General features: G+C 38.1%; 2 protein-coding genes across 8 annotated transcripts; both read left to right on the top strand.

Annotated features, from left to right (window-relative positions):
• The first annotated feature begins 22262 nt into the window (after positions 1 to 22262).
• Positions 22263 to 56358, top strand: LOC125246086 (NACHT, LRR and PYD domains-containing protein 3-like). Of its 6 annotated transcripts, XR_007179719.1 has the most exons (11): positions 22263 to 22718; positions 23489 to 23686; positions 26994 to 28847; positions 32701 to 32874; positions 39943 to 40116; positions 46959 to 47129; positions 47256 to 47429; positions 49851 to 50067; positions 51242 to 51406; positions 55404 to 55450; positions 55566 to 55657. XR_007179719.1 is itself a non-coding variant. In XM_048156932.1 (10 exons), the coding sequence occupies exons 1-10, from the start codon at positions 22534 to 22536 to the stop codon at positions 56135 to 56137; spliced, it is 3714 nt and encodes a 1237-aa protein (XP_048012889.1). In that variant the 5' UTR covers positions 22266 to 22533; the 3' UTR covers positions 56138 to 56358. The 6 variants fall into 6 exon arrangements, 5 of the variants coding, with proteins under 5 accessions (XP_048012889.1, XP_048012892.1, XP_048012890.1 ...); XM_048156932.1 differs by lacking the exon at positions 49851 to 50067 and having other exon boundaries at positions 22266 to 22718; positions 55566 to 56358; XM_048156934.1 differs by lacking the exon at positions 49851 to 50067 and having other exon boundaries at positions 22613 to 22718; positions 23387 to 23686; positions 55566 to 56358.
• A 2591-nt stretch (positions 56359 to 58949) lies between these two features.
• On the top strand, positions 58950 to 68993 carry LOC125246094 (tripartite motif-containing protein 16-like). 2 transcript variants are annotated; one of them, XM_048156948.1, is made up of 6 exons: positions 58950 to 59609; positions 64083 to 64178; positions 64264 to 64497; positions 66066 to 66225; positions 66379 to 66426; positions 68257 to 68993. In XM_048156948.1, the coding sequence occupies exons 1-6, from the start codon at positions 59037 to 59039 to the stop codon at positions 68781 to 68783; spliced, it is 1638 nt and encodes a 545-aa protein (XP_048012905.1). In that variant the 5' UTR covers positions 58950 to 59036; the 3' UTR covers positions 68784 to 68993. The 2 variants fall into 2 exon arrangements, with proteins under 2 accessions (XP_048012905.1, XP_048012906.1); XM_048156949.1 differs by lacking the exon at positions 66379 to 66426.
• Positions 68994 to 69380: the final 387 nt, after the last annotated feature.

Genomic DNA, 69380 nt, shown 5'->3' with positions numbered 1-69380 from the left:
GCCTTAGATATATATTGTTAGCCTTTCTATATAATTGAGACTGTGATATTATGTCCCAGTAATCAGCCCTATATTAAAACAAGAATTGTTTTTTTCTTTACTTAAAGGGTTAGTTCACCCAAAAATTTAAAAAATTCTGTTATTTATTACTCACCCTCATGTCGTTCCACACCCGTAAGACCTTCGTTGATCTTTGGAACACAAATTAAGATATTTTAGTTGAAATCCGATGGCTCAGTGAGGCCTCCATAGGGAGTAATGACATTTCCTCTCTCAAGATCCATTAATGTACTAAAAACATATTTAAACCAGTTCATGTGAGTACAGTGGTTCAATATTAATATTATAAAGCGACGAGAATATTTTTGACATGAGGGTGAGTAATAAATGACAGAATTTTCATTTTTGGGTGACCTAACACTTTAATAATAATAATAATAATAATAATAAAACCTTACACAGTGCTAACAGTTTTCCACAACAGCTCAACACAGTTGAGTCCTTTGATGTTTAGATTTTCACTAATTGACCCTTCACTAAGCCACGCCCGAAAAGTAGGACATCGGCCAATCGTGGTTTAGCAACCGTAACTAGGCGCGGGAGGTCTGTCAAGCTTTCGAGTGAGGTAAACATGCCGAAGCGTTATCCGTATGGATTGTGTAAATCCGATACCCGGTATCCTAAAAGTTTGGATGGGGTGGTGGAATTTTTTCCCTTCCTGAAACCTAAAACCCAAGGGGAGAAATGCCGGACGTGGATCAGATCGAACTAAATGTCCACAGGATTATCAAAAACACCTTTGTTTACTCCAAGATAAGAGCATGCTAATGTTAGCTAAGGATTTGCTTGGAAATAATGCCGGTTCTTTGTTCGTGGTGCACTGTCCTGCAATGTCCTGTACTTACAAGTTGAGTGAATTTCATATAAAGTACACAATAAAGAATATCTACTTTAATACTGCCTCATCTCATTCATTAACCTGATGACTCAAACCACTTCCTAGTGTTTATCTCTCTCCTCCTACAGTTATGTCAACAGGGGGTCTGTTTACCAGCTGATGGGTGCTCCTGTCTGCCTTTTTAATAAAGCAATTTTCTCCGCAGTATTGTTTTATTTTCATCAGGCTACTGATTTAATTGACATTATTGTTTATTATTTCTATTCTCCTTAAATGTAGTCTTACCAACTTTTTAAAACTCTTTACTGCTAATATTGTCCAATACTGTCCACTTTGGACAAAAGCATCTGCCAAATCCCATTACTATAACCCTAAACATTATTTTCAATGTATCTGCTTCCTGCATACCGACAGTCGATTGATCGCCACATACGGTTTTCATTGGCTTTAGCCACAACTACCGATGATATTGGCACTGCCTTTATTTTGTTACCCCTTGGCTTGTACCACTGCTGTGGTAGAAAATGAGTCAAGAATTGACTGTAAAGATATTTCTAATGTTGTGTCCGTCATAATACCAGTCAATTTTTGACATCTTTATATTTTAAGTGTCTCAAAATAATTGTGTGAACAAAACACACGAAGAAGGAAAATGAACTGGAGTAATCTTTAGTAGTAAACTTGGAGAATAACAACAAACAAAACACGACCAAACATTATTTCAAAAGAGAACAAACTGAGAATGAGAACATATATAAGCACATGGCAAACAAAGAGAACTGATGAGATGATTAATAAGACACAGGTGAGTATGGACAACTCAGGAAAACTAGGTCACAGGGAAAAGTAGGTTAAATGATGGGCAAACATGACAGAATAATAATAAAAAAAAAACCCACACAATGAAACCTGAATGAACACAGAACATACATGTGACAGTAAGCTAGCAGTCACACCATTGTGTTAGCGATTGATTTTTGTCTTTGATTTTGAAAATTGCTTTCTCTGTCATGGTTTAAAAAGGTCCTAGACTTAGTCTAGTCCAGAGTTTAATAAGCTGATTTCCTGGAAGAAGACTAGAGCTACTCCAAGACTAAACTGAGGCTGAAATTAAACCTACCAGGAGGCAGGTTTAACTTCAGATTAACGCTGTGTTTCAAAGAAGACACATGCATTACTTGGATATACTGTATATCGATATTGATATACACTGTATGTATGTATGTATGTATAATATTATATATATATATATATATATATATATATATATATATATATATATAGAGAGAGAGAGAGAGAGAGAGAGAGAGAGATGCTGTTCACTTTATTTAAACAATTTATTTTGATTTAACACCATTGTTTCTGGTTCATGTTAAATTGACTTGAAATGGTTACTAGAACTCACCTGATGTTTTCACTTTGAAATAACATGTTTAAATCAAGTAACGCAGTCAAACAGGACTTTCACTTCCCATCATGCTTTGCACCGGGCTGAAGTGGGAGAGTAAATGTTGAAATAGTGTTATTTTATGAATTTTTTAGAAAGATGAGAATATGGAGAGACTTCTTACTGTTTAATGATCTATTTTGTAAAAGTTTTTGATATGTTAGTGTTTTTTTTGGAGATTACCACTGTGGTGAAGTGTAGAGCTTGTGATTGGGTTGAGGACCCGCTGACAACAATTGTCTATTTTATATAATGAATCAACCACTCTGATAATGCTTTGGATCAAACCAGCCCATTTCTACCAAACCAAATCATACCAAACCATTTCCAGACTGCCAACACTTTCTATCATGTGTAAATAGTTATGTTTAGTTTGTTGCTATGTAAAAGACAAAACAAAAATATTAATAATTATAGGATTATAATATATAAAATTAATCTATTGATGTAGAATTCATTACAAACAGATTTCCAGGCATTTCTTCTTTTATTTCACAGATGATGTGTTTTGCTTGCTTTAAAAGAACCGTTTCTTGTTTAGTAAAGTTTTTATTATTATTATTGCAGTCTTAAGGCCTGTACACACCGGGACGAATATCGCACGCGTTTATCGCCAGCGTTTTTCGAGACGTTTTTTGTGTTCATACCCAAGCGATTTTCACTTGCGATGCGCAGAGTGAACGTGCAAATTCACTCCCTGACAGTATGTGGCGCTTGTGCTTAACGGTAGTGCAAATAAACATATTTATGATATTAATAAAAAGTCAAAGAAAATAAAAATGCTATATATATATATATATATATATATATATATATATATATATATATATATATATGACATACGCAAGATGGTAGTCAGAAACGGTAGTGCAAATAAGTAAAAATGACAGTAGTGCAAGTGAACGGTAGTGCAAATAAACATATTTATGAAATAGACATTCTCAACTATATTTCTTGAATATATATATAAAAAAAAAACAAATAACAGAAATAATACACATCTATGTATTGGTGTGGCCAAGAAGTGGCAGAGCAGCACCCATTTGCGTGCGTCTCAATCAGCTCCCTAGTTCACTAGTCAGGGCACTGATCAGGGAGTCGGCCATATTCATTTACACGGTATACTGATACACGATCTTCCTCGTCTACTTACTTTCTCTTCGTCGTCTTGGTATCAATGTGTGCCGTTTTACACTTGAGCGCCACCAAGTCGTGTTTTACTGTAACTTCAGCAGCTCCAGGCACGTGAACAAAAGCGGCAATCTCATTGGTCGGCCAGTTTTTAACGCGGCGCGTCAAACTAAAAAAACGAATCTGAGGCGTTTTTAAAAAAAATGATGCTTTTACGCCTCGCGTTTTTCGCGTCGGTGTGCACACTCACATTGGTGCCCATTGTTTAGTCACGAGGCGTTAAACGGTGGCAAAAATCATGCGCGATATTTGTCCCGGTGTGAACAGGCCTTTTTTCTGCTGCTATTGTTTTCCTTGGATTTGCTTGTCAGTTTCATGCAATTTTAAAGGGGTGGTTCAGTGTTTTTTTTTTTCTAGGCTTGATTGTGTTTTGGGGGCACAGTTTAACATGTCTTAGGCCGTGTGTCCACCAGAGCGTTTTTTCCAGCTGCTAGCGTACTTTTTCAATGATTTTCAATGGGAACGCCACGTTTTTCAAACGCCGAGAGCGTAACGAGGCGCTGAGCGTCTTTTTCACGCTCAAGTGCTGAGAGCTGGGCATTTTTTACTGGTCGCCTCGAGTTGAAGAATGTTCAACTTTGAGTAAAACGCTGCGCTCATCACTGTCACTTTTTAGCCAGCCGTCCAATCAGAGTGAAGGAGGGGCGGGACAAATACAACACCGGCCAACTGATATTCCGTATCATAGCAACAAAGCATCTCAACGGAAAAAAACGCTACGCTGCAGAAGCGCTCTCAAGCGCTCACAGACGGGCGTTTTGAGCAGAGCGCCTAGCGTTTTCAGCTGGCAAAAAAACGCTTTGGTGGACACACGGCCTTAATGCTTTGTTTTTTTGAAAACGCTGTATTTTTCATATATTTTATATTTATTCAACACCTCTGTTTCCACTGTCATATGAACGCACGTCCTGATATTGCTGAGTTAGATCATGCGTTCCTGGGTCAACATATTTTGTTGATCCTGGAACAACATTCTAGTCTGAAAATTTAGTCTTATCCCTATTCCTACCCCTAAACCTAACCCTAACCATAAGTTATCCTAAAAATCAGAGGGAAATGATAGATGAATAACACTGATGTAGAAGCACCAATTCATGATTTTAAGCCTAAACTTGACATAATCTGTAAACTTGTCCCTCAAATCTGATTGGTTGATTTGAATGTTGTTCCAGGATCAACAAAAATGTTGACTCAGGAACATGTTGAACCAATATCAGGTTATGCCTGAACAGCTCGTTTGACTTCCTGCTTCTATGAAGCCACTCCCTCCGAAATACGCAGTGTGCTCCGATTGGTTAGCAGGTTGGTAGCCGGCCCAGTGTATTATGATTCGCTGAAGCGTCTGGAAATGCCACACCCCTTACCATTCCTAGTTGGTGCTTCAGAGGAAATGTAATAATAATAGCGCCTATATTGCTGTATCAAATTGAGCCAAATCAGACCCAGATGAAGAGAGTAAAGCAGAACCTCTGCAATCGTGGCTTTTAAAGCACGTTTATGAATGGTATTTAATTTAGTATTTGTGTCAGAGTGTTTAGATGCTGTCACTGCTGTTTGTTAGCTTTCAATGTACGGTTTTATCCTGATTAAAGCTTTACTGTAGCCGAATACATGACTGAGTAGTCACATTTTTGTAAAGGTATTGTTTAATGTATAGCATGAAAAACTGTTTGTCTATGAACATAGACATTTGTTGGTGTTTGTTGCACTAGAACTTAGCTAACTGGCTAGCAAAAACTAGTTGCTCTTTGTATATGTCCTTGATTTATTAAAAATAGCAACAGAACTAACGTTATACGTTTAAAAGACATGTACAAACAATAAAACGTACTTACAGTTAGAAGCCAATAAACAGCAGCTTCTGTTTTTAATGTGGGAACTGCTTCATCTTTCAGTAAAAGCTTTTGTGCAAATCCAGCATTGAACTCGTGTAGATTCTGGAAGCTTCTTCAGCGCCGCATCCAGTGTAGAAAATATCACAGATTATAATGGGTTCTGTTATCTTTTGACGCGTCGCATCGCTCGCGTCCGGTGTAAACAACTCTTCCACTTCCATTATGCTGCGCCACATGGCCTCGCCCACTTTGTTGCGTGATCCCGGGGGCGTGTTTATGTTAATAGCAAGGGTTTATGATGTCACCAACCCGGGAAGAAGCTCGTTGTAGTCCAATACGCCCGTTTTTGTAGGCATTAAACTGCCATAACTTTAAAAGACAATATCTGCGTTTGCGTTTGAACTTTCAGCGCTGTAACTTTGTAGATACTGTTTATGCTCAAGCAGCAACATTACACACTAACTAAAGTTAAAAAAGTTTTACAGGCAACCTCTCTCATGCTAATTCAGATTAGCACAGTTGGTTTTAAATTAATCTATTTTAATTCAAGACTCCATAGTCCAGGTTTTAGTAATCTGTACTTAATCTGAGTTTCAGAAAGCCATTTTTAAGCCATGATTAACTATTCTAGATTAAGGCCTATCCTGTCTTAATTTAAACCCTGTCCAGGAAACCGATAAATTGACTTGAAATGGTTATTAGAACTCACTTGATGTTTTCATTTTGAAATAACATGTTTCAGTCAAGTAACCCAATCAAACAGGACTTTCACTTCCCATCTTGCTTTGCACCGGGCTGAATTTGGAGAGTAAATGTTGAAAAAGTGTTATTTTATGCATTTTTTAGAAAGATGAGAATATGGAGAGACTTCTTGCTGTTTAATGTTCTATTATGTAAAAGTTTTTGTTATGTTTGTGTTTTTTGGAGATTACCACTGTGGTGAAGTGTAGAGCTTGTGGTTGGGTTGAGGACCTGCTAACAAGATCTTTCTATTTTATATACGGAAATAGACAAATCTTGTTTTAAATTTAAACCCTGTCCAGGAAACCACCCCTATAATTTGTGCTTCTCTTGATAGATTGCATTGGTCATTATGGAAATGATCCAGCTGCATCTGTATTCTTTAATGTGTGCCTCATCAGTAGATCACACACAGAACTTTCCACTCCCATTGGCACTTTTTTTGTTGTTGTTGGACTTGCGCTCTCATGCTAATTTGCTGTGTTTAGTAAATCTGATAACTGCTCCAGTCTTCCTTGAGATATTTCACCTCATCTAACACATAAAAACACTGGTCATAAAGATACTAAATCCTGACTATATGCTGTTCTTAGTTAAGGCACAGTTGTTTCGATTGACTGAAAAGATGGCAGAACATCAAGAGTTATGCCACCTAGACCACATGACTGAAAAACTAACAAAATAAATATTAAAAACTCTTTAATTTCTACAGCTATGATTTGATGGAATCTTTGTAGTGTAATTCAGTGTTCAGCGGACAAGTCATTGTTATAAAGGGTTGGTCGGTTTTGTTTTGTTTTTTTATTCAAAGAAAGATGAATCTGAAAAGGAAGCAGACGAGGATTCAGATCTTATTGTGTGGTAAGCCATCAATGATGTTTCGAACAGCCACAACAGACCACCTATTCTTCTCCAGACTCTCCAGCATAGTCTTCATCAGAGTCTGGATTCCTTTACTGGTGGGTCCCTGTGACTCCAGCAGACACCTGAGCACCACTACACAGAGGAGCTTTGCTCATTTCCTGTGTTATATCTTCCAGCGGTGTCTTGGTCTCCGCCAGGTTGGCTGCCACATCCCACTCGTCCGCAGTTGGACAGGTGAAATGCCCACGGTCACTTGAACAGGCTGTGACTGCTCTCTTTTGCTCCAGCATCCTCAGGAGCATGTGTAGTGTGGAGTTCACCTGGTTGGCACAGCCTGGAGTATGGAATGCTGAGGAACACCAACCTCCTCCTGAATTACATAGAGTCAGTGCAATAACTGAGTGGTTAAAGTGTGTGGCTATTCTTTATAGTTTGGCCAGTATCCGCAAGTCTGTCCTGTCGATGTAATGAGGAGTCAAGCTTATGAGGGCTTCAGTAGATCCAGACCCACAGTCAGTTGTAAAGGCAATACTCTTTCCTGCCGTTTCCACAGAGAGAAGTTGTTTTGTTCATGTTACAACAGGCCTCAACCAATGCATTATTAAAGGTGCCCTCGAATGAAAAATTGAATTTATCTTGGCATAGTTAAATAACAAGAGTTCAGTACATGGAAATGACATACAGTGAGTCTCAAACTCCATTGTTTCCTCCTTTTTATATAAATCTCATTTGTTTAAAAGACCTCAGAAGAACAGGCGAATCTCAACATAACACCGACTGTTACGTAACAGTCGGGATCATTAATATGTACGCCGCCAATATTTGCATATGCCAGCCCACGTTTCCAACATAAAAGGCATTAGACAAGGGCAGCCAGTATTAACGTCTGGATGTGCACAACCAAATCATCAGACTAGGTAAGCAAGCAAGAACAATAGCGAAAAATGGCAGATGGAGCAATAATAACTGACATGATCCATGATAACATGATATTTTTAGTGATATTTGTAAACTGTCTTTCTAAATGTTTCGTTAGCATGTTGCTAATGTACTGTTAAATGTGGTTAAAGTTACCATCGGTTATTACTGTATTCACGGAGACAAGAGCCGTCGCTATTTTCATTTTTAAACACTTGCAGTCTGTATAATTCATAAAAACAACTTCATTCTTTATAAATCTCTCCAACAGAGTAGCATTAGCCGTTAGCCACGGAGCATAGCCTCAAACTCATTCAAAATCAATAAAGTAAACAATATAACAGTATACAATACTCACATAATCCGACGCATGCATGACGAACACTTTGTAAAGATCAATTTTGAGGGTTATATTAGCTGTGTGAACTTTAAGGCACTGTTCAAGGCAAGCACAAGCTCTTTGGGCGTGGACCACGGGATTTAAAGGGGCCGCAGCATAAAATCGGCGTGTTTATAATGATGCCCCAAAATAGGCAGTTAAAAAAATTAATAAAAAAAAAATCTATGGGGTATTTTGATCTGAAACTTCACAGACACATTCAGGGGACACCTTAGACTTATATTACATCTTTTAAATACATAATCTAGGGCACCTTTAAGTGATTTTTTTTTAATAACTTGCTTGCAACAGAGCAAGCAAGTTATTAGCACTCTGTTTAAAAAAAACAACAATCCATGAACTTAGTGCCAAAGCTAAATCTAAGTATTAATCTACTTCCCTCATAAAACCCGATGAGATTTTCAATAGTCGTTATTCATAAATAAGGAAAGGACCCAACTTAACAGTCGTATAGGCCCATTTCTTTAATAAATGGAGATCTTCATATGCTGACAACACTCTTATCTCAACGATTAACTCAAATAACGAACATTAAAAATTCAGATGGCTTTATAAGAGTGGTATTATGGTTATAATACATGTACATTATTAAATATATTTAATTACTCATTACTTAAGCAACTACTTCTGGAAAATTCAGAAGCCCGGTTGCATTGCTCTCTAGCTCACAGCTCACTTGACAGATGTTTTCCCTGGTGCTTTTCTGTTCATGTATGGCAGGGGTCATCAACTATATTTGTCCAAGGGCCAGAATTTTTCTCTGCAGACACTGTAAGGGCCAGATACTCGTAATATAAAATAAAATTCGAATTGTATCCTAATATGTTATTATTTGATATACTAATTCTAATTCCAAATTTATGTTATTTTTTTACATATTACCTGTACTGCAGCAAGCCACCAGGGGGCGATAGCGATATTTTAGGCTTCATATTTGTGAGGCTGTCAAGCTGTCCATCACTATCACGCAATTGTGCGCTAATCGCAGGCAAGGAAAATTTTGACATTTGTGAAAAAATGAGCACGTGAAACAATAAAAGATGTTCAATGAGAGCAACGCGTTTATCGTCATTCTTGACTGAAGGCAGGCTATGGCACAAGCTACTTTTCAGAAAAATAAATAAATATGGAACGGACCCGAATATTCAAATATTCGTTCGGTGGGTTGGTATTCGATTTGAAAATTTGACATTCGAATATTCGTTTTTTTTTTTTTTTTTTTGCACACCTGGGATCCCCCGCGAAACGATTCTCATTCCCCCTTGAATAAGGCTGGCGACACACTGGCTGCGTGAGAGTCTCAGCTGCGTGGCGTGTCCGTTTTTATTTCGGCTCCCATATTTAACAGGTTGGAGTTTGCACACTGAGACACGCGTCTCAGGCGCGCTCGAGCCACGCGGAAAACGCGTGCATGCTAGAAATAGAACCGACGCGTGTTCCAGCAACGGGAATGTTCTCTGGCTAGAGCGCAGAACAGCGGAGTTTGTGCATGTCTGAGCTTGTGTTTTGTTGCTTTGACATTGTGGAAAATAGAATAATAGAAACAAAATGTATTAGCATTTTTACCCATTATTATTATCAATCTAAATTAATCTCGTTTTTAATTTAACTTAATTTTGTTTTTCTTTATTTAAATTTTGTTTTTTCTTTATTTAAATTTCGTTTTTTCTTTATTTAAATTTCGTTTTTCTTTATTTAAATCTACCCTTACTGTGCCAATTTGTTAGTCAGAAAAATATTAGACTTCCTTAAAAGTATTGCTTAATTTAACAGACCTGTGTGTGTGCGTTTTATATCACTAGTGCAGTGTCCGTTCTCGGAGCATAAGCCCTGCCCGCGTGAGGTGCGCCGCTTCCCGCTCGCGCTGTTCTGACTGTAGTTTACTGAAAGTTTATTAATTCTGAATGTGTCGCGTCTCGCGTGTCCATCTATATTGCACCAAATGTGACACTGCACTCCCTTGTGAAGTCGATTGGATGAACGGTTCTCGAAATAATAAAAATGCAAACGGACATACAGACACAGATTCCTGCCTTTATTAGAGAGAAAAATACATTCAGCCCCTCTCTCCGAAGAGTCGATGTTCATTACTACCGAAGCTTCGAAGCTCAAAAAATGGTATTCGGACCAGCCCTAAACTTTTTCCTCTTACAAGGCTATTCCTGAATTTAGTATTATTCTGGGGGCCGGATGGAAATCTCTGGCGGGCCGGATTTGGCCCGCGGGCCGCCAGTTGACGTTGCATGATGTATGGGGTTTCCAAATCCAGAAAAAGTTCTTCCGACAGTGAAAATGCCCTTATTACGGTCTATGCATTGGGATGGAAGATGGTGATTTGCTGTTACATCTGTATTTGCTGATGAGTGACGTCTTTAAATGTCTTGATGTTTATCTGGTTCACAGTCAAATTACAGAATGTTCATGTAGTTCTTTTGGGCTTTGACTTGAGTATTTTTGGGTTACTCATACAGGTGGTTTGGGCTGGAGTTGATGACAGGTGTGTCATCACAGGAAGTTGTTGTCCTGTGGGCTGTCAAGCACTGGATGCTGGAGGGTGCGCAGAAGCTTCGGGTTCTTCGGATTATTGTGGAAATGTAATAAATTAATACGTCCAACAATGCAAACATTTTTCATTTTCATTACTGAAGTGTAATTAAATCAAAACAGATTTTGACAAAATAAAATGGACATCATAGGGACGCATAAAGTGTTGAATTTAAGAAGAAAATTGGGGTTAATAAAACAAAATTCTTCTGTAACATCGCAAGTTCAAGTTGATTGTAAGATTTTTTTTATTCTGACATTGCGTGCTTGCTTTATAACTTTCATTGCACAAAACAATTCATCATCTATAACTATCATCAAACACTGCATGACCTCGCCATTATGCTTGTAACTACAAAGCCACAGACATTGCAGACAACACAAATTGTCATTGGATCGATGATTCTTATTTTTTATGGAATATTGCAGTTCTTATTAATTTGTACACGTTTTTACAAGCTGTCGCTCACATGAGATCACAGCAATAGCAAACCCTGATATAATAGACTTCTTCATAGAGAGCGAACATGCCAGTTTCCCACTGCTCAAGTCATGCAGGTCAACACAATTAAAACGTATGATGCCAGTTAAAGACAGTGTAACGCTTCGCTTAATTTGGTACAGACACAATAGAGTCTGAGTAGAGACCAGTTAAAGATGGATAACTCTAATAATGTCTGGGAGTTGCTTGGTGAAGTCTTTGTGGAGGTTCATCATTGTGTCTGAGAGGACCAATCTTTGATGCTTTTTCTTATTTTGTGTAATTGTTTCTTGTTTGTCAGTGGTCATATGTGCAGAATTACAAAAGAAGTCTTGGACTGTTTGTTTGAAGGTTAGTTGGCCTTCAGACTTTGGATTCCTTTTGCCTCAGTGTTTTATATGTCAGACCGAAGTGCCTCATTTTAGAATATCTGTATCATATTATGCAATGTTCACATATTTAGTATTTTATAAGAAAAGCTAAACACTATATTCAATATAATTAAAAAGGTCTTAAACCACAAAAATGATGACTTCATGTTGAATGTCAACTCCATCATTGGCCCGTCAGAAAATCTTATGGTGGTGACATCTGGTGGTGTTGACACATTAGGCATTTCTTTCACAAAACAAATGGAGTTCATGTAGTAGCCGTTTTGTTTTCTCTGTTGATGCTAGATGCTAACAGAACCTGCTTCAGGTGAATATCTAAAAAAATTCAAATAATTTCCTCAGAAATTGGAAGAGGGAGTTGACATATCATGGTTGTGACACAGACTGCTTCTATTCTGATCCACAAACCCCTTGCACAGGTTTCGAGTGTCATTTGCTTTTTGATAATCTAAATCATAATGCAAAAAATATATACATATATAGTTTTTGGGCGTAGGTTAATAAATTTAATAATCCGGGGGTCACAAGCTCATAACATAACACAATAACCTCTTCATTTATTTTGATTATATATGCCTACATGAGCCTTGCCTATGAACTCAGGTTTAGGACTAAGGCAAATTAAATGGCTGCATGTGTTAATAGAAGCAGATTTCTTAAAAAATTGCTACAGTAACACCACTGTACAACACTACAGTACATAAGTTAATTTGTCCCATTTATTAATGCTTTCAAAAATTCACTTACACTCATTTATTCTTACATTATGTAAGTATGATGACACGTGAAATAGTATGTATATAGATTAATTATTTTTATTGCCTTTATGTTATTCATAACACAATCTTATTTATTAGGCTAAATGAAAATCAAAGAATTGCTGGGTCTTATGGGATGCAAAAGCAGCTTTTCCACCTTTTGACCACAAGATGTCGTTAGTGTGCACAGCTTTCAAACGATTCAGAAAGCCTCGGTTTCCCATCACTAAACATTAGGATTTAAAATATTCTGAATCTATAAAATTTATCAGAGGTGCTTCAGAGGCACAGGAGAAACTACTAAGGAAAGAGCTGATTTTGGCAAGTAAATTGCTAGGGATTTCTTTACTGAGTATATAAAGTATCTACAAAGATAATAGTGTTGAATAAAGCTAACAATATTGTGAAAGATAAGAGACATCCTATATTCTGTGCTTTTGAATTGTTGCCATCCGTGTCCCTCTGTGTATGAAAAACAGATCCAAATTTTCTTTTATTCCACAAGCAATTAAATATTTAAATATGAATTGATTGGCCAGCTCATCTGTGCTCAAAATGTGTTTCTCATTATGTCTGTGTGAGTTCGCTGCAAACTTACTTTCCCTAAGAGGATAAATAAACTGAACTGAAAAAATAGCATATGAACCTCAGGCCTATACACATATTCTGTATTCAAAGCAGATTTATACATATCTCGTATATTAATTCTTGTCTTGTTGTTGACTGCCCATATAATAAACTATTTAAAGCTGACAGAGAGTCTGAACAAATATATGCCCTTATTGTCTTAACCTCATGCACCCACTGAATAGCCAACAAAATTAGGGCAGCTAGCTGGTGAAGGTATATGGGTGCACGTAGAATTTTTATTGTTGTTGTTGGTTAATGAAGACATGAACTGTCATTTAGCCTTTTGGGCTTTTTCCAGACATATTTTGTTTCATTGCCTCTCCCTCTCTTCCGCATCACTGAGAGACATTTCTACTGCAAATATGTGCGAGCATTTCCCAGTGCTGGGACAAGAGCATAATGCAACAGTTCATGTAGTTGGAAATACTGCCAATGTTTAGTTTGAGGGATCTTTCACAACAAACCCCCTCATGGATTTAGACTCATAAGAACCATTTCAATGAATGTCTTGGCCAAAGATGACTGAAGTTTATCTCCAACATTGCATGGCTCATTTTCTGTGTTGGCATTGATCCTTTTGATAATATCTTCAAAAAGAAGTAAAAAAAAGGGCATTTTCACATCCATCACTGCTCCACTAAAGTTTGGCTTCACTGAGTAATAATTTCTCAAGCCACATTTTGCCCTCTGAAATTCAAAGAAGTGTGACTGTATGTAGTACAGTGAGAACACTGTGGGTTCTTGCCATTCATTTTAGGATTTTGTCATTCTGTTGATGTTCTCACTTGTATTTTCTGTTGGTGTTTTGTCTTTAAATGCGCAGAATTGTTTGGTGTAGTATGCAGTCATGTTTTCTCAATTGTCTGCTTTCAGGTGATGGTCAAAGTAGAACAGGAATGCTCCTTTTGTGAAGGCATCAAACTCTTTTGGACAATAGGAATCAATGAGCTGCTCAGCTGGGTGTTTTAGAACCTACACATCATCCCTTTTTCCTCCATGTGTCTCTGACATGACTTTTGAGTTTTTACAGTATATGCCTTTCATTGAGGACACAGATATTTCACCCTTACATCTGTCTATATGATCTCTCCCACTATAGTTTCCCTTTCTTCCATTGCCACCTGTGCACAAGTGCCACAGTCATCACAGTTGTGCTCAGACAAAGTCTCTGAACAACCTCACAGAGACATTCTGAAACTTGTACCACTTCCCAATTTCCACATGTTTCACCCCAAAGGTTTTTTTCACCAACTGTGAAACCGTATTGCTTCAGTCTGCGTCTGCTCCTGGTCACCGTTTCCTTCAGACAAACCAGATCCAGAGTCTTCAACTTCACATAATGAACAGATAAAACAAGTTAATAAAGGTATACTGCAGTTACAATATGTACACTATAAGCTATATATTGTTCAAATTCATAAATAAATCATAAACAGCATACATGTGATATATTCAGAAAGTACAAAGTTATCTTTTTTTTCTTTGAAACATGCAATTTTCACATTAAGTCATTGCTCTTTAGAACTGTATTGATTTATGGACTTAAATATTAATATTAATATTAATATTGGATTTTTGGTCACACGTCATTTAAGGAGAGAGTGTCAGATGATTCCTTCCTATGTTTCGGGGCACCAGCCAAGGAATTTTATCTTGACAATAAAGATAAACATTCATGGAACATATAAACATTCATGGAAGATTGTTGATTGAATTACAATTATATAAATTGGAGGAAGTTCATCATCTGACCAATCTGAAGGATTTTAGAGAGATTGTTAACTTGTACAGCCTCTTACTGTATTATCAACACAAGGAAGAAACAAGTGAATTCATACATACACATAATAATTCCTAAACAAAATTAGATATTTTCACCAAATTTGACACTTATTTATGAGCACACTCTGAGGACACAGAAAAAAATGTGGTGGGATTGCAGCTGTTGGTGGCGCTATAACTGAACAAAATCTGAAATTGCCACTAACTAAACTATATGAAATAAATTGCTATATTTTACCAATGATATTACTTCTTGCTTGCTTCTTTGTGCTTAGCTGGCACCTTAATGGCTTTGAATTTTATATATATATAATATATATATCACACGAGTGTGGAGCATGTAAACATTCTTCTTATAGATGATCTTGGAAAGAAATAATTGATTATGATGATGAAGAGTCTCGAAGACAACCCTGTATTGCCTGAAATGGCACAGGCTTCTTATCCACACAAGATGCCAAGCTACACTGGTTTAAAAAGTATTTACCAAAGTAATTATTTTACACTTTTACTTGTTTTTCATTTATAATGTTCAATCTTTACTATTCTAATCTGACATATCTTTTCATAAAATGAACTGACCATTTTTCCATGCCGTGGATTTCTTGGGACGGAGAGAGGTGGAAGTTAAGCAGCAGATAGATGGCTGAAGAGGATACTTGCTTTTCCCCTCCTTATAAATTCCCCAGTTACATAAAAGAGCTCCGCTGCAACATGAGAAACCAGGAGCTGACTGTGCAATATATAAAGTGCGTTCACTTTACATTTAGAAAATGTTGCCAATTTGCTATACATTTAAGGTGAATTCATTGAAGCATTATATTTTTGAAGCAGCACCAGTGCAAGTCCAATCTGTAACCCCTAAGCTAAGCATGCTCAACCTGGGGTGTGTTTCCCAAAAGCATCACCGAATAATGATTAAACTTGTGATCATAGTTGGTTTTAGGAAACGTGCCCATGTTAGCTCTCACTCAGCTGGCAATACTAGACCATATTGAAAATGTTCATCGTAAACAGGCCACAACCACTTCTGCTAAGTGAACAACAATACCACAATGTTTCACATGAGACGGAACTCCAGAATATGAAATGTGAACATAAGTGCGTATTTGTAGATATTATGTGTAAGTACTGATATTATGTGTTAGTAATTAATATTAAATAGGTAATATATTGTTCAGCAATGTATATAGTGTTTGTCTTTTTTCTAAGTGTACATCGGTACAATGTTGTGTTTCCCAAGCACTCTAAAGAGCAAACATAATCTGCTTTCTTCCAGTCTCCAATCTTTGGTTCGGTCAGAATTTGTGCCTCAGACAACAATTAGATTTCAAACCACACACAGCATTAAGAACCAATGGTTCTCAAACTTTCAAACAGGGTTATTTTATTTATTGTTTTGTCTTGTGGACTATATGTAAACATCTTTTATGTAAAATATCTTGCAGTACTAAACAAGGAATAGCATGCATTTTGAATGATCTCTCACTTTGTTAAAATTATTCACATTTTCACAGATTCTGCAAGTGGTTTCCATACTTTTTCATACAATATACGTATATATACAATTATTATGAAAAAAATCTAAGACTCAGGGTTAAGCCTTACCAAAAAAAAAAAAGAGGCATGAATGTGCCCTTTTTGTCTTACATTTACAAGAAAAACAACAACTTTTTTTTTTCTTTAGTCACATTTTTCATGTGGTTGAAGCAGCACTATAATGTTTTTTTTAATGATAAACATAATTCTGTTATATAGTACATATGTGACCAGTCACGGAAAGTAGGGACACAAGTCGGTTCTGGGGCATTTTGAGTTATTCACAGATTCTGACAGTGCAGTCTCCAAGCTTTCCAACGATGTGTGACACATGGAAATCTGATAATATTTGGAGAAGTTGTGGCCATTTGAAGGTGCCTACTCAAGACAGCTCTATAGGGAGAAAAACGCCTCTAAAGTTGCAGTTCTCACCTGTTCTCACCTGCTGGGAGTGACAATAGGGCTCATTTACATCTCATTTAGATAAGCCATACCCCCTGTAAAGCTGCATGGACCGCATACTATTAATAATAAAGGTTAATGTGCATTGTAAATGTCAGTAATTTATCTTTTTTGACTTTTATAAAAATGATTTAGAGGCTGAAATATGTGACGTTTTTGTCAAAACTCTATTTGAACTTGTGCATTGTAGATAACATGTTGCAAGACACTCCTTTAAAATCTGCCCATAATTTTTAATGTTATTATTTTAATGTTTATGTAAAGAAAAAGTACATATTGATGCTAATTTTATTTTTTATTTGCTGGTTTTCCACATAAAACTTGGTGAATTGACTTTTTGAACAGGATTCTGTGATAACCGTGATCATTTTGGTCACTAATCATGAAATGAAATGTTCTCACCTGAGAAGCCTGTTAAAGAAGAATAGGCAATCCAGGAAATAACTGGACTAACAGAGACCAGAGATCGCTAACTATGGCTATTCAAAACACTTTTCAAGACAATAAAATCATTATTGAGACGATGAATGCATGTATTGACTGAATTTGCGTCTGAATAGCGCTGGCTCCGTGGGCGTGGCCGCATTAGCGGATAATGAGCTGAATCACGGACTTCTGACATGGCTCTCTTTTCATACAGATTACATAAACACAGAAGGTTTGTTTTCGATTTGACTTACACGTTTTAAAACTTGACATTTCAACGTTTTTTCAGACATAAGTATAATTTTTTTATGATTAGTATTCACTAAGTTACAGTTCATTTTCTGAGAACTATCAGATTGGACTTCGTTCAGAGGGAGACGAGAAATCACGCATCATGTTAGTTTTCTTTATTTTTCAAAAAGCACAACATTTTGTTTTTACTCTGAGTGTACACAAATAAAAGAAGACATTCTATAGTTTCAATATATTACTTATGTCTCTATGACAAAAAATGACGGAGTATTTTAAGTCTGTTTTGCTGCAATGTGAAAAAAAATCCTGCACAACGCGCCGGCGCGTTACCTATGGAAGTAAATCAGTAGCAAAACACGAGAGGTTGCTGATCTGAATGTGAGAACTTGTCGTATTAATATTTGTATTTGTAAACTGAAATTTACACTCACAGCCCTGATGTGAAAAGCTGAATGTTTCAATTTGCACACGCAGACAACAATCAAAACACCCGTGTTATGAAGTTGTAGTTGCAGATTAATAGTTACAAATGTGTAAAATGGCATTCACATAGACAAAATGACAGACACAAATGTGTGAGACATATTTACTGTTGCACTTTGCTTCACTTTCGCTGTACAGCTTCAAGTCGGCACTTACAACCTCTCAGATCTGGCAGTACAAGTTCAATTCCTGGCGCTTTGACTTTTGCTACTCTTTTTGCGATATCCCTGTTGCAAAACTGACTTGAGCACTTGAAAGCAAAAGGGAGAGAGCAGAACGGGGGTGGGTGGGGGGTGAAGCCCTTTTATTGGTCGATGCCTGACCAATGAACAACGCCATCCAGTGCGACTTGGCATGCGGAAAGAAATAATTGCATATGTATGAGACAATATTTTCATTAAAATATCATTAGTTTTAGCAGGTTTTTATATGACAGTAAAAGAGTAAAGTTTTGGACCACCAAAACAGCATGATCTGCTCTATGTAGTGCCATCATTGCATACAAAAACGTCCAAATTCATTGGCTGACTCCAACCAATGAACGACTTTACTACTCTTTTACTGTAATATAAAACTCAGCTAAAACTAATGATATTTCAATGATATTTTAATTTTAATGAAAACAGGGATTTTATCTCCCCCCAAAGAAACATGTGATTAATGAAAAACAAGCCTCACATTGTTTCCAGTCATGTAAATGCTTCACTTTGCATGTCAGAATGTTTGAACCCAGACCACTACTATATGAAAATTCAAGTCCATTTACTAAACATTTTAAATATATAAGCCTGTAGCCTATATTACATCATCATATGTTCTGTCATATAGGCTACAATAAACACACAACAGCACAATTTACTTGCATCAAACAACTCATCAAGTAGGCTATGTATTATTAGTAATTATTATAATTATTCTTTTTGTTGATCCATTTCATTTATTGCCAAACTTTAAGATGTGAATTATATTATTGAAATAAACACATTTAGTGTCGTCAGGCTTTCATTTGTGTTTAATGGATAAAACAACGGAGCTGCGATCTCAGGTTTATGGCTGCTGTAAATTTTACCTGCCACAAGATGGCACTGTTTTCGACTTTTGATGCTTTCAAACCTTTCCTGAAACGTTTAGAGAAAAGCTTCAAATATTTAACAATCTTCATTTTCCCATCCCTACTCAATGGTTTTAGGCCTTTTTGCAAACGTTTCAGTCGAATTTAGCTGTTTTATTGAGCGTTTACTCATTTTGAGCCTGTTTATTTAAACATTAACCATCTGTAACGTCATATCCAATCAGATTTCTTTTCACCCATATCCCCCAGGCCCACCATACACACGTTTGACTTTACAACACACAAACGCACACCTTTATAATTATAATGAATTAAATTACAAATAATTTAAATTTAACATTTTTAAAATGTAAACATTTTGTAAAAAAATAAATTAAATAAAAATAGCGCCCTCTCATGGTATGCGAACAGTGAGTACACTGGCGTTGTTCATTGGTCAGGCATCGACCAATAAAAGGGCTTCAGGCATCGACCAATAAAAGGGCTTCACCCCCCACCCACCCCCGTTCTGCTCTCTCCCTTTTGCTTTCAAGTGCTCAAGTCAGTTTTGCAACAGGGATATCGCAAAAAGAGTAGCAAAAGTCAAAGCGCCAGGAATTGAACTTGTACTGCCAGATCTGAGAGGTTGTAAGTGCCGACTTGAAGCTGTACAGCGAAAGTGAAGCAAAGTGCAACAGTAAATATGTCTCACACATTTGTGTCTGTCATTTTGTCTATGTGAATGCCATTTTACACATTTGTAACTATTAATCTGCAACTACAACTTTGTAACACGGGTGTTTTGATTGTTGTCTGCGTGTGCAAATCGAAACATTAAGCTTTTCACATCAGGGCTGTGAAGTTCTCACATTCAAATCAGCAACCTCTCGTGTTTTGCTACTGATTTACTTCCATACATAACCGACTATGTTTGCTAGGACACTCACCAAGACGGGCATGTTGACATAATTTTTGTATGAATTTGTCCGCTGAAGCGCAAGACTTGAAAGAGAACTCAGTATTTGCGCGCTGACTGAAATAAGCGTGTGCGCGCTTCAGATGAACGCACACAAATCTTCCCACAGCGCGCGCGAGTTCTCTTTCGCTGAAGCTTGAAGGTTTAAATCAGCAAGGCTTATATGAGTTTAGTTTAAACACAGATAGCAACGTGTGCTGTTCAGGTTTCACCTGCGCTCGCGCGCTATCAACACCCGGGTGATGACGGCGTAAATGACTGGACATTAGAGCATACAGCACTCGAAGTTAACAGTTTACAAAGAGTGACTGTTTTGTCCACGCTTTTTGATTATCGTTGTTGTAACGTTTTGCGCATCCATCGACTGAAATATACATTATCTGAACTCTGTCTGTCTGTTTTCCACGTTGCTATTTTAAACAAACCATATTAACCAATAGATGCGTCGTCATACGAGATGGACCGCGGTGCAAGTGCGTACCGAACCGTAAGTGGAGAACCGTACGGTTCGATTTTTTACCGAGAACCGTTGCACCCCTAATATATATATATACATAATATATATATATATATATATATATATATATATATATATATATATATATATATATATATATATATATATATATACATACATACATACATACATACATACATATATATACACATACAAACATATATTTATTGCCCACGCCTTGCTCACTTGTCCCGTATTCCACCGTGGACGGTGCAAAGACAGAATCAGATTCGTATCTGTCAGATTTATGCTGCCTTCACGTGCTATCAGAATTATCATAAATACGAGTTTCCTAGATAAAAGTTGCACATGAACGCCATCTGATGTCTACCACTAGGAAGTTCGGAAATAATTTTGATACCCAAATTCCCGAGATGGGTGGGCCATAAACTTTAAACATGGAGGAGGGGAGAAATACTGCTGTGACAGGTATGATTTATTAGTGTTTTTTCCCACAACAGCTAGATCGTCTTGTCTTGTCATTAGGCAGAAAAATTCTAATGGGCGTCTTTCATTTAACCCTTCACATTCCAACAAAGACTGAATAGGCAGGTTTAAAAGTAATATTTCCTCAAAAACATTTTATTTGGATATTGACTGTCAAATTATGAATAAGATCGAGGATGCTACTGCTGATGTGTGGATCTGTTGTGCTCTTTCCTTGCTGGATTGTGCTTTTGGAATTTGCCCATCACTGAATGAGTGTGTGCTCTGTTGGGTTTCAAATTCATACAAGCTCGAACAAGCACGCCAATGTATAGACTAAATCCCAGCTGGGTAATCTGTTACTCTGGGTTTATTAGGGTTTAATGTGATGTTAAATTCTGAAAAAAATTAATCTTGATTTGTATAGCGCTTTTTAAAATGCATGTTTTTTCAAAGCAGCTTCACAGTGACAATAGGAAAATTCTTATCGAGCTAAAGTTGGTTTTTGATTGAATCATTTCTGTTGTATAAAATTAATTATTACTTTAGGTGCCGCTTAAATGACACCTTTCCTACTGAAAACCGAAGAAATTTAATGCATTCTTGCCGTTCATTTACATGTTTAGTCTATATTTTTTGTTTGCGTATTTGAGTGTGTATGAGTGCAGAAGCCTGGTCTTTTTTACAAAGTGATATTCGCCAAATTACTTTACTGGTCCGCATAATACAGAAAAATTAGTTGGGTCTGCAGATCTATGCAAACGGGAATAATTTTGATAATGTTTTACCTATACATAGGGAAAGGAAAGGGAAATGGGCCTTTGCAGGGGATAATTTAGTTGAAACGTCAGGGCTGCATTATCATCATGTCTAGGCGCAGGTCCTTCATCTCATTTGGATACGGCCTGGATCTGGCAGGCTGCGGCAAACCTTGGGATAAACAGAGCGAGACTAATATTAGCCTTGTGATGTAGCGAGTACATCAGGTGTTATGGGAAGTGTTCTTGGTTCTGGTTGACCTGATCTATGCAGCCTAACAATTTACATGATTTCATTTATAGAAGTAGATAATGGTTTATGCGTATGAAAGTTTAAAAAGATGTGTTTTTAATGTAGACCGAGTGTGTCTGCTTCCTGAACAGTGATAGGAAGACTGTTCCAAAGTTTAGGTGCTAAATAGGAAAAGGATCTACCGCCTGCAGTTGATTTTGATATTCTCAGAATTCAGGACAGTTGATAATACCTAGATTGCAATAGACATGAAGGACTATAATGCTTACCTTGCACAGACTGTGTGTGGGGAAAACATGATTGGTACAATCAAGACGTTCTTAATTTGACTAGTCTGTACCAATTCATTATCCTTTAATTGTTTTGCTGAAGTACAAATTTTTTTCTAAGTTCTTTTCAGACACGTTTCAAAACAGCTGGATGGAGTTCAGAAGAATGGAACAAAACATAGGGCTCTCGAGATGTGTTAATGAAAGTTTTATATCTTCAAATGCAGAACTGAAATCTTAATGGACACATTGAAGAACACTGCCTCTAAAATTAGTTCTAATGAGGAGAGAGAGGAGCAGGATGTTGTTCAGTACAAGAATCGAAGAACATCATCTCCAGAGCCAAGCTGTGTGTCTATGAAGAGTGACAGATCCATGCTTGAACCTCGTAAGTTCTGTGATAGAACAGTGACCTCTAACCCCAGGTGAGACACTGGAGACCAATAACAGTTTTATAACAAACATCAGTGATAAAGAGATCATCTTAATTATTGATGTGTCCATATTAAAAGCAGGGGGTGTAATAAAAAACTTGCATAATAACAAGTGTATTGTGATTTTCAAAACATTTGGTAACTAAACAGAATTTCATTAGGTTTAGTGGCAACATGTTACAATGTTCACAGTACAATAACTGGTAACCTACTGTTTTTAGTAGGGCTTGACACAAGTTTCAAGATTTATGATATGATTCCAATCTTTATTTTATATTGATTTATTTGGATAAATATCAGGTACAGTGGCTACATGTTAATTTTACATGTTAATGTTACATTTACATGTAAATGTTAATGTTAGGAAAAAATCTCTCAATTAATGTTGTAAGCATACAAGAAGCCTTTTCATTAAAGGTTCAAATTAACAACTCAAATTAATAATAGTTATCATAGATGTGAGGATAAATACCTTGTTACACAATGCCACTTAAACATCTTTGGTGATTGTCGCACAGGTGGGTGTCAGCAGCATATATATATATAATTACCTTGCACAGTGTGGGGAAAACGTGATTGGTACAGACTGGTCCAACCAAGAACCCTACCAATTCATGGCCCATTAATTGTAGTTTGCTGAAGTACTCATTTTTTCTAAGGTCTTTTCAGACACGTTTCACAACAGCTGGATGGAGTTCAGAAGAATGGAACAAAACATAGGGCTCTCGAGATGTGTGAAAGTTTTATATCTTCAAATGCAGAACTGAAATCTTAATGAAGTCACTGAAGAACACTGCTTCTAAAACGAGTTCTAATGAGGAGAGAGAGGATCAGGATGTTGTTCAGTACCAGAATCGGAGAACAGCATCTCTAGAGCCCAGCTGTGTGTCTATGAAGAGTGACAGATCCATGCTTGAACCTCGTAAGTTCTGTGATAGAACAGTGACCTCTAACCCCAGGTGAGACAATAACCAGAACTGGAGACAAATAACTGTATTATAACATAAACATCAATGATAAAGAGGTACAAGAGCTACATGGTCATTTTTCTCAAGGAAAAAATCTCTCAACTAATGCTGTAAAAATACAAGGAGACCTGTCAGCTGTTATTATTCATAAAGGTTAAAGGTGCCCTAGAATTAAAAATTGAATTTATCTTGGCATAGTTAAATAACAAGAGTTCAGTACATGGAAATGACATACAGTGAGTCTCAAACACCATTGCTTCCTCCTTGTGTAAATCTCATTTGTTTAAAAGACCTCCGAAGAACAGGCGAATCTCAACATAACACCGACTGTTACGTAACAGTTGGGATCATTAATATGTATGTATGACCCCAATATTTGCATATGCCAGCCCATGTTCAAGGCATTAGACAAGGGCAGCCAGTATTAACGTCTGGATCTGTGCACAGCTGAATCATCAGACTAGGTAAGCAAGCAAGTACAATAGCGAAAAATGGCAAATAGAGCAATAATAACTGACATGATCCATGATAACATGATATTTTTAGTGATATTTGTAAACTGTCTTTCTAAATGTTTCGTTAGCATGTTGCTAATGTATAATGTTATATTAGCTTTGTGAACTTTGTTTATGCAATGATAGAGTCGAGAGCTCGGGAGGGGGCGGAGAGCGCAAGCAATTAAAGGGGCCGCAGCCTGAATCGGCGCATTTCTAATTATGCCCCAAAATAGGCAGTTAAAAAAATTAATTAAAAAAAATCTATGGTGTATTTTGAGCTGAAACTTCACAGACACATTCAGGGGACACCTTAGACTTATATTACATCTTGTAAAAAACGTTCGATGGCACCTTTTAAAATTAACAACAAATTAAATGTGCACTATGTAGTTTTTCCATCCGCTAGGGGGCGCCTATTCGAAACAGAGTTGTAGCTTGATGACGCCAAGTTTGAGCCCAGAATCTTGAGACATGTAGTCTTCACCTCACAGCCAGTGGAAATAAATTGGGATAGGACTCAGGCAGAAATCATGTTCATGGATGAGATTATTAACATTACTGTAGTATGAAGCAAAGCAGGACAGAGTGTTGTGGGAGCTGAATGAGGCCGCTGGAGTGATTGTGCAACACAGTTGCCGGTGCCGCTTCCACTTTTCTGGTCATGAGTATGAGGTAACACAGCTCTGTTTATCATATTAAATACATTTGAGAGTGTTGAAAATGTTATAACATTACTCTGTGCGTTCGCTCGGTGACTGCTGTGAGACACTTATTTTTATACACACTGCAGTAAGCTAGATTGATTTTAGAATATATTTAATGCTGGGTGGCTTGTATTGATAAACAGCATTCAATAATTTTAAAACGTATTGTATGATGGAGAAAATGCTGTATTACTGTTACTAAAAATAAAGCTGCATCTGATTATGCTACGTTAGAAAATATTGTGTTTTACTCTGAGGCATGGTAAAACATGGTACTTATAGACTTAATGTAGACTTAATTTATAGACTTATAGACTGTCTATAAATGTAACCAAACAGTTGTTCCCTTGTCTATTAAAAAATATTAAAGCATCTTTGGTGTTTCCATGGTTCCTACAAAATAAAACGGAAACCGAGGGTAATGTGGGTATGGAGCAATTTCTGGCTTTCCGTTTTTTCACAGTTGTACAGTAGGGGGCACTATTATACATCTTCTGAACAAGTAATGAACCTCCTGATCAAAAGACAGAAAAAGACCCAGAAACAAGATATCATATGTGAGCAGTTGCATATGTAAAATAACGTGATCATCAACATTAAACAGCATATAAATCAAAACTGCCTAAAGTTACTGAATGAAATATTGACCCAGAACAAGCTAAAGGACAGTGAAGATTTGGGGGTGTTGATAGACTCAATCTACTCCATCTATGTTTTGATCAACATTCTGAATCCAATCCGGATGTAGTCTTTGACAAAAACATGGTTTTCTCAGCTTTTTTGCTCAAAATGATTTTTTGTTGTTGTTGTTGTTTTTTAATGAAATGTACCCATATTCAAGCATCTCCTGACTCACTCTCACTGCAGACTCTGCTGAACCATGCCCCCCGCCGCACAGTCACAATTTTATGTGAGGAAATGTGAGCGGAACTAGAAATTAGAGCTTGTTATTACATTCAGTAGCTATCACGCAGCAAGGTTTTAGCATGACAAATTACGAGGCATCAGGTTCAAACTTGCTCTCTGGCATTCTTTGAACAGGGCCAACTTGATAGGTTTTCCTTGTGAATAACAAGGATTTGAATACTTGCTGTATTTACAGGAATACAGTAAGAAACGATGGTAACTTTAACCACGTTTAACAGTACATTAACAACAAGCTAACAAAATATTTAGAAAGACAATTTACAAATATCACTAAAAATATCATGTTATCATGGATCATGTCAGTTATTATTACTCCATCTGCCATTTCTCACTGTTCTTGCTTGCTTACCTGCATAAAGTCTGATGATTCAGCTGTGCACAGATCCAGACGTTAGTACTACCTTGTCTAATGCCTTGAACATGGGCTGGCATATGCAAAATTTGGGGGCGTACATATTAATAATCCCAACTGTTACATCACAGTCGGTGTTATGTTGAGATTCGCCTGTTCTTCGGAGGTCTTTTAAACAAATGGGATTTACATAAGAAGGAGGAAACAATGGTGTTTGAGACCCACTGTACTGTATGTCATTTCCATTTACTGAACTCTTGTGATTCAACTATGCCAAGGTAAATTCAATTTTCAATTCTATGGCACCTTTAAAATTATGCCTTTATATCTGCCTATCACTGTTTTATATTGGAATGGCACATAGATGATCCAAACTCAACTTGGATCAGTGCAGTAGCAGGAACACTTTTAAGCATGGCCTGTGTTTATCCCCATTGGAAAAGCAATTGAATAAACTCACTTCTTCTCGGTCAGCATCCAACTTCTTTTTTATTGTATATTGATAAATGCAAATACAGACAGTGCAGACAAAACTAGGGAATCATTGGAGAATGATTTTTGGGAAGGAAATTCAGGTAGAGGACTGGAAAGCTGTATGCAAGATGCCCTTTTATCTTGCCAATAATTTTTCCTGGGAAATGCAATTCAAAATTGTACAGTGCTTACATGTGACTCCAGACCAAAAGCATAAGATAAATCCAGAGTTGCTGTTAATTGTCTTAACTGGTTTTTAGTATGACATGCATGGCTTTACAAGAAGATCTTGCAACTCATGCTCGTGGATTTTTTGTGTTGTCTTGTTTCTGCTGTGTGGATAGAGATGACCAGACTGTAGACCTGCAGCAGAATTCTCGCCAACCAGTAGATGATCAACTACAGAGATTGAAAGGCCAACACAAAACCAGCATGAAGAACAGGTATGAGAGATTATTTGAGGGAATCAAAGTACAAGAGAACCAAAACCTCCTGAACAGGATTTACACACAGCTGTACATCATAGAGGGAGAGAGTGAAGGAGTGAATGAAGAACATGAGGTTTTACAGATGGAGAAAGCACCTAGAACACAACACTCACAAAACACTCAAATCTACTGCAATGACATATTTAAACCCACACATGAACCAGGATGTGAGGAGAAAGACAAAATAAAGACTGTTCTTACTAAAGGCATCGCTGGAATAGGAAAAACTGTCTCTGTGCAGAAGTTCATTCTGGACTGGGCCGAGGGAAAAGCCAATCAGGATGTAGATTTCATGTTTGTGCTTCCATTTCGAGAGCTGAACTTGATTCAAGATCATCAGAACAGTCTTCACAGACTTCTGCTGGACTTTCATCCTGAACTTCAAGATTTTGACTTAAAAATTTATGATAAATGTACAGTTTTGTTCATCTTTGATGGTTTGGATGAAAGCAGGATAACACTGACATTTTCAGACCATGAAAAGGTTTCTGATGTGACTAAAACTTCATCAGTGGCTGTGTTGATGTCAAACCTCATGAAAGGAGAGCTGCTTCCCTCTGCTTTCATCTGGATCACCATCAGACCAGCAGCAGCCAATCAGATCCCCTCCAAATACATCAACCGCCTGACAGAAATTCAGGGATTCAATGAGCCTCAGAAGGAGGAATATTTCAGGAAGAGAATCAGTGATGAGCATCAGGCTAGAAGAATCATCTCACACATCAGAAAATCAAGAAGCCTCCACATCATGTGCCACATTCCCGTCTTCTGCTGGATCTCATCCACTGTGCTTCAAAAGCTCTTGAAAGAAGATCTGAGTGCAGAAATCCCTCAAACTCTGACTGAAATGTACATCCACTTCCTGTTGATTCAGATCAACATGAAGAATCAGAAGTATGAAGAGAGAGGAACAGAGAAACTCCTTCAGTCCAACAGAGAAGTGATTGTGAAACTTGCTGAACTGGCTTTCAAACAGCTGATAAAGGGCAATGTGATGTTCTATGAGGAAGACCTGAGAGAGAGCGGCATAGACGTCATTGATGCCGCAGTGTATTCAGGGCTTTGCACTGAGATTTTTAAGGAAGAATCCGGAATCCTTCAGAGGAAAGTCTACTGCTTTGTACATCTGAGCTTTCAGGAGCTTCTAGCTGCTTTCTATGTCTTTTACTCCCATCTGACGAAGAACATGGAGCCATTGGATTTGTTTGAGAGGTACAGATCTGAGAAAATCTCTCTGTGTGATCTTCTAACATCAGCAGTTGATAAAACTCTCCAGAGCAAAAATGGACTACTGGATCTTTTTCTGCGGTTCTTGCTGGGCATCTCACTGGAGTCCAATCAGAAAATCTTAAAAGTTTTACTGATACACACAGAGAACAGCTCAGAGACCATCAGAGAAACGATACAGTACATTAAAGACACAATCAAGAGGGATGACTATCAGATGGCTCTTTCAGTTGACAAATCCATCAATCTGTTCCTCTGTCTGCTGGAAGTGAATGATCAGACTCTGTACAAAGAGATTCAGGAGTTTGTAAAATCAGACAAACACTTAGAGAATCAACTCTCTCCTGCTCACTGCTCAGCAATCGCCTACATGCTTCAGATGTCAGAGGAGGTGCTGGATGAGTTCGATCTCATGAAATACAACACATCAGTTGAGGGTAGATGGAGACTGATACCAGCTGTTATGAACTGCAGAAAAGCTCTGTGAGTATTCATTCATGTAATCACAGAAGAAACAGATTTGTCTGTAACTGTATCTGTGAAATCATAACCCTGTTTTATTACTATAATACAAATCCCCCCTGTTCTTTAAGCCTTAAGATGGTTTAAAGAACAGAGATAAACCACATATTGTTGCAGTCATCTGTTTATTGACATGGTTCATCGGTTTAAACGACTCTATCTGCATTTTATGCAGCTGCAGTTATCTCTGGATGCCTTTGTCCATATTAAGGGATTTCCTGCAGTGCCATCATTTTTAATGAGTCTCAGTTGTGAACTGCACAAGGGCACCCTTTGACTTCCAGTAAGAATGAAACAGAACTTATATCATTGTGTTATTGCTCCATAAAAACAAGACACTTAAAATACAAGTGATTAAAAATTTAATACATCTCTTCACCCTTGTAAATGAGCCTCTTGTTGAGTATATAAGACAATGTCAAAAAATTTTGGAATAAAAGTCGGAGACAGAGAGCACCTGATCTCTCTTTATGCACATTTATTCTACCCTTCCAGGGATTTGATTGGATGGCCTTAATTTTTTTTTACATTTTAATGAGAGCAAAACTGAAATCATTATATTTGGTCCAAACTGTACTAATAAGACCTCTAACATTGATTTGGGCCCCTTGCTTCCCTATGTTAAATCCACTGTTAAAAATCTGGGGGTAATAATGGATACAGATTTTAAACGTGACAAACAGATAAACTCGGTAGTCAGGTCAAGTTTTTGTCAGTTAAGGCTTTTATCTAAAGTTAAGCCTTTTTTGTCATTTAATGATTTTGAAAGGCTTATATATGTTTTTATTTCATCACGTTTAGACTATTGTAATGCTCTCTATGTTGGTGTCAACCAGGCCTCTCTCTCACGCTTGCAGTTAGTGCAAAATGCAGCAGCTCGACTTTTAACACGAACACGCAAACAGGAACATATTTCGCCCATATTGTCTTCGCTACATTGGCTTCCAGTTCGTTTTAGGATTGATTTTGGTTGGTTTTAATGCTTGCTTATAAATCGTTAAATGGCTCAGCACCAACTTACCTTTCTGACTTTATACAATTGCACATCCCATCAAGGTCTCTGAGGTCTGCTGATCATATGCTGCTGACAGTTCCTAGAGTAAGACTAAAGCACAGGGGTGATCGTGCCTTTGCAGTAGCTGCCCCTAAACTCTGGAACTCACTACCTTTGTTTGTGAGGATGGCCCCTAATTTAACTGCTTTTAAAATTAGTCTTAAAACATATTTTTATTCTTTGGCGTTTAATACAGTCTGAGAGCTGTGGGTTTTTTTTTTGTTTGTTTGTTTTTATTCCCCTAATTCGTAATGTTTTGTATATTGCCCTTTTTGTTGTTTGTTTTATGACCCTTTTATATGTACAGCACTTTGGTCAACTACTGTTGTTTTTAAATGTGCTTTAGAAATGAATTAAACTTGAAACTTGAAACTTACACTTTTTTATTTAACAAGACAGATCATCATCTGTGTTTAACTGTGTGTAATGAAATCACTACATGTTCAAATGTTGTTTTAACTTTGGTTGCATTTTCTTGGCTAGGCATTACTGCAAACAATAATTTTGAGTGTAATATGCTTAACAAGTTAAAAATAAATAATTAAATACATTTTCAAATCAAATACAAACATAGCACTCACCAATGGCCAGATGAAGTCGGTGACCAAAGCACTGACTCCTCAGCCACTTCTTCAGTTCAACAGCTTTGATAACGTTGCTTGTCATTGTCAGTCGTTATAGCAACTAGCACCTTTTTGTCGAGCTTCCAGTTCACTAGTGCGTCCTGCAGGGCTTCCGCTAGATCAGTAAAGTTCAGATAAGATAAGTTTTTTGTTTTTTTTCAATAACCACGCATAAAGGTTATTCTCTCAAAAATACAAACATGTACATACATGTTGGTCACATATTATTGTAGCATAGTTCGTGCTGAATACAGTGTAATGACACTTTTGCCTTTAATATGTTTATAAGCAACTGAAAGAAGCACAAATGTCAGGGCATGTCAAAATTTCTCCAAGGCCCCAAAAATTCTCAGACCCCAGAGGGTTAAATATGCCATGGAGTAACAAACATGCTAGAAACACATTAAATCATGCATCACTTGGCAAAGTGCTAATGTATGTGATTAACGCCACAAAACAGGAAGTTGCTGTAAGTCAGGCATACGATGTCAAATCTGCCCCAAACTTTAAATGTTTGAGAACAGTCCTGCCCTGAACACATCTACATGTGACATGTTTAACTCTATGGGGCACTACTAGCAACACTAAAGTATGCAATTAAGTTCTAAACATGCTACAAACATTCTAAAACATGCTAGCTACTCTTAGCTGAGTGCTAAAGCATGCTATTATCATCATGAAACAGGATGTTGTTGTAACTTAAGAATACAATGTCCAATCTGCCTCAAACTTCACATTTTTAATAAGAGTCCTGGCTTGATAAGACATCTACATGCCAACATTTAGTTATAGTCATATCGCCACCAGCTGGTAGCAGGAAGTGAGGCAAATACAAATTACTGACATTGCCATCCTATATTTATATACTTAAATGCATATTGCCCACCGTGCTCTGTTTTCCTAAAGCCACCGGGTGGTGATGGAATGGGTGTGATGGCCCTTTAATTACTGCTTGCACAATCACAGCCCGATCAATGACGGGACTATATTCAAGCCATTCATCAATCCCAATAGTCAATAAAGTTTGCAGACGTTTTGGGTCCCTGAACTGGATCTCGTTCAGGACTCACGCTGTCAGAGGAGGCCTGACTAACAGCTCCAAATTGCTGCGGAGCAGATGGCTCACATTGGGAATTCTGAATCTCATCGTCTGAATGAGTGACAGTTCTCTGCTCAGTTACCTGTCCTCCATCAGCTGTTTTTGTTTCTTAGAGAAACAATAATTCACTGTATTGGGATGCTGAGCCATTTTGCCGATTCCTAATCATTCTAACAACTGTAAACTAATAAGTAACCTATTGCTCCTATTTTATTCTGTTGCCCCCATCAACACAGAGACATACATATAAATGCATATTAAACAATTTTCAAATATGAAACGCTGTGTACATGACTACAATAAATTGATGGCAGTATGGGAGGGGGGGCACTAATGTCGCCCATGCAGGCACCCATTCAAACAACTCACGAGCCGCACCTCTTAGAGCGGTCATGACTTTAGTGGTTTCTTTATAGATATTATTCAAGCAGATACGTTAATCTTCTGAATGAAGAAAACATTTCAAAACTCACGTATAAGCAAATGCTGTTGTCAGTCCCAAACAGTGACGGTGAAAGCAGCATGCATATTTCTATTATTGATATATTACTGTTAAATGCCCTTTTAATTATTGGCACATTATTTTCCATGTTAGGATTGTTTTATTATTATTTGTAATTATAATGACAAAATGTTTAAATAAACCTTGAAATATTAACAACATAAATTACAGTTATTATTTATTTGTAGGTTACTTAAGGTTATACTGATAAGCCACTATATTTGACTAATCAGAAAATAACAGATTGAAAACAAAAAAATGGTCACACTTTATAACTAAAGCTGTAGATACTTGCAGGTATTTAAACAAATATATAAGTACAATGTAAAAACATTTACAGAATAATTAAATGATTCATTTAAATGTTAGTACTTAGTTAAAGACACTTAATATAAAGTGGGGCCAAAAAATAATTACTAGATGAATCAACCATCAAATTAATCGTTTATTACAGCCCTAAATACAAGAAATTATTAAAAACTCTACCTGTAAACATATATAAATATATATTGCTGTTTGTTTTGATCTCTACACAGACTACATGGGTGTAATCTCACTGGTCATTGTTGTGAAAGTTTGTCTTCAGCTCTACAATCTTCAAAGTCTCTCTTGAGAGAGATGGATCTGAGTAACAATGACTTGCAAGATTCAGGTGTAAAGCTTCTTTCTGATGGACTGAAGAGTCCAAACTGTCAGCTGGAGATACTGAGGTTTGAGTTCGAATTCTTTCATTTGTTTTTGTTTTTTGTTTGTTTTGCATTTATTATTAACAGTCACACTGTTGAGACTTATTATGTATGCAACTACATGGTGTTCCCTTTCGAAAGGGAACTTCAACTCTGCGTTGAACACGCAATGGGGAAAGTCACACGTGACCCGGTGTCTGAAAGCCAACTATCCAACAACTCTAATCCCTATTGGCCGGCGACAGCCTATGACATAATACGGCGCAACCCGGATGTATAAAGGAGCGCCTGGAGAAGCAGTCATTATCTCATTGTCTTTCGGTCCTGTTCTGTCTGATCGCGACTATATCGACTCCGGTAAGGGATTCTATATATGCCTTACAAACGTTCAAGAGAGTGTGTTTATCCGTGTCCCAAGGTTTGACACTTGATATACACATTTTTCTGGGCGTTTCTGTCTGGAGAGGAGCACGCATACAGTGCTTGAGGGCACCGTTTGTGTGTTTGTCTATTGTTTACTGTGAGCATCTATCTATTGGGACGCTCCGTTCTCGTTTGGCACTCTTCCCAAGGGAAGAGCTGTCTGCATCTGTGCCTGGTGATTCTAGCCCCATTTGTGCTGAGGCATAACGGCGGCTGCAATCATAGGGCTCGCAGGTGAGCTCGTTGGGAAGTTTGAGAAAACTGTATTCTCTCTCAACTCCCCCGGGGCTGACGAGGATGAGTGGATAACGATGACGTTCGTGTTTGACGCCATCACGTCCGGCGGCGAGCGCTCCTCTGGCTGTTGTGTGTGTGGAGCTGCTGTGTTTTTGAGATTCGCTTTCGGCGGGCTGCAGCTGTTGTGAGAGCGCGTTAAGAAAGGGGCCGCGTGCGGACGGCTTGACAAGCGATTCCTTTCTGTCCATGAATGCTGCAGCTTCCATGACTTTCCTTTCCCTTCTGATCTCCGCGTTTGAGATTGGGAGGGCATGGAAAAACCCCTAGCCATCCAGATTTATATCTGAACCCAGACAGAAGGGAGGAGGAAGAAGCAAGAGTGAGATGGATGATCGATTGTAAACACCGTTGCATTTGTAATCGATTCCCCCGGCTACATAGGGCGATTTAATGTAAAAAAGGAGCATTACGAGTCTTCAGTCTTTGAGCCGCAGGAGGGTCTATATTTTATGCGTTTAAAATAAGACCTTATTTTCCTGTATCGTTTTCTGAGCATGTAGTCAGAAAAAAGTAAGGGTTTTTTGGGAAAGCTGAAGTTGATAGACTGACTACAATATATATTATGCAGGCCACGAAATGGCCGCCTCTTAGCCATCTGTTGTTTAGAGTAGCTTCTCTGCTGCTTTCTAGAGTAGTTTGAGTTAGCACTTGTCACTTCAGTTAATATGTACAGTATGTTTAGGTCGACCTTAATCGGCTACCTGACATTGTTTGCTTGTGAGCTTCGCTTTCTTTTTCTTATCCATGAGATTTGGAGGTGAAGCCCAGGTTTCACTAGGCTTGTGGCCCTGTAGAATCCCCGTAGCTTAGCGGCCAGGCTAGAGCTAGGTTAGGTGTGTTATTTACATATAAACCTATGTATACTTCCCTTGTCAGGTTGTATAATTACTAGTTCTGGCCTTCTCCCGAGGGAGTTGTTAGGCCATATGCCCATTATCCCTTTGCTATGTAAGTGCAATTTTTGAGTTTAACAGCTAGGTTGTAGACTGTTTTTAGGCTTCCTGATGCTGTTATCTCAGGTGGTAGGCCCTTATCTTTGCGTAGATAAGTCATGCTGTGTGTGCTAGGCCCCACTTTCTAGAACTTTTATGCTATGGAAAATGTGGTTTTTCCTCTGAGCTACTTGTTTTCTTTAATCAAGTTCAAGTTGACGTTGCTAGTGTTTAGCATCCGTCCTCTATGGCTCAGTAAAGATTTGAGAATCTGTATGGAGAAAATTATTTTCCTCTGTGAAAATAGCATATACATCAAAGCGTTGTGTTTGCTTTGAAGTTCTAGACTTTTGCCCTACATTGTATGTGAGCTTACTTATGCTGCCACAGGTCAGCACCTGTTCTCATAATAGCAGGCTTTTCATTAGCCGCTATTAGAGACATTGATGACCTAATATTCCCGATTAGTAGGTTTATTGGTGTTACTGAGTGCATCACCTGTTGGATTGTGTACTCAGGGTAGTATAGAACCACTTTTTGAGAAAAGCTGGTTTCTATTAGCTCCCTTTTTGTGATCTTGTTAACAGTTATATTGCATATAACTTTGATTGTAGGCTTATGGTTAATTAGCCTCCTTCTAGTAAGCAATTGTACTTCTACAAGTGCTGTTAGCTGATCATAGTTTGCTCACATATTTTGCATTATCTCATGATCTGAAGCCACGTGTCATTGGAACGGTAGGCCCCAACAGGCCTCCTTTCTAGTTCATATGTTGGCACAGTTTGTGTTTTATTCTGCAAACAGGCTGAACGCCACATATTGCTGAGATTGTAGGCCCCACAAGGCCTCCTTTTTAGCTGACTTGTTAGCAGGATACCTGGGAGTACAATACCATCATCGGCCACGCCCCACCTCTATTGAGTAGGCCTTAAGCAGGCCTCTCATGGAGTATGTGGCGTAATATGCATTTCCTTTTAGATACTAAATCTTTGAATGCATGGCCTGATGGTTGGTATTGTTATGGTCGCCACTTGCTGATGCCACGTGTTTACTAAGGTAGGTCCTATGGGCCTCCTGTGCAGCATGTTGGAGTTCAGTTATGTACTCCTCTCGCTTTGAGAGTAAAAAGGTGCTTTTTCCGAGTACTCTTCTGAGTGGCTGACCTCTCAGGGGTGAGTTTTTGTGGTAAAACCTTACTGAGGTTTGGTTTTAACTACATCAGCCTCTTTGAGTCTGGGTTTCTAAGCTAGTTGAGCTAAATTGCTACCTAGTATCTAGGTTGGTTCTATTTTTTGCTCCTAGAACCCTAAAACGAGCTGCTCGTTGGATACAAGCTGAAGCCACGTGTCATTGAATCGGTAGGCCCCATTCAGGCCTACTTTTTAGTTCACATGTTGACACAGCTTGTGTTTTTATTCTGCAAACAGGCTGAACGCTGCTTGTTGCTGAAATGGTAGGCCCCTTTAGGCCTCCTTTTTTAGCTGACTTGCTGGCAGGATGCCTGGGAAACCATGCCACCATTGGCCACGCCCCATCACTGAAACGGATAGGCCCTAAACAGGCCTGTTCATGATGTTTGGCAGCGTTTTCATATTTTCCCTCTTTGGAAATCTCTAATACATGGCCTTTTTTGGATGATATGGTTTTGATAGCCACTTGCTGATGCCACGTGTTTACTAAGGTAGGCCTACTTCGGCCTCCGGTGTAGCATGTGGAGTTCAGTTATGTACCCCTCTCGCTGTGAGAGTAACAGGGTGCTTTTACCGAGTATGTTGAGTGGCTGGCCCCTCAGGTTGATTATGGTAATGAAACCTTACGAAGGTTTGGTTTAACCTACATCTGCCTCCCTGAGTCTGATTCTACTCTAGTTGAGCTAAGAGCCACCTAGCACCTAGGGTGGATCTTTTATGCTCCTTGAAACGGCCACAAGACTTACGCCTGCGTCTTAGAGGTTGCTAGGCCCTATGGGCCGCCTTTTTGAACACACTGGTGTATGTTTGTGTATATTTCTCTTTGAGAATTATCTGTGTACACTTCTGGTTGGCCAGAGGCCCAAGTGATAAATCGAACCTCCTTCGGTTCGGTTGCTTATCGTTCTTGGTGCCTAAACACTGCCACGAGCTGATGCCACGTGTCTGCTGAGGTTATAGGCCCTTCCAGGCCTTCCTTAATACGTGTTGGCGTACGCTGTACTCCTCTTGCTTGAAAGAGTAAAAGGTGCTTTTACTGTGTACACTGCTCGTCGGATTGTGTTAGGTGGATTGTCATGCGGGTACTTTGCAGCACTCTTATGCTGCCATTGAGGTTGTCTGTCTGCCCCAGCAAGTCAGGTGTTCAGGGTGGCCCCTCCAGGCCACTTTCTGAATATACTTCTGTTTCACATATAGCTACTATCATGCTGTAGGCTCCCCTTCGGCCTCCATAAGTATGTGCCCATTGCATGGTCTACATGTTAGGTGAGCTCTGTACTTCCCTTTTGGGTTATGTATGTAATAGTGCTTAGCTCCCTAAGCTGATCATGGTGGTAGGCCTTAATCGGGCCTCCTCCTAAGATTCAGCCCTAGGCTGGTTTGTGCTCCCCTGTATGAACAGGTGTTTAGCGCACAGCATCCTCAGTGCGTTAATTAATTGCTGAGTGGATCCTAGGATGAGTGGATTATACTCCCCTCAATACAAGGGTTCATAGCACTCAGCTGAGTTCTGCTCTCCAGGATGCCCATCTCTATGCGTGGGTCTGAGTTGCTCCTGCCTCTCTGCAGTCACTCTTACCTGCTCTCTTCCATGAAGAATGTGTTATGGAGATTCTTACTCAGACAGGGTTCTGGGTTCAAGTTTGTCCTATGACAGACCAGGTCGGCCTCCCTGGTGGCATTGAGGGTGACTTCGTTCCCCTCTAGTGACTGGCCGGGGTTCCTTCGGTTCTCTGGCCACATTCCCTTAACACTCTGAGGTCTGAAAATGCGCCGGCGCGTTTTGTAGGTTTTTTTTCACATTGCAGCAAAACAGACTTAAAATACTCCGTCATTTTTTGTCATAGAGACATAAGTAATATATCAATTGAAACTATAGAATATCTTCTTTTATTTGTATACACTCAGAGTAAAAACACAATGTTGTGCTTTTTGTAAAATAAAGAAAACTAACATGATGCGTGATTTCTCCTCTCCCTCTGAACGAAGTCCAATCTGATAGTTCTCAGAAAATGAACTGTAACTTAGTGAATACTAATCACAGAAAAATTAAACTTATGTCTAAAAAAACGTTAAGATGTCAGGTTTTAAATCATGTAAGTCAAATCGAAAACAAACCTTCCGTGTTTATGTAATCTGTATGAAAAGAGAGCCATGTCAGAAGTCCGTGATTCAGCTCATTATCCGCTAATGCGGCCACGCCCACGGAGCCAGCGCTATTCAGACGCAAATTCAGAGGCAATACATGCATTCATCGTCTCAATCGTGTATTTATTGTCTTGAAAAGTGTTTATCTGGATGTAAAAGTCATGGTTAGGGAGCTCTAGAAGACATACAGATAGTTCCTGTTTTCTTTTCTTCTATAGATTAATTTCAGATGAGTTTTTGTTTCTTTAGCGCCCTCCGGCTGCAGTATGAATTGGAAACTCCATTCATGGAATAGCCTCTTCTTCTTTTAGATGAATTTGTGGACTAAAAATGCACAGAGAGCGCCCTCCGACTTCAAGGATGAATTGAAAACACCAGCGCTCATAGTAATGACAATGAATTTTAAATAAATATAACTCCTCTGTATAGAAAATTGACATAAGCATATGAGAATCCAATATTTCTCCAAATGTGCATGCTTTTAAACTAAAAGCCTATATTCAGACTCTTTGCATCACATAAATACATTATATTTTAAAGTATAATATAAAACCATTACTTTATATTGTAATAATATTTTTCTGTATGTTTCATATAGCATGATGAGCTTGAGGCCCCGTTTACACGTACATGGTTATTTTGAAAAACGGAGACATTTCCCTTCGTTTGCGCCCTTCGTTTACACGCAAACGGAGAATTCGCCTCTGAAAACGAGTCTTTCTAAAAACTCCGGCTAGAGTGGAGATTTTGAAAATCTTCGTTTGCACGTTTGCATGTAAACTGAGACAAACGGGTGTTTAGGCAACCAACGTCACAGTATGCGCCAGAGCTCGCACATATGTCAAAAGTGCGACCTATGTTTACATGTGATCATGGAAGCGTTCAGAGTAGCAGTCGCATTTATGTTGATGCAAACTCTTCTCGTGTGTTTGCATTTGCAAGCTGCTCCATTATGTCGAGGAGCAGAGACGAATGAGTGCTCGGAAATCAGCAATTTTGCAACAACTTCGAATCACTTCAAGAGGAATTCGGGATTCTTTTTCGCGATTCTGATTGGTTTAGGTGGGCTTGAGCTGCTCGTTACACTCTTGACGTCATATATACACGGGTACGTGTAAATGAACACTTTTCTGAAAACTGTCATGTGTGCACAATGTTATTTTTGAAACTGCAGAGGTTGAAATGTCCGTTTATGAAAATAGCCGCCCATGTGTAAACGTAGCCTGAGACATCACAGAAGGTTTTTTTCACAGCCTACCTGACTGAAATGCCTCATTAATATGCAAGTCATTTCAGCTCATTACTATCCAATTCTTTTGTCTTCCCAGGTGAGAATGGCCATTATTCAGTGGTGATTCACGCCTCCACGCATACTGTTTCTCTTGGCAAAAAGTGTCTTACAAAAACTAAATCAATATATTGTTTTATATGAAGGAGTAGGCAGCATAATTTTTACATAATTTTGAAGCAAAAACTCTAGTTTACAACCTCCAATACCCAAAAGTCTTGTAAACACAGATTTACTATACTTTTTTTGGCCTTATTTCAGTGACTTAAGTTTTTTGTTTTTTCAATAACCACGCATAAATGTTATTTCTTCAAAAACACAATCATGTACATACATGTTCCTCACATATTATGGTAGCCTAGTTTGTGCTGAATACAGTGTAATGACACTTTTTCCATTAATATGTTTATGAACAACTGAAAAAAGCACAAATGTCAGGGCATGTCAAAACTTCTCCAGGCCCCAAATCAGCCTCAGACTCCAGAGGGTTAAAGGGACCACTTTCTCTTTGGAAAAGTTGGTTCCAGATGCCTTTAGTGGCCTTGGTAGGCCTTCTGCAGAAGGCCTTCTTGAGGCTCAGCTTGGGCTGTTGGCCAAAGGGAATGCTGTCACTGACAGCCTGGTGTGACCCGAGGGTGAGTTGCTAAGCGTTTCCTTCAAAACTGCTCAACGTTTGTCAGCCATATTATTTGGCATGCACTCTCCTCAAGCATGGCGGCGTGGGTATTTTGTTCCCCATTGCGTGTTCAATGCAGAGTCTTGTTCTCAGGAAACTATGGTTACATACATAACCTGAGACGTTTTTGTTATTCAGATTTCCCGTATGTAATCTCACTGCACAGTCTTGTGAGAGTTTGTCTTCAGTTCTGCAATCCTCAAACTCCTGTCTGAGAGAGCTGGACCTGAGTAACAACGACCTGCAGGATTTAGGAGTGAAACTTCTTTCTGATGGACTGAATAGTTCAAACTTTCAGCTGCAGATACTGAGGTAAATGGTTTTCCATACAATTAAAAAAATGTTATTATAATGAACCAAATGTGGCATCTGTTCTTCTTTGAATGTTAACGAACAAGAGACATGGTTGCAGTTTTTTCCATATTCATACAGGTGGACTGTATTTTCCAATCTGAGAATTATGTACCATGTGGACTGCATAAATGTAAACATTCAGTGTAATTCAATTCATGCATGGATTGCTTTCAATAGCACAAGCTAGCAGCACCTTCTAGTGGGTGTGTGCAGGACACCCATAGCATCTCAGCCAGCATCCAAAATTATATGAAAAATATGAAATTATTTTACTTGCCATTAGGCTGGTTTTTTTTTTTTTTTTTTTTTTTGGTAACACTTTATTTTAAGGGTCCAGAATAATGCATTAGTTAAGCATTAATCCTTAAAGACCTAGAGCATTTTTGGGGCTCCTGACTCGCCTGCACTTTTCTCTGGTTTTCTAACCTATTCTAGCAGTCAGCATCAAGTGCCATATATCATTTTAAACAGGACAACTTGAAGTTTCAGTTTGCTCATTTAAAGTGTCAGTTTTACATTTATTTTGACTGAGAATGGATAAAATTCCCAGAATTAAAAAAAAAAAAAAACGCCAGCAAAAATCTAGGGTTTTTCACTGTAAACTTTTTTTTCTTTTAAAAAGTTATATTTGGATGTTTTAAAGTTTCAGATGAAATTTTGTATAAATTGAACAATCTCTAAGCAAGTTATAGCCATTTGTTACAATATTACTCTAGATAAAACTACAATATTACTCTTTAGGGATAAACAGGTGTACTTTATTTATTGATAATTTGTGTCCAAAAAAGACCAGGGAGTAAAATAAATTTAAAAAATGTTATACAACAGAACAATTAAGAAAAACGTGATTTTGTAGAAATATATTTTCAATCTGAACATGAATAAAAACAAATAGTGTTCCAAATAATGAAAACAATTATGAAAATTGTCTTGTGCAACGAAAATAAAAACAGTGGAAAGGTTTTTTTCACAAAATACACACAAAATGAGAGAGAAAAATAAGTAGTTCAACTGAACTACTAATGTTAATGATCTTCACACACTATAAAATAAGTATTTAGATAATATAACAACCAAACAGAGCAGTCCTGTGACTGTATTCACTGAACGCGTCACATTTGATTGCACCAGTTCTCTGCATAGAGACATGTTTGAAAACATAAATTGCAATAACTTATCTGATGTGAAACTGTTTTATCCTCATTTTTGGTTCATGTTATGTCAAAGTCATTGTAATAAAGTTCAAAGTTCTTAGGGAAGGAAGAGGACAGGGTCAGCTTTGACTGCTGACTGATGCTTTATTCAAATTATTCAATCTCCAACACATGTCAGTGCATCAGCACATAAACAGAAAAAATGTCACAACAATAACTTTCACTCCAGTGTAAACATTCCAAGCGGCTTCAGGCGTTTCTCAGTCAGCAGTCCCTTTCTCTCTCACTTACTCCTGCTTCTCCTGGCGTTTTATCCTGTCTCCACGCCAATTGCTGAAATAAGAGACAGGTGTTCGTTATTTGCATTTAACCCACTCACTCACCATGCGTCTCCCGACTCTCTCTCCCGCTGCAGACCTCGCTGAACCACGCCCCCCTCGCCACAGTCTTGCTTTGTAACATAAGTGTTCTCATTCAAATCTGTCATTTTTGTGTTCGTTTTTATACATGCAGATACACGCGCATGCAAATACTTTCACTTTGCTCTTATTCATACTTCCAAAGAAACATGATAGTATCGTAACATAGTAACATTTTGCTCTGTTTGTGACTTTCACGACTCATTTCAAAGAATTATGTTATCCAAATTACACATTTCTGTAATCATTTAATCATTAACCAGCGATCTTTATCTCCATCCTCAACAGCAACCATAAACAAATCGTGCAGTCGTTATGAATTAAAAAATTGCCACCTCAAAAAGCTTGACACAATATGTTTTATGGCAGTGATATGATAGCTCATTAGCTCATCACAGATTGCAACATACCTTGAAGGGAAGTGAAGTGGAATACCATTTTTGTGGATTAATAACTTAAATTCTGCTCTGTACCTGATACAGAATTATTATATATCATCAGAGAGGACTGCTGTAAGTGTAATATGTTCACGTTTAAATGTTGCCATTACGTCTATGTTGTATCTTTCACCATTTATCCAAACGAACAAAAAAAATATGTTTTGTGTCTGTAAAAGTTATGTAATAATACTTATATAACAATGAGAGACCCCAGAAGACTTATACAGAAGACTTACCTCTCTTACGCTAACGGACTACTTCCTTATAGCTTAAACGCATGCGTACAAACAGCAGCTTGAACATTACGTGCAGTTAGACCACAAGCACAGTAGCACACAGAATCATTAATAAGAACTTATTGTCAGCGCTTTCCTGCAATTTATCAACAAAATCAACCAGAAACTGAAAGTTTTATAACGTATATGTGTTTCTGTTTTCAAGTAACTTAAACCCAGCTACACTATTGTTAAAGAGACGCTGCACAAACTGGTAGGACAATTTCATACACACATTCATTCTCACTAATGCATTCAAATAAATCCCACTTCATCTGTATCTGATTTACAACAAACAAAAATTGGTAGAAATAAAAAATGGAAAAAATCACATGTACATGAGAATTCACAGCCTTTGTTCAATACTTTGTTGAAGCACCTTTGGCACCAATACAGCCTCATGTCTTTTTGAGTATGATGCTACAAGCTTGGCACACCTATTTTTGGGCAGTTTCTCTCATTCTTTGCAGTACCTCTCAACCTCTATCAGGTTGGATAGGGAGCGATGCTAAACAGCCATTTTCAGATCTCTCCAGAGATCAATGGGGTTCAAGTGTGGGCTCTGGCTGGGCCACTCAAGGACATTCACATAGTTGTCCCGTTGCCAATCCTTTGTTATCCTGGCTGTGTGCTTAGGGACGTTGTCCTGTTGAAAGATGAACCTTCACCCCAGTCTGAGGTCCAGAGCACTCTGGAGCAGGTTTTCATCAAGGATGTCTCTGTACATTGCTGCATTCATCTTTCCCTCAATCCTGACTAGTCTCCCAGTTCCTGCCACTGAAAAACATCCCCACAGCATGATGCTGCACCACCATGCTTCACTGTATGGATGGTATTGGCCAGGTGATGAGCGGTGCCTGGTTTTCTCCAGACATGATGCTTGCTATTCAGGCCAAAGAGTTTAATCTTTGTTTCATCAGAGCAGAACATTTTGTTTCTCATGGTCTGAGAGTCCTTCAGGTGCCTTTTGGCAAAATCCAGGTGGGCTGTCATTTGCCTTTTACTGAGGAGTGGCTTCTGTCTGGCCACTCTACCATACAGGCCTGATTGGTGGAGTTGTTCTTCTGGACGTTTTTCCTCTCTACACAGAGAAATGCTGGAGCTCTGTCAAGACTGAACATCGGATTCTTTGTCATCTCCCTGACTAAGGCCCTTCCGATTGCTCAGTCGCTCTAGGAAGAGTCCTGGTGGTTCCAAACTTCTTTCATTTACAGATGATGGAGGCCTCTTTGCTCATTGGGACCTTCAATGCTGCAGAATTTTTTCTGTACCCTTCCCCAGATCTGTGTCTCAATATAATACTGTCTCGGAGGTCTATGGACAATTCCTTGGACTTCATGGCTTGGTTTGTGCTCTGACATGCACTGTTAACAGAGGGACCTTATATAGACAGGTGTATGCCTTTCCAAATCATGTCCAATCAACTGAATTTACCACAGGTGGACTCCAATCACGTTGTAGAAACATCTCAAGGATGATCAGTAGAAATAGGATGCACCTGAGCTCAATTTTGAATGTCATGGCAATGACTGTGAATACTTATGTACATGTGATTTTTTTTGTTTATTTTTTATTTTTAATAAATTTACAAAGATTTCAAACAAACTTTTTTTCATGTTGACATTATGAGGTATTGTTTGTTGAATTTTGAGGAAAATAATTTTAATCCATTTTGGAAATAAGGCTGTAACATAACAAAATGAGGAAAAAGTGAAGCGTTGTAAATACTTTCTGGATGCCCTGAATGTGTTATTGTTTAATGATAATTTCTCTCTATATATACATATTGAACTTGATTGAATGAATTGAAAGTGCACATTTTTATGCAAACCTCTTTATCTTTTTCCATGTGTCTCTTTTGAGCTTCTCAAAATTAATGCGTGTGTGCCACTCATACCAGCAACAAATAAAAGAACAAATGATCATCTAAATCAGACTACTTTGCTGTTTGGCAAAGGCTTCTCATCAGCACATGTTATCGCCTTGAGAAAAACCAACGAAAAACCAGAGAAAAAAAAGAATCATTACAAAAACATTTAATGATCAATCTTTCAGCACCACAGGGTTTCTAATGAACTTGGGATTCCAATTGTCCAGGATAAAACCACGGGTCCTGCCACGTCCATTGAATTCTGGGCATTTAACTTGGATACAGTTAATTACCAGGCCTCACTCCACAAGGAAAAATTGATTGGATATTTCTGGTTGCACCCACCTTCCTAGAGAGTCTAAACTCTTCTAAATATTCAAATTGTCAAATCTTACAAAAATCTTTGCTCAGCCTTAAACTTCAAGATGCGTTTAACCCTGCAAGTCCACGTTTTCTTATGACATCTCCTGTGCATCACGTTTTTGATTTACACGCTAAGAGATGAGCATTGGCCCACCAGGCTCCACTCTTCCTCCCTTCACTCAGCCAGACACCACAGCTTTTCCTGGTGCTCAGTCTCAGCGATCTCAGCCTAGGCGCCAGAGCCTTCCCCACCTAACTCTCTTTGGCCGGTAGGGCTTTACTCATCCGATGCTGTGAGCCTTGGTCTCCCGTCGGATGTTGTGAGAGCCCTACCGATCGGTCGTTCCAAATTTTGGCTGTTGCTTGTTTATTGGCCAGTAGGGCCCGTCCACCCGACACCGTAAGCTGCTCTTGTTATCTCATGAACTTCAGTGTTACTTTACTGCTCTATATTCATATGTGACCAGTCACGGAAAGTAGGGACACAAGTCGGTTCTGGGGCATTTTGAGTTATTCACAGATTCTGACAGTGCAGTCTCCAAGCTTTCCAACGATGTGTGACACATGGAAATCTGATAATATTTGGAGAAGTTGTGGCCATTTGAAGGTGCCTACTCAAGACAGCTCTATAGGGAGAAAAACGCCTCTAAAGTTGCAGTTCTCGCCTGTTCTCACCTGCTGGGAGTGACAATAGGGCTCATTTACATCTCATTTAGATAAGCCATACCCCCTGTAAAGCTGCATGGACCGCATACTATTAATAATAAAGGTTAATGTGCATTGTAAATGTCAGTAATTTATCTTTTTTGACTTTTATAAAAATGATTTAGAGGCTGAAATATGTGACGTTTTTGTCAAAACTCTATTTGAACTTGTGCATTGTAGATAACATGTTGCAAGACACTCCTTTAAAATCTGCCCAAAATTTTTAATGTTATTATTTTAATGTTTATGTAAAGAAAAAGTACATATTGATGCTAATTTTATTTTTTATTTGCTGGTTTTCCACATAAAACTTGGTGAATTGACTTTTTGAACAGGATTCTGTGATAACCGTGATCATTTTGGTCACTATAATCATGAAATGAAATGTTCTCACCTGAGAAGCCTGTTAAAGAAGAATAGGCAATCCAGGAAATAACTGGACTAACAGAGACCAGAGATCGCTAACTATGGCTATTCAAAACACTTTTCAAGACAATAAAATCATTATTGAGACGATGAATGCATGTATTGACTGAATTTGCGTCTGAATAGCGCTCCCTCCGTGGGCGTGGCCGCATTAGCGGATAATGAGCTGAATCACGGACTTCTGACATGGCTCTCTTTTCATACAGATTACATAAACACAGAAGGTTTGTTTTCGATTTGACTTACACGTTTTAAAACTTGACATTTCAACGTTTTTTCAGACATAAGTATAATTTTTTTATGATTAGTATTCACTAAGTTACAGTTCATTTTCTGAGAACTATCAGATTGGACTTCGTTCAGAGGGAGAGGAGAAATCACGCATCATGTTAGTTTTCTTTATTTTTCAAAAAGCACAACATTTTGTTTTTACTCTGAGTGTACACAAATAAAAGAAGACATTCTATAGTTTCAATATATTACTTATGTCTCTATGACAAAAAATGACGGAGTATTTTAAGTCTGTTTTGCTGCAATGTGAAAAAAAATCCTGCACAACGCGCCGGCGCGTTACCCGACTACAGAGAGGTAATGTCTTATTATGCCGCTTTCATCGTCGCTCAGATCGTCTTCAGAATCAGTGAGCGCTTGTTCATAAGCATCCGGCTTGTCGAAGAAGTACGTGTAACGGCCACGGTTCTTCATTGAATTTTGATATCAGCTAGAGCCGGCCAGAGTGCTGCATAGTAAGTAGCCACGCTTCCCAGTATGGAAATACACACAGACAATGACACGCCCCTACTGCGTGTTAGAATCTCTGAAAAACAAGCCGATTTCAACCTCAAAATGTACGCTTTTAAATATACCAATACTGCTATCTCAAACACGGAAAGGCTTCTTCATGATCTCAACTAACAGATTCTGCAAAAAAACGAAAATCACCAATTTTGAAAAAAAATGCTTCTTTCTCATTTTGCTCAAGAGTTGTGCTGCCGACTTGTGTCCCTGGTTTTCGTGACGGGTCACATATGTCTCCACACTACAGAGTATAAATTTAATTTACACTGAGATGTGGATTTGTGCTCTCCAGATTATAAACCCTACTTGATAAACACATTATATCACTGTTTGTTTTGTTCTCAACACAGGCTACAAAGCTGTAATCTCACTGGTCATTGCTGTGAAAGTTTGTCTTCAGTTTTACAATTCTTAAACATCCTGATAGAGCTGGACTTGAGTAACAATGACCTCCATGATTCTGGTGTGAAGCTTCTTTCTGATGGACTGAAGAGTCCAAAATGTCAGCTGGAGATACTGAGGTTGCAGTTCAAATACTCTAATTTGATTTTTTTAACATGAATTATATAATAAAATAATATAAAATTAAATAAAAATAAATATATAATAAGTTTTATTCTTCATGCAATTACATTGTTTTTCTTCAGATTTTCCATATGTAATCTCACTGCACAGTCTTGTGAGAGTTTGTCTTCACTTCTGCAATCATCAAACTCTCATCTGAAAGAGCTGGACTTGAGTAAAAATGACTTGCAGGATTCAGGAGTGAAGCTTCTTTCTGATGGACTGAAGAGTCCAAACTGTCAGCTGCAGATACTGAGGTAAATGGTTTTCATACAATTAAAAATAATATATTATATTAAATAACCATTAAATATTGTCAAAAATGTGGCATCTGCTCTTCATTGAGTTCCAAAACAAGAGACGAAAACATTTGCAGGGTTGCGTTTTTTCCCCATTCCATATTCATATGGAATTCCACATTCATTGTTTAGTTCGGTTCAACTCATGCATGGATTGCTTCCAATAGCACTGCACAAGATAACAGCACCATATAGTGAGTTTGTGCAGGACTTAGCATCACAGCCAGAATCTAAAATTATTACTACTCTGGCAAGTATATGGCTTAGTGTAATTTAAATAATTGCAATGGTTGTGATGTAATTATAGAAATATACTGTTAGATTAAGTATCTATGTCAGAAATTTTAGATCCAACCCCAGATATTGTAAAGCCCACCCAATTTGGCCAAACAACGGTTTCCTGCACGTTTGGTCTTTTCAGTATAGCACAATAGTTTAATTCCAATTTACTTTTATCTTACTCCATTTTATCACAACCTCAAATTTAGGTTAGAGTGCTAATTGATTATTGGTAATAAGTGTAACAGTTTAACTACACATTTGATTAATCTATTTAACTCTTCACTCTTACTGTATTCATTCGTTCTGTTACCAGTGTCGCTTAGGATCTCGCACCAGCTGTTCTTTTATGTGGATCCCATGTCACAGACTCGCCAGTCCAATAATTTATCCAGAGGTTATATAAATAAGTTCTGTTTAACCCCTACAATTACCTATATAACAACTATATAAACCCAAACTATAATAAGAGGTTATGTCTAGTACTATGAAGTATACCACCAAAGTGAGACAGGAACTTACAATAGGAATTTGCAATAATAAAGGTCCCATACCTGGGTAGTTTACACCTTTTGGGGACAGAAGGTCATTTGAATAAAAACCTTGGCAGAGGATCCACCCTCCTTTGTAAGCAAGATTATCTCTAAACTTTTAAAACCTTTATTACCTTTTGGTTTACTTCTGTGGGGATGAGACCTTTGAACCAGTCACATTGAGACATTTAAAATTATTTCAAACATGTATAGTGTTGTGTGATAATTGTTCAAATTAAACCATATAGATTTCTGGGTGAATTTCAGGTGATCTCAGCGTGTGGAGAGAAATGAGGGGGATGAGATCGACTCAGTGTGATTGCATCTAGGATGAGGACACTAATGTTGAAGAGAAAGTTCAAGTGCTAATTTACAGAAATTCCTTTTATTAACTCACAGTGTAGCCCTCTTTGAGTCTAGACAGCTTGGCTCCAGTCTTTCAATATCCATCCAACCTGTCAACAGCTAGTCTGGCAAGAGGTTGACTGAGAAAGTGATGAGAAAAAAAATTAGCAAGGTTTATTGAATAATCTTAGTTGTATATTTAAATGCTCAGACTTCGTCTGACCAGCACAAATACAACAGGTGGCTGCTTCACAACAACCCATAAAATCTTGAAATTAACATATTCCTCTTATCTTTTATTGATGAAGACATACATTTTACATCTCATAAAACCCCACAATCAATAGATTAAACAACAAAAGCATGCATTTCAAGAGCAAGGAAATAAGTAATATGAAATATAAAAACATAATATGACAAATGAATAATAAATGATTAAATAATACAAATTCAAATGACAAACTAAACAAATGGTTTAACAAGTTTAAATGATTATAAAAAAATTAAAAAAAAAAAAAAAAAAAAAGAGAGAGAAAAGAATATAAAACAAAAGTGCACGGTTGCTTTTTTGCAGCTACACAATCTCCTGCCACGCATTCTACTTTACAGTGAAAAACAAAATAAATTAAAAAAAAGAATATGGGTGATCTTTTTCAATACTCTTTTTTTTCTCAATACTTTCTTGGCATGTTTGTGGCTGCCAAGTTTCAGCTAAAGAAGCATGCAACATCTGGTAGGTGATGCCTGCTCACTCTTATTGGGTATTGAGGGTATTACGTCAGAGGCAGCCCGATCCAAGATTTAAGTCCGGGGATGCTCAGTCTCAATCAGAAGCAGTTAAATAATCATGATACTACAAAATTATTTTTTTGACAAAAAAAAATCATTTGCAACTAGTCTTGAATCAAACCGAATTAAATCAGTCCATTGTAAGTCTCATTCGGTCTTGTTCTTTTTTGGTTTTTTGTTCTTCCTTTTACATTCAGTAGACTGTTCATTAATAGCAGGTGTCATCACTAATGGCCAGTCATCACTTGTAAAGTGAACCTAATTGTCACGGTTCATGGGTTCACTTACTCGCCCTCGTGTAGTTGTGGTGTGTGTTGCACTGAGTGAGTGATTGTGTGGGCGTCACCCACCTGTCTGATTGTGATGTGCTGCCAGCCATGTCTTGTTCAGTGTTTGCTATTTAATGTGTGTGTCTACATGGTGTCTTTGTCAGTTCGTTGCAGGCTGTCCCGCTGTCGTGTTTCTGTGTTTCACCTCCTGTTATCCTGGGGTTCTGGATCTCCGTCTTGTGCCCGCGTCTTGGTTGGATTATTCCTTGGCTTCTGCTACCCATTGTAGCCCTGCGCCACCCGATTCATCTGTTTCAACACATCACGTCGTCAGCTCGTCTTCGTGACTGCAACGACTGTCCTGTTTGGAGTGAAGTTATTGTACAGCGTATTCTGTCAATAAATCCTGTTTTACTTGCACTTGGATCCTCTCTCTGTGTTCATTTCCTGACACTAATTGATTTAATTCACTGGATGAATAATTTAACATTTAATGAGTAAAAGGGTAAAGGGTTGATCCTCTGTGTTAGGTTTTAACACTTGTAGGTGAGACAAATATATATACACCTAGCAATGTACATTTAACCCTTTCGAGCGTGAGTTTAAAATATTCTAACTGTCCCCCCAGAGTGAGTTTTTTTTTAAGGCGACCGTTATTTTAGAACGTTTGCCTTTAATGTTTCCATGGCGACGCGTCTTGCGTGTCATGAGCGCTGAACGCAGCAACAATAACACTGTATGACAGATGGATCGCTATTATTTAGTTTTTCCTTTTTTATTTAAAATATTCGCAAAATTGCTTACCATGTCATAAACTATATGATATTCCGATTCTCAAATATGTGTAAGTGAGTGTGCTTTGTCGTTTTAATGCCTTTATAAATGATCTTTATCTTGATCTATAATGCGAGATGGGCGTCACCATCTTAGTTTGCGCTGCTGTTCACAGAGTCCTGTCAGTCGGATTTACAGCAGGTGAATTCATCAGTTTCTCCTGAAATATATGCAAGTAAGTGGCTGGTGAACTGGAAGAATAATAGAGTAAACTTTATAGTTACTTAGGCCCATTATGTGTGCCTGATATGAATAAATGTCGGCAAATTATATTTGTTATTGCTGCTTCCACTGATGTCGGACATCAGTGTGTATTTTATAAACTCTAAATATATTGTTTTAATGGTGCTTATGCATATTTAAATGTCTGAAACCTTAAAAGAAACATTATGTGACTGAAAACACTGCATAGCTGTGATATATGACAAGAGCTGCGCGTGTCCGTCTTGCAGCCAAAGCGCGAAAGCACAGTTTGAATCTGGCAGTTATGTGACGTCGCTGAACGTTCGAAATCCCATATGTGGTACCGTACGCCCAGGGGCACAGAAATAAAAATCCCATATGTGGGACCGTACCGCTCAAAGGGTTAACACTAGTGATTTTGTTGTGTAAAAAGCCAAAAGTCTGTATTTACAGTTTGATTACAGTCTGAGGTTACAGTTTGATAGTGGTGTCTGATTGGCAAATTAATGTAATGTGGACTGTTGCTATGTGTTTGTAGATTGTCTGGCTGTATGGTAACAGAGGAAAGCTGTCATTATGTGTCGTCTGCGCTGAGTTCAAACCCCTCACACCTGAGAGAGCTGGATCTGAGCTACAATCACCTGGGAGAATCAGGAGTCAAGCTGCTCTCTGATGCATACACCCATTCAAACTGCACACCCAAGTATGTTGAGCCGGGAGAATTTTATTACATCACATTTATTTTTTTATTTGTTTTAAAATTATACAGAAAGAACAAAGATATACAAAATGAAATTAAACTCCCCATCCCCCAAATACATAAACATAAAGATACTATACATGATCAGACATCCATAAAGAAATAATAATAATAATAAAAATGACTTATGAGCAATATTCCCCTCCCCCTTTCTTTTACAATGTCATATTGTCTGCTTTCATTCCCTTAACAAATTTTAAATAAGGTTACCATATATTATAAAATGCTCCAGTAGACCCTCTGACTGTATACCTAATTTTCTCCAACTTAAGATGGTAGATGACTTCTCTTATCCTGTGACTAAATGTTGGTGGAAAAGGGTCTTTCCATTTAATCAGTATCAGTCTTCTAGCCAGAGGAGAACAGAAGATCAATATTTTAATTTTACATTCAGTAAAACTAGTGTTTTCCGGGGCCACTCCAAACAATGCAATAAATGGGGATGCTCTGCTACCTCTATATACATATAAATAGCCCAGAGAAGGTCTCCAAATATTAGTCCAGAACATGTAAAGTCTTGGACATATCCAAAACATATGCAGTAGAGTTGCAGGTGCCTGCCTGCATCTATCAAATGTGGGATCTATGTTAGCTTTAATGTCTAAGGCAAATGGATAATGAAAAAATTCCCTGTATTATTTTGTGCCAGATTTCCTCTGAGATTAGTTAGTCTAAATCTGCCTCCCAATTATTTTTAATTTAATCTAAAGGTGTTGAATCATACATGCTGAGTAATTCATAGATCCTGCTTACAGCCTGGACTGATTTACATTTAAAAATTTAGTCTAATAAAGAGATAGGATGGCATGATGGGAGAAATTACGTGGCAAAGTGGCAAATACCTACAGAAATGCGATTTGGGAATGTCAAATTTCTGTACCAACTGTTCGAAGGATGCAAAATTTAAATCAATATAAAGTCCAGGGATTAAGACCACACCCTTTCTAGCCCAAACCTCAAAAGCATCGTCCATCATTAATGGAGCAAACATGTAATTTTTAGCAGTTGGTGCAGCCTGTGATAAGTCTTTAAGGAAAAACAATCGTCTGATCTGATTCCAAATTTCAACTGAATGTATAACAACTGGATTAGAAGTCAAGCTAGAGATTGGCTGTTTGAATGATATTTTAGAACACATTAAAGCTGCTAGAGAGGTGGACTCAACCGAAGCCCCCTCCAGAGTTGTCCAGGCAGGGGCAGTGATGTCATTCCTTAGCCAGAACAGCAATGCTCTTATGTTGGCTGCCTAATAATAATACATGAAATGTGGAAGTACCATCCCTCCTTCTGTACAAGGTTTCTGCAGTGTACTTCTTTTAATTCTTGGTGGGGTTTTTTGTTTTTGTTCCAAATAAAAGTCAATATCTGATTATTTAATTTGGAGAAGATTTTGTTATAAAAAGGAAGGCACTGAAAGATATACAAAAACTTTGGCAGTACACTTATCTTTACTGTATTAATTCTTCCACCCACTGAGAGAGGGAGGTGGTCCCATTGCTCAAAATCTTGTTTTTGATTAGATAAGAGAGGTGGACAGTTGGCCCCATACAAATCTTTATAATTATGTGTAACCCAAACTCCAAGATTTTTAAAACTCTTCAGTTTTTTAATGGTAATTTTTGAAGGGAACTGAGCGTAGATAAAAGGCAAGATAACAGGCTGACCCCATCACCAACAGGCATTAGTTCACTTTTCTGGATATTAACTTTATAGCCAGATATTTTGCCAAATTCTGTAAGTAGGGTCACCAATTTACGAAGACTTTACAGGGGTTGTGACAGGTATAACATGTCATCTGCATAAAGCAAAACCTTATGTTCTAATCCTGCCCGCTGAATACCCTTGATATCAGCTCTTTGTCTCAAAGCTAAAACAAGTGGTTCCATTGCGACTGCAAATAGAAATGGGGACAAAGGACATTCCTGCCTTGTGCCGCGTCAAAGCTCAAAATAAGCAGATATATTATTATTAATGCGCACGGCAGCCAACGGAGAAATATAGCCCCAATCCACCCGGTCAAATGCCTTTTCCACATCCAGTGAAAGCACTACTTTGGTGACCATGGTGAGCACTTTAAGCATCAATGTTAAGAAGGGAGATTGGACGGAATGAGCTGCACTCAAGAGGGTTCTTGTCTTTTTTGAGGATTATTGAGATAACTGACTGACGCATGGTAGGTGGTAGAAATTTTGACTTTTCAAAAACTGCTAATAATAAAGGGGAAAGCTGGTCTGAGAATTTTTTTAAAGAAACCTGTGGAGAAACTGTCTGGTCCCGGTGATTTGCCACTCTGCTTAGATCTAATTGCTAATGTTATCTCCTCCACTGTGAGGTCTTCTTCCAATTTAGCAGCCATCACTCGGTCTATAGAGGGGATATGTATATTATCCAAAAAATCTTCAAGCGAATGAGGGTCGACACATAAATAAGAACTATACAGTGACTGGTAAAAAGTTTGGAAACAGGAATTAATTTAAGCTATCAGTATTTTTTAAGCCCTGCTCATCATTGATTACAGGAATGGACTGATTAGCAATCCTTTGCCTCAGCTAATGTGCAAGTATTCACCCAGTCTTGTCCCCATGCTCATAGCACACATACCTATGAGATACACAGATATTAGAAATGAGACAATCAGCCTGCCTTGACAGGAGATCAGACTCAGTTTGCAACAGCATACGCTTTCATTGTATCAAGCAGGGAGAGTTTTGAGGTTTTATAGTTTTGAGGTGTGTATGTACTACACATAAAAGCCCTCTTCATGTTAAAAATGAAGATATTAATCAAAATAAAAATATATAAAAAGTTACATTTAAAGGAAATATGCATACTCAGGACATTAATTGCTTTCATTCTTAAAAAAAATGCTTTAGTATTATTTTAAATACATGCCCTATACTTGAAAAATAAATGTAATTTAGCCTGTACTCAGCATGAAGTCACAATGTAAAACTGCGAAAGTGTTTATAAATGCAACAAATTTAAAAATAAACATCTAAATTGAAAGACAGTGATCTATAATATATCAAACAATACATAAATTAAATCTTGAATTACACTGATCACGCATAACATTACCACCTTCCTAATATTGTATCGGTCCCCCTTTTGCTGTCAAAACAGCCCTTACTCAGCAGAACATTACCCAAAGTATCACACTGCCTTCGCTGGCTTGCCTTCTTCCCATAGTGCATCCTGGTGTCATGTGTTCCCCAGGATGCTAACATGCCCACTGTTGGTGCTTTCGGCAGTGGACAGGGGTCAGCATGGGCACCCTGACTCGTCTGCAGCTATGCAGCTCCATACACAACAAACTGTGATGCACTGTGTATTCTGACACCTTTCTTTCAGAACCAGCATTAACTTTTTGAGTAATCTGAGCTACAGTAGCTCATCTGTAGGATCGGACCACACAGGCCAGCCTTCGTTCCCCACGTGCATCTATGACCCTTGGCCGCCCATGACCCTGTCACTGGTTCACCACTGTTCCTTCCTTGGACCACTTTTGATAGATACTGACCACTGCAGACAACCCTGCAGAGATGCTCTGACCAAGTCGTCTAGCTATCACAATTTGGCCCTTGTCAAACTCGCTCAAATCTTTATGCTTACCCTATTTCCTGCTAATTGTGGATCTCACATCAGGACACATAGTCCTGAAAGTTTTATCTTTTTTTATATATATTTTTTTTTTTACAAACAATGTTGAAGTCTCTGCAGTCTCAAATTTAACATGTCATCTCAGCCATTCCAGTATAATAGTTTCTGTAAACGATTGGGGGATACATTTTGTCATTTTTCATGTTTATTAAGGCAGCTACAACTGAGGAAAAAACATGTGTTGTAATCATTTTAATGTATTACATTTTGGAAGTAACTCTTTTTATGGGCCTGTGGCTAACGAAAGCGAAACTGATGTGGCACAATGTGTGTTTTACAGTGTGGAAAATGGAGGAGAGTTCAGGATTACAGCAGGACTATACAAATGTACGTACGTACACACACACACACACACACACACACACACACACACACACACACACACACACACACACAAACACACACATTTTTGTGTTATAAATTTCACTCTTCTTTTGTTCAGATGCTTGTGATCTCACTCTGGATTCAAACACAGCAAACCCTCAGCTCATTCTCTCTGAGGAGAACAGAAAGGTGACACATGTGAGAGAGTCTCAGTCATATCCTGATCATCCAGAGAGATTTGATGAGTGTCCTCAGGTTCTGTGTATTGAGAGTCTGTCTGGACGCTGTTACTGGGAGGCTGAATGGAGTGGATATGCTGAAATATCAGTGACATATAAAGGAATCAACAGGAAAGGAGGTAGTGAAGACTGCTGGTTTGGGCGCAGTAAAAACTCCTGGAGTCTGATCTGCCATTATAACACATTCAGTGTCAGTCACAATCATAAGTTCACTGACACCCATGTGCCATCAGGCTCCTGTAGAAGAGTTGGAGTGTATGTGGATGTGCCAGCCGGCACTTTGTCCTTCTACAGCGTCTCTGACACACACACACTCACACACTTATACACATTCACCTCCACATTCACTGAGTCTCTCTGTGCTGGATTTATGGTTGGTTTCAATGCCTCAGTGTCTCTGTGTGAGACCAAAAAGCCTGTGAGCAACAGCAGAGACATCACACACATCTGATTGAAATAAACACTCAGACACCTCACATAATTAACCATCTGGATGAGCTCTGACCGGTTTGTGTCTATTTACTTTCAGAGACTATGTAATCATGTAAATTGTTCTTTATTAAAGGTCCAGAACTGTGTGTAATATCAAATATTGTGGATGTGTGTTATTGTTGAGTTGTCTAGAGAAGTATCATGCCACTTGACAGCTTTGTTCAGGTTTACTGCTTTCTATTTCATACATTGTTCTGTATATAGACAGTGATGTCAATAAAGCTTATCCTGTTTCTTACTCTGTATCCTGTGATAGATGGTGTTGACTGTGTTAAACTGGTGTTAGAAGTCAGATGATTGACTGTTCTCTTCTGCAGATTCTGCGAGTCTCTGACAGCCTCTTTGAAGAGCTACTGATGAGAGAAATTTAACTTTTCAAACATCTGAATCAAATGAAGCATTTCAATCTCTGCATCCTGGGTTTTATAATGTAGGTTCAGTTTTAATGACAGACAGTTAATTGTGCCTAACTAGCTGATAGTCAAGCTCTACACAAAAACAAGCCCAACAAATTAATAACTCTGTTTCTGCCATCACCCTGAGACACACTTAGATATCAACACTAAGGGTTGCCAACTTTTGAGTTTAGCTTTGAGTGAAAAATTGCGGGGGGTGATTGTCGAAACATTTGGTAATTTCATAAAGTTTAGTGGCAACATGTTACAATGTTTACTTTTTTTAGTGCTTGACACAAATTTTACATTTTCAATTCATAATTTGATTCCGATCTTGATTTAATATCAATTAATTTGGTATATTAAATATCAGGTACAGTAGCTACATGTTAATTTTTCTCAAAAAAAAAATCACTTAACTAATACTGTAAACTAGTGATGTTCGGTTCTTGAACGAATCGTTCTTTTGAGCCGGTTGAAACCAGTTAAGAGGAAGTAACTGGTCAAGCTGGTTCACTAATCAAACTTTAGTTCCAGGCTGGCGAGGATTACCGAGGAGTCTGATGAGTGAGTTGACGATACCCTGCAAGCCTGAGGCACGTACTGGAAATATGCTTATTATGACTACTGATATTAAAGTATTATCCATAACCTCTCTCTCTCTCTTTTATCATCAAGATACTCAGTGAAGTACACAGAAACATTTGTTACAACTAACAGTAAACAAATATATAAAGACCTTATGCCTTTTCAGGTGTTGCTTTAATAAACTGGTGAACTTTATATCCGTAAATCAACTCTGATGAACTGTAATAAAGTGCTCTCACCTTCATTACTGCTGTATCCAGTATCACTCTGGAGACTGTAAGCTGGATCGCTAACAGTTTGTACTGATCTATCCTTGAGTAACAAATTTTTAGCTCAGCCTCTACTTTGTATTGTCCCTTTGTATTGCCATTCGTTCACAAAGTCTGGTGTGAAATGATTCGCGCAGACATAAACAAATTTTGGTAGAGTTGAGGGAGCATTTTCTCCGAAAACAAAATGAATCCACCTCGTCTTTAGTGGCTAAGATTTCAGGAGTAAATGGAGAGAGCTATATGGATTAATCCATCCAGCTACAGCACACCTAAAATGCTTGGGAGAAGTTCTCGTCAGTGCAGCAATAGTGGACTGTGTACAACTCGCTGTGAACTCGCTCAGGGCGGTTCTATGCTAAAACGGCAGTGTCTGTCAACATTCATGGGCGGAGCCTGTGGCTAACGTGACATCACACTGCCAGGAACCTGCTAACGGTTTGTTCAGAGACACTGCTTATGATTTATGGGGATTAAAAAAAAAAGTTGGATATTTATCATTATAGGGTGGTTGTGTACACTCACTGCCAACACACATTTCACAAGTTTGTTTCCTCATAAAATCTTTAAGCTAATAAGGTTAAGCGTATTTGGCTTGCTGTCCGCTGTGGAGGGGCTCGAGGAAGCAGCTTCAACTCAAGCTTGGATATACCCCCCAGCGACTACTAGAATGTGGAAGAGGAGTATGATATATGAAATGTCTAAGTTATGTGGTGGAGTTGGAGAGGTGGAGGAATATCGAAACAACTGATGCCAGAGCAGGGCTGCTTATATGCTCTGGTTGTTAATTGAAATATTAGAGTTCCCTCCTCTTAAAAAAATATGTTTGAATTTCACTAATTGAAAGATTAGATGGGTTCAATCCTCCCGAAATTATGTTGTGAACTTCACTTATATCCAAGCACCATCAAAAGTGAATTTTTCATAATAGGTCCCCTTTAAAACAAGTTATTTAATCATTGATTTAGATTGTTTCTTGGGGCCCACCACCATTACAAGTTGTGCTCCACTTAATGGCATTATGGCTTGTTGTCCATAACAACCAGAAAGAATAATATTTTTCACTTAAAAATATATGTCATGTATGTTGATTTCACTGCAAATTTACTGATGTATCAGAGATGATAATCCACAAATTTTGATGAAATGTGTGATAACATGTCCATCCATCTCAAGAAATGACTCAGCAAAAATAATCCCCATTTATCATTGAAAAGACTAAATATTTTATAATACTCAAAATGAAACATTCATGAGGTATTAATGTAAGCATGACACATAAGTTATGATGTAATTTGATGTAATTTGTTCGCTATCTAAGTGAAACAGCTTCTGGATCAAGAACAAATCTAACTTACATTCTTTGATTGTGTGTCTGAGACTGATTAAACACAGTGTATGTGGGAACACACATGAAAATGAAAAACGTAGCAGCAAAGAGGCTCTTCAGGACCAGGAATGAGGAAGCTGCTTTTCAGACACGCCTGTTTTGCACACATCACTTAAACACAAAACCAGGAAACAGGAATCACATGACTTCAGAGAAACTGAAACTGAAGTGTAGTTGAGCTGTTGTGTGTTTGTGTCTCCGTATTCATGCAGTAAAATGGCAGAAGCCAGATTTTCTCAGGATGAGTTCATGTGTTCAGTGTGTCTGGATCTCCTGAAGGATCCAGTGACCATCCACTGTGGACACAGTTACTGTAAGATCTGCATTACAGGCTGCTGGGATCAGGAGGATCATATGGGAGTCTACAGCTGCCCTCAGTGCAGACAGACCTTCAGTTCAAGACCTGCTTTAGCTAAAAACACCATTCTGGCTGAACTGGTGGAGAAACTGAAGAAGACTAAACTTCCTGCTGACTGTTACGCTGGAGCTGGAGATGTGCAGTGTGACGTCTGTACTGGAAGAAAACACAAAGCCGTCAAGTCCTGTCTGGTGTGTCTGAACTCTTACTGTCAGAATCACCTTGAACAACATGAGAGTTGGTTTAAAGGAAAGAGACACAATCTGACTGAAGCCACTGGACGACTGCAGGAGATGATCTGCCCGAAACACGACAAGATCCTTGAGGTTTTCTGCCGCACTGATCAGACGTGTATATGTCTGCTGTGTACGATGGATGAACATAAAAACCATGACACTGTATCAGCTGCAGCACAGAGGACAGAGAAACAGGTATGAACTTAAAGAGTCCCATTATGCTCATTTACAGGTTCATCATTTTGTTTATGGGGTCTACTAGTATACATTTAGACATGCATGAGCTAGTGAGGTTTGATGTTATTGACGTGTCGCCATATTTGATTTGAGTTCAGAATTTGAGTTCAGCATTATTCAGAATATCTCTTGTTTTCTGCAAGAGAAAATCATACAAGCAGAGTCAATCCTGACCTCCCTGGGGCCCTGAGCAAAATTATGCTAAGGGGCCCTCCTACCTGACCTGTGAGCCATGTAAACCATTTGTCATTGCCACATAGTCACACCTGACACCCCAGTGCCCCCACTATAATCCTCCCTCTTTTAAACAAAACAGTTTGCTCCATTTGTTGGTCAAAGTATAAGTAGAACAATACAGAACAGAATGAGGTATAAACAAACAATATTTATTGATTAGAATATTTTCTATAGAATATTAAATTAACAATTGAATATTATTAAAGGAATATTAACATTAACATAAAAAATAAAATAAAAAAACAATAATATTAAAACACTGAGCTTTGGCTTTTGGGATTAACTTTGGTTCCCTGTACAGCCTAGACATTTTCAGCATCAGCATGGGCACCAGTCTGTTTTCACTGTCTGGAAGAAACTGAGAAAGTATGTCACATGCAATTCTGCCATACAGTCTTACTAAGTGTGTAAACATTTGAATGTTTGAATTAAAAACTTACAATCAAAATATTTCTTGAGGCAAAATCATCAATGATGTCATCATAGGACAGGTGTTTCCCCACGTCATGATTTATGATCATGGTGGCCAGTCCACTCAAACGTTCCTGTGACATGGAAGACCTCAGGTAGCTTTTGATAAACTTTAATTTTGCAAAGCTCCTCTCTTATGATGCTACTGTTACTGGTATGGTGACTGCAATTCTTAGGGATATTGAAAGGTTAGGATAGAGTTTCTCCAGGTTTTTCCTCACAGAGAAAAGAAAGCAGCTCAAAGGCCGTCATCTTATCTGATGGCAGATCAGGTAAATTCTGAATCTCATGTTCCAGATCCATTCCATTGATGTCACAGTCATCTCTGAAGGTTAGAGTGTTTTGAACTTCCATGCATTGAGCCTGTAAAGATTTACTGCAGAACTCCATATTTTGTTTTTACCTGGTTGAGTGTTTCAAATCTCTCATCCATGGATGTCACAGCAGAGTTGACCACAATGAAGTTGACTTCAAGGTTTTTCAGCGTATCAGTCACTGGTTCATCAGGAACCTCATTGCTAAAATGCCTCTTGCTGTTTCTCAGTCTCTTCTCTTTCAGAACAGGCACTACATTAATTTCTTCACAAATGCTTTTGGCTGTTGTCTGAGCCTCAGAGAATCTAGTTTCCCAGTATGTAGTGAGGGAGGCCTTTGCATTTGAGATTAATTTACTGCAATATCTGCATTAAGGCAGAATGGAGGAGTTTGTTCACCTTGTTTGTAACTGTCAGTATCTCACACCATACGACATAGCAAATCAAGAAGCGATAGGACCCAACTTCCTCTGCAAGTGCTTGTGCCTCCACTTTGGCCATAGGATCATTGATCATTGATCATCTGTCTGACTTCTAGTAATGCCTCCCACACCTCAGAATCCTGATACCTGATTGCATGAACACTTTGGAGGCTACTCTCCCATCTTGTGTCACTCCATAACTTCACATTTATGTTCACATGTTTCTTTGAGACACTCCATCTTTGTGTGCCAGCTGAAAAGGTGAAGAGCCTTTGCATATGCCCAAAAAACCTAACTGCCTCTTTTGAAGATTTGGCAGCATCTGAAATGACAAAGTTTAGAGTATGTTCTCCACAGGGGATGAACACGGCTTTGAGATTTTTGTTTTATTTTTGAGCAGTCTGGCTTGTACTCCTTGGTGCTTGCCCTTCATGTTGGCCCCATTATCGAAAGCTTGCCCTCTGCAATCTTCAAATGGAATCAAAAGTCAGCTCATTCAGCTTATCTAAGATGACAGTGGACAGATTCAAGCCTGTTGTAACCTTAACATTCACAAAGCCAAGGAAGTGCTACTTGACCACTGGCTTTCCCTTTTAAAGTCACGCTTCTCAGAATAATGGACATTTGCTCCTGGTGACTAATGTCAGGTGTACAGTCCAAGAAAATGGAGAAGTACTTTGAGTCTCTTACTTGAGACACTACTGCTTCCAGAATCTTGTCACTCACAATCTGTATCAGCTCATTCTGTGTGTGCTGCCCAATGTAATGAGCATGTGTCTCTCCGTCTTTAATTTTGCTGAGATGAGTTTCCATAATGGGGTCAAATTTTGCCAGTAATTCAACCTCTTTTAGGAAGCTTCCATTGTATGGTTAGAAGAGTTTGTCTGATGAACCCCTGGATGCAAGGTTTCTTTCAGCCAGAGACTGAGTGATACTTATTAAAGGTTTAAGGACATACCTCCATCTCTGTCTTTCAGCCTCAAAAATTGTCATTTGTATCTGGTCAAGAGTCTGTCCCTGACTTAGGCGCAGATCAAGTTCTCTCCATTAAAGCATACTGTTTGTGTGTTCAGGACTACCCTCGTATTGTTTCAGGATGGCGTTGATATTTGACCATCAACACCTTCCTTTATTATTTTGTAATCTTTTGTAGAAAATAGCTTACAACAAAAACAATACATAGCATTGTTTTTGATAGAGTATGAAAACCATCTCCTGGGAACTATTTCCCCATTTGTCAGCTGTCTCTGTAATAAGCCTGAATGGAACCCTCTTCTAGACTTGTCTTTAGGGTAAGAAAAATCCAGCCCAGGTTTGAATGGACCTCTGCACACTAGCTCAGTCCTCATAACATCTGTCAAGACTTGGGGCCAATCTGCTGGTCTTTTGGTGGAGCAGCAACTGTTATATTAGGGTCTGAGCTTGTATCTGATGCTGGCTGTACACCTTTGGTTGTGCTAGTACTGGTTGAGGCTGGCTGTACTTCACCTGGGTTTGTGTTAGTATTTGCTGAAGATCCAGATTTGCTTAGATTGGCTGATGATCCAACATCTTCTCTACTGACAAACTTAAACATAGCACCTGCAAATTATAGATAACTACTATCATTAATTTTATAAGCTGAATCAGGCCCATTTAAACTGGCTCCCTCAAATTTCCATTTATACATTTTCAAATATAAATACAATAGTTGCAATAATCGCAATAATTAACTAGTGAAAATGCTGTGATGTGTGGCCAAGTATGGTGTCACACAAGTAAGGTGTTTGGCTCTCCAACCATTAGGCCACAACTGCCCCTGCAATTGCAGATATCAAGAATTATGGTTTTTACTAGTAAAAATTAAATTTATGATATCATGATGTTAAGTCCTCGTTGATATGAAGAATTCACATTTGTACTAGTGAAACTGTAATATCAAAAATAGACATTTTGTTACTAATAAAATTTTCATTCTTGATATCAAGAATTCACATTTTAAATAGTGAACATTGATTTCTTGATATCAAAAATGCATATCCTGGGAATGAATAAAAAGCTAAAACGTCACTGTGTTTTATAGTATGCACGTTACAGCAATATTAATACTTGATGGTTGTTTTATCCTGACAGATGTGTATCCATATTGACCAGTAACCAGCTAATCAACATTTTAAATTCAACATATAAATCAATCAATTGTTACAGAGTTGTAACAATACTAGATACTAGATAAATAATCATAGTCTTGTTTTAAAATTATGTGCAACTATGATGAGGAGTGCCATCACTCCCATATGGTCCCCACAGAGGTTGCTGCTGGAAAGCACATATTTCAACGCCTGTTAACGTGCGACGTGATCTTTTACAAGTTGCAGTTTATAAACACTGTACTTTTATCAAACGTAATAAATGTATTTTCACTCTCACTTTTGTCAGGCACAAAGTCACAGAACACACAGCCCTGGAAGTGGCTGTCAAGTAAGCGAGACAGATTAAGAGATGCACTACCCAGCTAGTTTACCAAGACAGAAAGATTCACATAAACATAACTTCACTGCTTTTGCTGACATCAAACTTTGAGAAGAGAGAGCACAAGTTTACCTGATTGCTGTTCCCTTAATTTACTCTCATGGAGTTTTTTTCCTCTTTTCGTGACCTGAAGGATAGTTCCACTTCATTTTCTCATCCGTTGTAAACACTGACACACACTTTGACACAAGGGAGGGGGAGGCTGGGCCTTGCATAATGTGCGGGGCCCTATGCAGCGTTCGTAGTGTGCATATATTGCCGATCGGCTCTGCATACAAGTTTGGATAGACATGAGGATGAGTAAACAATGAAAGAATTTACATTTCTGGGTGACCTATCCCTATAAAACTAGACTGAAACTATAACCTTACCGTACAAGATCTTCAATCAGTGATACAAGCATTTCACCGACATTGGATTCATATCTGTTTACTTGATTTATGTGAGGTTTCTCCTGTCATTGGGTTGTCCTTTAGCACCAGCTGAAGGAGATGCAGAGGTCATACAAGCAGAGGATCCAGCAGAGAGAGAAAGATCTTCAGCAGCTGAGAGAGGCTGTAGAGTCTCATAAGGTGAGTGTGGAGAAGAAGAGACGTTTGAGAAGTCTCAGTCAGACTCACTGAAGCCACTGTGTGATTGTGATGTGTGTCCTAACAGCGCTCTGCACAGACAGCAGTGGAGGACAGTGAGAGGATCTTCACTGAGCTCATCTGCTCCATTGAGAGAAGCCGCTCTGAGGCCACACAGCGGATCAGAGATCAGGAAAAGACTGCAGTGAGTCGAGCTGAAGGACGACTGGAGCGACTGGAGCAGGAGATCAATGATCTGAGGAGGAGAGACGCTGAGCTGGAGCAGCTTTCACACACACAGGATCACATCCATTTCCTGCAGGTAACAGAGATCTAGAAGAACAGGATCATAGTGGACTTGAGCAAGAGACTCACAGAGAAACATTTCATGAGAGCAGAATGAGCCGTTGACTGAAGTGTTGATCTGTGTGTTCGGTTATTATATAATCATCAGTCAGACTCTCATCTGATCTTCTTCTTTTGAAAGAGATGCACTTACAAATGCAGTTCAGCTCTGGAAATCTCTTAGGAAACTTTTTTTTCCTGAAAGATATATTGAGCTTCCAAACATCAACAGATCAAATCTATCAACAATTTATGAGGTTGTATATTAGCGATGCTTCTGCGTATTTAAACCACAAAACCTGACCTTGGGATCGTGTCCTAAGAGTCCTTGTGAATTTCAGAGCCACTAACTGCTCAAAAGTTATAAAAAATGGTCAATCTACTCATTGGTTTTGAACTGATTTTCCTGATTGTGAGAAAGCCAGATAGAAAGGCAGAAGGATACAAGATTTCCATCAAAAAAAGGTTTTATTTAACCCCCCAAAAATAAGAAAAAGTCATAAATAAAGCATACAAAAATAAATCAACTTGATCTGACAAACAATCTAACTAGACTAGAATAACTGAGGTCAACAAAACAAATTTTAACTCAATATCAAGAGAAACTAAGGAGAACTGAACAGAACAAATTGACCTCTTAACTAAGACAACAGACAGGTATTTAAGACAAACGGTGAGTAAAATGTAATTGATTAAGTCTGAATAAAAACCTAACATTTCTCATGAAGTAAGATCTGGGGGTTCGAACACTCCAATATGCAAAGTGAATCGCGCATGTGATTGGACAGAAAGTGAGGCTTCGTTTGTCATTGGTCACGTAATTTCTACGTTACCGACACAAGGCTCGAATCGAGGCTTCATCTGGCACGCCCATTTAGGCTCGGCACAAGCTCCGAAGCCTTGGTTCAAATGTCACATAACTAGCACAACGCAAGCTAGTAAGTGTGCACTCCAAACCAACGGACGTACTAAAATGAATAAAGCATTACAAATATGTCAAACAAAATCTGTGTAGCGTTTTTTATTACATGAAACATAAACATGAAATACTATTCTATAACCTTAAATGGTAGATAAATGAATGAATGAGTGCAGAGTTACCCTTATTAATGTGTGGCCACAGGTTCGACCTGAGCTTAGGATCATGTCCTAAGAGTCCTTGTGAATTTCAGAGCCACTAACTGCTCAAAAGTTATAAATAATGATCAATCTACTCGTTGCCTTTGAACTGCTTTTCCTGATCAAATCTACTCAACCCTGTCATGTGACTCCATTGATACACTTGATCTGTTACATTTATGTTATTGCCAGATGTTTGATCATCAAGTGTTTTCCTAGAAAGTTCACATATAATGTAAGTGTCAAACACTAGATCTTACAGCTCTAACATGATATAATGAACATGAGAAGAATGAATCTGATGCTGTGAAAGTGCTGGATTGAGGAGAGTTACTAAAGATCAACAAGAGCTTCTCAAATCTGACAGTAGTGCAGGTTATTGTCTGAAGTATGGAGGTGATGAGCTTTGATTTCTGTTTTCTGTAGAGTTTCCAGTCTCTCTCAGCTCCTCCTGAATCTACAGACGTAAATGATGATCCCTTCAGTTCTCTCTCCTCTTTTGATGTTGTGAAAGAATCTGTCCGTCAGCTGAGAGACAAACTGGAGGATTTCTGCAAAGAGGAGCTGAAGAAGATCTCTGACAGAGGTAAAGTCCTGGAGATTCATCTGCTCTCAGAAATGATCCTCCATCATCTCATATCATGTAGAAGATCATATTAGAAATGTCTTAGGAACGGATTCAGGGATCATTTTCTCTTGTCATGATAATCACACTCTTCATGTCTGTTGATTTCCACAGTCACTTTCACCAACATTGTTCCCAGAACCAGGAACGACTTCCTACAATGTAAGTCACTAAGAAAACAAGCAGAAAAACTCACTGAGTGTGTTCATGTTCTTCCTGTAGAAGGAGAAAGAAAACATGACAGAGGAGTTTTATAGTTGATCATGTAAATTAGCATTTCTCAACGGGGCGTTCAGAGAAGATTGGTGGGTGCTGGAAGCAATATCTTCAAAAGGGGGTGTTGAGGAGTTCTTGAGAAGTGTTTGTTTAAGGTACATACGGTATATGCCAAAGGTTTACAAGATGAAACCTGTGATTATTTGCAAAAGAAAATGGTCTGCAACATAACAACATTCTACACAACGTGAACATTCCATATGCATTTATCCTGTTATCAGCGTGTGATGCACTAGATTCAGAATGTGTCATGAAAAGGAAATCGAGATCGATGCATAACATAAAACAACTTCTCAAATGTGAAAAAAATTTAGGGCAGGACTTCATTATGAAATCAGAAATTGATTTGATCATTGTCATTTGCTCATTGTGGTGATCATTTAATGTGAATAACAGGTTGCTGGAGGGGAAGGATTGAAACTCACTAAAAAAATATTCAAAATATAATGATATTATAAAATATAATGATATTTAAACTATACAGTCAAATCTGTTAGCATTCAATTACATGCTTTTTAAATGATATATATAGGTGAATAATAACACTAATAATATACACCAAAATATATAATATAAATACAAATATATAATAGAAACCTGATCAAAAGTTTGTGGTTGGTAATTTTTTTTTATTTTTTTTAATGTTTTTTAAAAAAGGTCTCTTCTGCATTTATTTGATCCAAAATACAGTAATAACAGTAATATTGTGGAATATCACTATGATTTTATAGAACCATTATCTATTTATATATATATTTTTAAATATATTTAACTAACCCTATGTAACATATGGGACGTGACAACGGAGTGGGAGATCCAAGTGCAGGCTTTATTAATTAGAAGAGCGTAGTCAAACAGGCAGTAGGTTGATCACCATCAAACAGTAACAGGAAGGCAAGGCAAAAGAGTAATCCAAAAACACAGGCAAAAGTCAAAGCAGGCAGCACACGATCATTAAACAAAGAAACAGTCCGGGGTCAAAACACAGGCAAGGCTAGGCAAAGACAAGGAACACGGAGACAAGGGTAAACAAAGGCTAAACAATACTCAGCAGGGCATGAGTGAAACACAGGGACTAAATATACACAGGCACAAACAAGCTTAACAAGATAAGTTAACAAGGGTGTGGCGTGGTCCAATGTGTGTCCAAGGGGAGCAGCAGGGGAACATGAGGTGCACAAACAGAGGAGATACAGGGAACACAGACAAGGATCATGGAAACCAAACCCTTAGCTCTATAGTAAATGTAGTTAAATAATATTACTCTGTACTTATGAGTAATTACAATGTAATTACGTCACTAAATAAAGTGTATCCAAAATAAGATTATTTTTCAATGAAAACCAATTCAGGTAAAAAAGCTAGTAAAAAAGCTTTTCAAGAGTTTCAGAAAAGGAAGAACAAACTGAAACCACTCACTATGGATTTATCTTTAACACAATTTTGTAACAAGCCTTTTGAACCTACAGCACTGAAAATTACCAACAATAGACCAACAATGCTTAAAAACTGTGTAAATCAAATCATACTGACCCCAAACCAAAATGGTGTAAATATAATAATAGGCCTAATTATAACAAACACAGAATGAAAATCAACATTAATATTCAGGGAAGACAATTAAGGGGTTTTCTAAATAATGATAATGATGATTTGCACAGAATATCAGACAGATGATTCATAATTCCTGATTCTGATGTGTTTTATCTCCATCAGATTCCCATCAGCTCAACCTGGATCTGAACACAGTGAATAAAAACCTGCTTCTGTCTGAGAGGAACAGAGTGATTACTTACACTAACACAGTCCAGCCGTATCTTGATCATCCAGACAGATTTGATGGATATAATCTTCAGGTGTTATGTAGAGAGAGTGTGTGTGGACGCTGTTACTGGGAGATTGAGAGGAGTGGGAATAATGTGCATATATCAGTGTCATATAAGAGCATCAGCAGGAAGGGATCGGGTAAAGAGTGTTTGTTTGGATCTAATGATCAGTCCTGGAGTTTGATCTGCTCTTCCTCCAGTTATTCATTCAGACACAATAACATATTGACTGAACTGCCTATAAAGCCCACCAGTCGTAGAATAGGAGTGTATGTGGATCACAGTGCAGGAACTCTGTCCTTCTACAGTGTCTACAAAGACACAATGAGCCTCATCCACACAGTCCAGACCACATTCACTCAACCGCTCTATCCTGGGTTTAGGCTTTATTATGGATCAGTGAAACTCTGTGGATGAATCAATGAATCCTGTAATGAGTCCTCATGTAGACAGTAAGATCAATGTGTGTGTGTTTGTGTGTGTCATGATGAGTAACAGTGTGTATCTGTGCTTTTCTCAAACTCTATTAGTGTTGATGGTCTTTCAGTTCTTATTGTAGTGTCACATAAATCATTTTTATTGTTACTATCAAAATTTACTAATAAATGTGAAATATATAAATCCAAATCATGTGATCATACAAAAACTCTTGATCAGTGAAAGTATGAGCACAATTATTATAATCTAATCCAGTTTACTTTAAATAAACCTCCTAGTGGAACAGGATTGAGTTTGAGATCTGGGCCTGTATTCTTAAAGCTTATAGGAATCCTCTCAGAAAACTCCTAATTCAGCTTAAAAATGTCTAAATCGGTCAGACCGCACTTCTGTATTCTTCAAAAAGCTTACGTCGCCTTTTTAAATAGGAATCTAAACTTAAGAGTGATTCAGGACCAATCTGAGAGCAACTTGTAGTAAGAAAAAGACAAAAACTTTCATCTTAGTGAGGAGGCATTTTTTTTAATTATTATTTACCATGCTGGTAATTTCCTACTTAAAGGATTAGTTCACTTT

The sequence above is a fragment of the Megalobrama amblycephala genome, linkage group LG14, assembly GCF_018812025.1.
Source record: "Megalobrama amblycephala isolate DHTTF-2021 linkage group LG14, ASM1881202v1, whole genome shotgun sequence".
Taxonomy (NCBI): Eukaryota; Metazoa; Chordata; class Actinopteri; order Cypriniformes; family Xenocyprididae; genus Megalobrama; species Megalobrama amblycephala.
This window is presented reverse-complemented; position numbering and strand designations above follow the sequence as displayed.

Excerpts from the sequence above, each read along its gene's own strand:
- LOC125246086 (XM_048156932.1), top strand. The coding sequence starts at position 22,534 with ATGGACACATTGAAGAACACTGCCTCTAAAATTAGTTCTAATGAGGAG. Across the intron at positions 23,687-26,993 it reads ACAGTGACCTCTAACCCCAG|AGATGACCAGACTGTAGACC; the intron begins GTGAGACAATAA and ends CTGTGTGGATAG. Across the intron at positions 28,848-32,700 it reads ATGAACTGCAGAAAAGCTCT|ACTACATGGGTGTAATCTCA; the intron begins GTGAGTATTCAT and ends ATCTCTACACAG.
- LOC125246094 (XM_048156948.1), top strand. The coding sequence starts at position 59,037 with ATGGCAGAAGCCAGATTTTCTCAGGATGAGTTCATGTGTTCAGTGTGT. Across the intron at positions 66,226-66,378 it reads GAAGAAGATCTCTGACAGAG|TCACTTTCACCAACATTGTT; the intron begins GTAAAGTCCTGG and ends TGATTTCCACAG. Across the intron at positions 66,427-68,256 it reads CAGGAACGACTTCCTACAAT|ATTCCCATCAGCTCAACCTG; the intron begins GTAAGTCACTAA and ends TATCTCCATCAG.